This window comes from Nicotiana tabacum, chromosome 13 (genome assembly GCF_000715075.1).
Source record: "Nicotiana tabacum cultivar K326 chromosome 13, ASM71507v2, whole genome shotgun sequence".
NCBI lineage: Eukaryota > Viridiplantae > Streptophyta > Magnoliopsida > Solanales > Solanaceae > Nicotiana > Nicotiana tabacum.
This window is the reverse complement of record NC_134092.1, coordinates 11,360,026-11,432,114: the sequence shown is the minus strand read 5'-3', so window position 1 is coordinate 11,432,114 and position 72,089 is coordinate 11,360,026. Positions and strand designations below refer to the sequence as shown.

General features: G+C 38.3%; 1 protein-coding gene and 1 long non-coding RNA gene across 2 annotated transcripts; both read right to left on the bottom strand.

The window, feature by feature from the left end:
• Positions 1-49,568: 49,568 nt before the first annotated feature.
• LOC107782926 (peroxidase P7) lies at positions 49,569-53,361 on the bottom strand. The gene is made up of 4 exons (XM_016603872.2): positions 53,069-53,361; positions 52,258-52,449; positions 51,985-52,150; positions 49,569-50,207 (listed from the first exon to the last, which is right to left on the bottom strand). Exons 1-4 carry the CDS (start codon positions 53,279-53,281, stop codon positions 49,813-49,815), a joined length of 966 nt encoding a protein of 321 aa, XP_016459358.1. The 5' UTR covers positions 53,282-53,361; the 3' UTR covers positions 49,569-49,812.
• Positions 53,362-58,676: 5,315 nt separating this feature from the next.
• Positions 58,677-61,996, bottom strand: LOC107782925 (uncharacterized). Its single transcript, XR_001647362.2, has 5 exons — positions 61,699-61,996; positions 61,421-61,554; positions 61,205-61,291; positions 59,046-59,435; positions 58,677-58,920 (listed from the first exon to the last, which is right to left on the bottom strand). It is a non-coding gene; the product is annotated as an uncharacterized LOC107782925 (long non-coding RNA).
• Between the last annotated feature and the right edge of the window lie 10,093 nt (positions 61,997-72,089).

Here is a 72,089-nt window from a genome sequence, read left to right as displayed (position 1 = left end):
CCGGGTAGTTTAGGACTCAAAGCATGCCTTACTTGTGTAAATTGTATTCTTTGATTTATTTATATTAATTGATATCTATATGAATATATTGTGAATTGTTAGATAAAGATATTAAAGGATGGAAATCTCATAGGCTTGATATGTCTGTTTAAATTAATTAACTGTTTAAAAAAATTTGTTCATCCTCCCGAATTTATCTTATAATGAATATAATCTCCTTCCGGAGGTACATAAGAAAATGTCCTTCTTTCTTGTGGAGCGGGCCGAACGCTTCGGCAGGATAGATGCATCTATGGATCGCGTCGCACGTCCCTCGGTAGTGTACACGACACTCTGGATCGGGTCGTACGTCCTCGGCAGAAATCGTGCTTAATAATAATAATTACACGATACTTTAATAATTTATTTCAGCTTATGAAGCTAATTAATAAATTAAAAAATCTTTGAAATTTAATGAATTATTATTCTTGCTTGTTAAGGAATTAATTGTTACTCCTATGAATGAGGTTTAATTGATAAATTAAAAATTATTTGAATTGAGGGAATTTAATTAATATATTGAGAATTGTTACATTTGAAGGAAATTTGATTATTTCTGCTGATTAAATATATTATTGTAAATTCTGTAAATCATGCTGATTTAAATATCCTAATTTTATTTCAGTTATTATTATTGACCGTTCGGGGATGTATATAGTGTATTGCGACGCTTCGCGCGTTGGCTTGGGTTGTGTATTGATGCAGGAATGGCAAGTTATTGCATGTGCTTCACGTCAGCTGAAGCCCCACGAAAAGAATTATCCGGTATATGATTTGGAGTTAGCTACGATTGTTCATGCTCTTAAGATTTGGAGGCATTATCTTTATGGGATGTCTTGTGATGTTTACACTGATCATCGCAGTTTGCAGCATTTGTTCAAGCAGAGAGACCTAAATTTGAGACAATGTAGATGGCTGGAGTTACTAAAAGATTATGATATTACTATCATGTAATCATCCGGGCAAAGCAAATATGGTTGCAGATGCCTTGAGCAGAAAGGCAGAGAGTATGAGTAGTTTGGCTTTCATTTCGGAAGAGGAAAGGCCATTAGCCTCAGATATTCAATCCTTGGCTAACAGACTTGTGAGGCTAGATATTTCAGAGCCCAGCCGAGTTTTTGCATGTGTTGTGGCCCAATCTTCACTATTTGAGCAAATCAAGGCTCGCTAGTATGATGACCCCGACCTGGTGGTTCTTCGTGAAACGGTACTACGAGGTTGTGCCAAGGAAGTCACTATTGGTGCAGATGGTGTTCTACGACTCCAGGATCGTCTGTGTGTTCCTAATGTGGATGAACTAAGGAAAAAGATCCTGGAGGAGGCACATAGTTCTCGATATTCTATTCATCCAGGTGCTACGAAGATGTATCGTGACTTGAGGCAGCATTATTGGTGGCGACGAATGAAAAAGGACATTGTTGAGTATGTAGCTCGGTGTCTAAATTGCCAGCAAGTTAAATATGAGCACCAGAGGCCAGGTGGCCTACTTCAGCAGATGACCATACCAGAGTGGAAATGGGAACGAATTACTATGGATTTTGTAGTTGGGTTGTCGCGGACCTTGAGGAAGTTTGATGCAGTTTGGGTGATTGTTGACAGGTTGACTAAGTCGGCACATTTTATTCCTGTTGTGACTACGTATACTTCAGAGAGGTTGGCCCAGATTTATATTCAGGAGATAGTTCGGTTGCACGGTGTGCCAATTTCCATCATATCAGATAGAGGTCCTCAGTTTACTTCACATTTCTGGAGAGCAGTACAGGGTGAGTTGGGGACCCGTGTAGAGCTCAGCACAACCTTTCATCCGCAGATCGATGGACAGTCAGAGAGGACAATTTAGATTTTGGAGGATATGCTCAGGGCATGTGTGATTGACTTTGGAGCTCAGTGGGATCGTTTTCTGCCTTTGGCCGAGTTTGCTTATAATAACAGTTACCAATCCAGCATCGAGATGGCTCCATTTTAGGCTTTATATGGTCGGCGATGTCGTTCACCTATCAGATGGTTTGAGCCAGGTGAGGCTAAGTTATATGGTACTGATTTGGTAAGGGATGCCTTGGAAAAGGTAAAGTTGATTCAAAAGCGACTTCGTACAGCACAGTCCAGGCAGAAGAGTTACACATATCAGAAAGCGCGTGATATATCATTTATGGTAGGTGAAAAAGTTCTCTTGAAGGTTTCGCCGATGAAGGGAATTATGAGATTCGGGAAGAAGGGCAAGTTGATCCCAAGGTTTATAGGCCCATTTGAGGTGTTAAAACGAGTTGGGGAGGTTGCTTATGAGCTTGCATTACCTCCCAGCCTATCGGGAGTTCATCCAGTTTTTCACGTATCTATGCTCCGGAAGTATCCAGCCGACCTATCACATATGTTAGACTTCAGCACAGTTCAACTAGATAATAGCTTGGGTTATAAAGAGGAGCCAATTGCCATTGTTGATAAACAGGTTCGCCAGTTGAGGTCCAAGAGGATTTCTACAGTAAAAGTCTAGTGGAGAAGCCAACCAGTCGAGGAAGCGACTTGGGAGGCCGAGGAATATATGCGGAGCAGATATCCACACTTATTCAGCACTCTATTTACAATTCTAAACCCATTCGAGGACGAACGTTTGTTTAAGAGGTGGAGAATGTAATGACCCAACCGGTCATTTTAACTTTTAGAATCCCGTTCCCTAAAATAAAACTTCTTGTAGGTGCTTGTAATGATTTATGACTTGCGGGGATGGTTGGTTCGGGATTTGGACGTGTTTAGGGTAAAACGAGAACACTTGGTTCCTTAAGTTGGCATTAAAGTGCTAAGTTTGACTTCGGTCAATATTTTGTGAAAACGACCCCGAAATAGAATTTTGATAATTCCAACAGCTCCGTATGGTGATTTTGGACTTAGGAGCGTGTTCGAAATTTTATTTGGAAGTCCATAGTTAAATTAGGCTTGAAATGGCTAAAAATAAGAATTTAAGTTTGAAAGTTTGACCGATGAGTTGACTTTTTGATACCGGAGTCGGAATCCAGTTCCGAAAGTTTTCATAACTCTGTTATGTAATTTATGACTTGTGTGTAAAATTTGAGGTCAATCGAAGTTGATTTGATAGGTTCCGACATTGAATGTAGAAGTTGAAAACTCTTAGTTTCATTAAGCTTGAATTGGGGTATGATTCATAGTTTTAGTGTTGTTTGATGTGATTTAGAGGTTCGATTAAGTTTGTATGATGTTTTAGTACTTGTTGGTATATTTGGTTGAGGTCCCGAGGGCCTCGGGTGAGTTTCGGATGGTTAACAGATCAAAAACTTGAGTTAAAAAGCTACTACAATTTTTCCTCTTCTGTTGGACATTCTGGGCTGTGATCGAGCCCAGATATCGAGCCAGATATCGAGCCCAGGTATCAAGCCCAGGGTTGACGAGGTACAGGCTCGAGCTAGTGTATCGAAGCCATGATCGAAGGTCCAACTCGAGGGCCATGATCGAAGGTCCAGCTCAAGGGCCATGATCGAAGGCAAGGCTCGAGGGCCAGGATCGAGACCCAAGATCGAGGGTCACAATCGAAGGCCCAGCCTCGATGTCCTGATCGAAGGCCCAATCTCGATGCCCTGATCAAGGCCATGACCGAGGTCCAGGCTCGAGCCTGTGATCGAAGCCGCGATCGAGGCCCAGTTCGAGGACCAGTTCCGAAGGCTGCTGGGCAGTTTTATAAAAAGAGTGCATTCGTCCCATATCCCATTTTTGACGAACTTGAGCTTGAGCAGAGACGGCTTTTGGCAGATTTTCAAGGGAAAACTATTGGGGTAAGTGATTCTAACTCGGATTTGGTCTACATATACAAGTATATCATTGTTTTCACAATTTAATTAGTGTTTTGAGATTCAAATTTGGAAAAGTTTAGAAATCTCATAGAAACGAAATTTTGAGATTTCGGTATCGATTCGGAGTCGGATTTGAGTGAAACTGGTATGGTTGGACTCGTAATTGAATGGGTTGTCAGATTTCATAACTTTTGCCGGATTCCGAAATGTGGGCCCTGCGGGCGAATTTTTAATTAATTTCGGGATCTTTTCTTTAAAATGTAGAATTTTCTTATAGAATTGATTTCTACAATATTTAGTAATTTTATCGAATTATTTTGGCTAAATTCGAGCCAGACGGAGTTGGATAATCGTGGAAAAGGCCCTATAGTGGATTAAATTGGAGCAAGACGAGGTAAGTCTCTTGTCTAATCTTGTGAGGGGGAAATTACCTCATAGGTGATTAAAATTAAATAATTGTTGCTAATTGTGGGAGCTACGTACGCACGAGGTGACGAGAGTCCGTGCGTAGCTACTATTAATGCTAAAGTCCGGGTAGTTTAGGACTCAAAGCATGCCTTACTTGTGTAAATTGTATTCTTTGATTTATTTATATTAATTGATATCTATATGAATATATTGTGAATTGTTAGATAAAGATATTAAAGGATGAAAATCTCATAGGCTTGATATGTCTGTTTAAATTAATTAACTGTGTAAAGAAATTTGTTCATCCTCCCGAATTTATCTTATAATGAATATACTCTCCTTCCGGAGGTACATAAGAAAATGTCCTCTTTTCTTGTGGAGCGGGCCGAATGCCTCGGCAAGATAGATGCATCTATGGATCGCGCCGCACGTCCCTCGGCAGTGTACACGACACTCTGGATCGGGTCGTACGTCCTCGGCAGAAATCGTGCTTAATAATAATAATTACACGATACTTTAATAATTTATTTCAGCTTATGAAGCTAATTAATAAATTGAAAAATCTTTGGAATTTAATGATTTATTATTTTTGCTTGTTAAGGAATTAATTGTTACTCCTGTGAATGAGGTTTAATTGATAAATTGGAAATTATTTGAATTGAGGGAATTTAATTAATATATTGAGAATTGTTACATTTGAAGGAAATTTGATTATTTCTGCTGATTAAATAGATTATTGTAAATTCTGTAAATCATGCTGATTTAAATATCCTAGTTTTATTTCAGTTATTATTATTGACCCTTAGTGAGTGTCAAAGTCAGCCATCTCGTTTCTACCACTTCGAGATTAGGCTTGATACTTACTAGGTACACGTTGTTTACGTACTCATACTACACTTGCTGCACTTTTTGTGCAGGATCTGAGACAGGTACTAGTGGAAGACCTATCATCACATACCCACGTCATCCCGAGGCATAGTGGTGAGCTGCCTTTCTGAGCCGTTCTACAGCTACTAGTGTCTCTTCTTATATTTATATTCTGTCTATTTCATTTCAGACAGTATTTGGAGTTTTGTATAATCTACTAGATGCTCATGCACTCGTGACACCGGGTCTTGGCACACACATTGGTAGAAATTGGTATTTTATTATTTTCTTGGAATAAAAGTTTAACCAATGTACGTTTGACTTATTAGTTGGCTTGCCTAGCTGTAGTGTTAGGCGCCATCATGACTTATAGGTGAAATTGGGTCGTGACAGAATCAAAATGATATACAAGTATCTTAGGAAGCACAATCAAAGCTAAATCCTAATCAAGAACAAGCTTACAAGACTATATTATAAAGAGTCGACTCTGGTATAACGAGATTATTCTTTCAAGATGCCTCCGGCATAATCAAAATAATATTTCTATGTCATGCATTACTCTCAAATATCATATTAAGAGGCATGACACTATTAGCAATAATAGCAAGTGATGTACCAACAATAATTTTATTGTGAGGCCACCCACTTTAGATTTGATATACCTTTTCAAACAACTTAAATAACCATTACAAATATATCAAAGCAGAGCAATGGTGCTAAATTTATAAGAAAAGCAAAATTGATAATATGGGATGAAGCACTTATGGCTAAGTGTCAAATGATTGAAATAATTGCCCGGAGTTCTAGAGATATATTTGATATTAATGAACTGTTTGGTGAAATATTAATGGTTTGGGAGGTGATTTCTGTCAAGTACTACCAGTAGTTCCAAAATCGACAAAAGCAAAGACTGTAAAAGCTATCTTGCCAAAGTTATACTTCTGGCCTCAAATAAAAAAGATTCAACTGACAAGAAATATAAAGTAAGAACATATCCAATTTTCAGTGTCTTCTTGCTTCGTGTCGGAAAAGAAGAAGAGCATCCGATAAAAGATGATTTGATTCTTCCTCAACACCTGGTTATCAATCTCAATGGTAATGTTAGTGCATTTAATAAGAGAAATATTTCTATCATTAGATTGAAACGCAATTTGTGCAAATCTCATGATAGAATTAAAAAGATATCTTAGCTAGCAGAAATGAATATATTGATCAACTAAATAAAAGGTTGATTGCAAAATTTTATAGTAAAAATAAAATATTTTTCAGCTTTTGACTCAGCAAAAAATGATACAAATAATTACTACCAAGAAGAATACTTAAATACTTTAATACCAAATGGCCCTCTACCATACATGTTTGTTGTCAAGTTTATTATTTCTTACGTATGTTAGTGTCACCGTATATATAATAGACTAAGTTAAAATTAATCTTCCATTGTATATAGGTTAATTTTGAAGAAAAATATGCACATCATGCTACTAAAAGTTTTAGATACATCGAATAGCTTATGTAATAGCACACAAATAGTATATAGAAGTTTTGATAATAACATCATACATGCAAAAATTATGATACTGGTCAATGTGCTTCTAAGTATATTCTTATCCCTGAATTCAACTTTCGTCTTCCGAAACTAAGGAATATCCTTTTAAATTTGTGTGAAAATAATTTTTAGTATGTTTATGTTTTGCAAATATAATAAATAAAGCACAAGGACAAATATCCTAAATATTGGACTATATTTATCGCAATATGTTTTCTTGCACGAACAACTGTATGTTGTTATTTCAAGAGGGATATCAGGATCGACAACAAGAGTTCTGGTTAAGGCAGAGCAACCAAAGCATTAAGAGGAAACATACACAAAAAAGTAATTATCCACAAAGAAGTATTTGTTAAGATACCATTACATTAAATACTTTTAAACTATAATACATATTATCTAACTAACATGACAAAATTGATCATTTGTGTAAGTTTTGATGATGTTCTTTTATTTTAAATTCATGTATTATGCAAATGTAATAATATTTTTCGATATTTAGATAATTGTTGTATTATTAAACATAAAATTCCTCTCATTAATTGAATTTTATTGTTCATTCAAATAAATAAATGTCTAAATCATCACGTGCTAGCTAAATGTCACGCACGATTCCATGAGAATAGTGTGTGTGTGTGTGTATATATATATATATATATATATATATATATATATATAAAGGTCCATTTTAAGCTAATCCACATAAATTAGGAACTATTTTTTATATTTTATCGTATATATACATATACCAATTTTAACCAGAAAACAACTCGTGAGAATTAAGCTCAAACATGAAAAAAGTACGAAGCTGGATATCGAGCCACGAGTTCAAAGATAACTCTCCAATCGTTGGAATAATACACATTATTACATCAATTTATCAACTAAATTGAAGGGGGGGAAAGAGACAATAAGTTGGTCATTTTGAGTTAACATATTATAAAAATCACACAACAACCACTGAGAAATTTTATAAAATATAGATAATATTTTCCTATGAACAGGAAAGAAGAAACGAAGCACGAATCATGATTTTCAACTTCTTGTGGCCGACTGAATAGTATATAATTGTAAAATTTTGAAATCCAAAAGACAATTAAATTTTCAATTGAATTAGTTCAAGATCCCACGTCAATAAGAAGAATCTAAAACCAAATACATTAACTATATATTGTAGTCGAACAGGGAGTCATTAATCGATATTAGTATAGGAGAAAAATATAAGAATTTTAAAGAAAAAAGTTACTTAATCAACGTGTTTGCTTTTTTAATTACCAGGGACATCTTTTTCAGTTAATGAGGACGTTTTAACATCCCATGACAAAGACTACTCTAACTAAACCTTTCAGTTTTTATTTTTCTTCTTTTAATAAAGTAATTAGTTGTATGCATTTTCCCCGTATATTACTATGGTCGCAATTTCTTTAGTTTAAATTGTCACCCGAAGTAAAAGTATTCTACTATAATATAGTGTAAGTTATATATATTGATAATACAAAAATTCTTATACTATCAATACAAATAATTACCTAGCTATAACAAATTATCACTTTATTTTCTTAGTTAATGTATCGAGGCGCGATTTAATGTTACCGCTGGCTAAACTCAAACCTTAATAACGGCCTTAAAAGGAGTTTTGATAGGATTACATATATCATTATGTGATTTAAGAATAATCTGACAAAAAAATATGAGAAAGAATAAAGAAGAATGTATACTTCAAATTATTTACATAGCCAATTTGGTGTCACGACCCAATTTGTCCCTCCGTTGGGTATCGTGATGACACCTAGTCTTAGGGATTAGGTAAGCCTAACATTTACTAAATAACAACAATAATTAAATAACATCTAATAATTTTTGAAATAGAAATCTCTATAAAATTTACAATTCCTAAAACCGGTAGTACAAGTCATAAGCTCTACAGAGTTTGCTACAATTTACTAAAAACAACTATTTGAAATAAATTAAACAGTGTGAATACAATCAGAAGGTGACTCTGAAGCCTGCGAACGCAGCAGCAGGTTTACCTTGAGTCTCCACAGCAACAGTCCGCACAACTAGCTAATGATCAACTGACTTTGAAATATCTGGATCTGCACAAAAATATGCAGAAGTGTAGTAGGAGTACACCACGGCGGCACCCAACAAGTATCAAGACTAACCTCGGTGGAGTATTGACGAGGAACAGTCAAGACACCTATTGGACTAAATAACCTGAACAAAGTATAAGTATAGAAACAACATAGTATAATATCTATATAAAAACTACGCGAAATGACTAAAAATACAGTAATTGCAATAGGAAAGGACAACAAGTATCAGCGGAATACCATAATGATGACACAGAAAGATGAACGGAAACGCAACATAAATCTGAAATCACAGATACAGAAAGGACAAGTAATCACTCAACCATAATGACCGTTTTCGCATCAAGTTTCAGTCAATAAAGTCCACGAGGTACCGAACCTCGGACAAATCATAACTCACGAATCTCAATACATGAACCTTAACACTTGGCATCATATGCCCTCATTACACCTCATAACCGCACTAACGACTCGCGTGCCAAATAGAGTCATTCTCACATAGAAGGCAAGTAAGCAATGGTGTACATCTATACTCAACAATATCAAGAAAATCTCTTATCCGATAAGAGTGCGTAACTATGTGTATGCTTGTGCAAGTGTCCAAACATAGTTCATACCAACTAGTGAGCATAAGGGAAAAGAACGGACAACACGTAAAATATTTTCTCACAACTTTCACAAGATAAAGCTCACACATGTAAGTATACCACTACACAAATATCAACAACAAGAATGCCCCCAGGCCATCACAAATCATCACAAATCAATCCCTGACATAGACCACCTTGTCTCGCCGCGTGTGCAATAATAAAGTGAACGCCCGCTTTGTCTCGCCATACGTGCATAATCATGTTTCCACCTTGTCTTGCCACATGCGCAACCCACATATATATATCTCGCCTTGTCACGCCGCATGTGCAAATATCAATAGTAACAATAGCAAGGCAGAAACCTCATGCAACCCGATAATACCGCACGGGAGAAACCTCGTGCATCACAATAACAGCCGCACGGCAGAAACCCCGTGCATTACAACAACAACAAAAATGACAATAAAACAAGGTACGGCAAGTAAATCTACTCAAGAACCTTCGATCGCAAGAAATAGCAATAATAAAGAATACTAGGCATAATAAGAACAACTCAACAAGGAAGAAAATAATATGTAACAATCATCTCACAATATATGGTTCAACAACAAGAAACTAACACGAGTCAAATAGATCCAAATAAGGGCAAGTCCACTAAGGCATAGGATATCTACGCTTCTTTTAAGTTTGGACAATTACAGAAGAGATACAATCAATTCAAATAAAAGTGGGCAGCGAGAAAATCACCATAATCTCAATTAAGGGTGAACATTTACAAAAAGGGACAATTACAACTTCAAATAAATATACGCATTTAGGGAAAAGATAACATGGCAATGGAAGAGATAACAAATTTCAATTAAGGCATGTATGAATCAAGTAAACTGTAAGAGTGGATCATGAAGCAATTGATTCTAATTAAGCAGGTAAAGGTGAAACTAGTAATTAAGGTACGTAATCATATCAAGTACAACTGTATATTCAATGAATATAAGGACCTAGGAACCCTAAAAGGCCAATTTCAACAAATAAGTCCGAGCACGTACTCGTCACCTCACGTACACAGACTACAATCAACATAGAAGACTCAAATCCTAAGGGGTAGTTCCCCCACATAAGGTTAGGCAAGATACTTACCTCAAAGAAGACAAACTAATACTCTAAAATAAACTTCTCGGGTGAAATAACCTCCGGACGGCTCAAATCTAATCAAAATAACTTCAAATCACAAATAAAACTCATAAGAAACTATTATGGATCATAAAGTTTCAATCTTTATCAAAATCTAAAAATCGACCCAAACGTTGACTCCCGGGCCCACGCCTCTGAACCCGACAAATTTTTACAAAACCCAAACACCCATTCCGATACGAGTTCAACTATACTAAATTTATCAAATTCTGATACCATTTCATCCCTCAAATCATGATTTTTCATTTTGAAAGTTTTCTTCAAAAATTCACATTTTCCTCAACTCAAAACATAAATTAAATAATAAAACTAAAGATAGAATCATGGAATATAATAAATTCTACATGAAGAACATTTACCCAATCGATTTTTTTGAAAAACCCACAAAGAATCACTCAAAACCGAGCTCCACAAGTCAAGATATGATAAAAATGGCCTAACCCTCGATTTGGAAAATATATATGCTGCCCAGGTGTTAAAGCATCGCGAACGCAGATGACTACTCGCGTTTGCGAAGAAGGAAAATGAAGGCTACCCGGATATGCTTCGCGAACGCGAAAGATTGCTCGCGAACGCGGAGAGTAAAGTTTGATGGTCCAATGACTGGGTTACACAAAAGCGTGTGGGGGTGCGCGAACGCAGAGGAGGGGGTGGTATACCTTCGCGAACGTGGGAAGAGAGACGCGAACACGAAGAGGAAAAAGTCTCCAGTGCCCAGCTCCTATTTTCTACTACGCGAACGCGATGGAGAGGATGCGAATGCGAAGAAGGGGAAGGCAGGCTTCCGTGATCGCGAAAGGAGGCATGCGAACGCGAAGAACAAATATTCCTTCCTCCAAATTACTCTTCGCGAACGCGGAGGAACAGACGCGAACGCGAAAGAGAAAACCAGATGACAGATTCAGCAGTTCAAAAATAGAAGAAAATGGTCTGTAGCCCATCCAAAACACACCTGAGGCCCCCTGGGACCCCGCCTAAACATACCAACAAGTTCCATAACCTAACATGGACTCGCTCGGGGTATCAAATCTCATCAAACAACGTCGAAATTATGAATCGCACCACGAATCGAACTTATGAACTTCCAAAACTTCCAACTTCGAAAACTCGTGCCGAAACCAATCAAACCAACCCAGAATGACATCAAATTTTGTAGGAAAGTCCCAAATGATATAACAGAGTTTTTCCAACTCTCGGAATCGCATTCCGACCCCGATATAAAAAAGTCCACTTCCGGTCAAAATCTCCGAAAATTTGACTTTCGCCATTTCAGCTAACAGACCTCAAATTCACCGTCCGGACACACTCCTAAGTCCAAAATTACCCAATGGAGCTAACAGAACCGCCGGAACTACATTCCGGATTCGTCTTCACACAGTTCCAACTACGGTCAAAATCCTAAGACTTAAGCTTCTATTTTAGAGACTAAGTGTCCCAAATCACTTTGAATCATCCGGTAACTGAATTCAACCATGCACGCAAGTCAATACACATAATACGAAGCTGCTCAGGGCCTTATGCCGCCGAATGGGACTTAAATTCTCAAAACGACCGGCCGGGTCGTTACATCCTTCCCCTCTTAAACAAACGTTTGTCCTCGAATGTGCTAAGAATCGCCTCAAAGTCTTTAAATCACTGAAAGCACATATTTAACATACACCCGCGGGTGACCCCACGTCACCCCAATCCACATAAGCCTGACGACACCATCTCAACTGTAATTTATCCTTTCTACCAACACCGATAAGCCTTAGAGTCGAAATTCTCACCTTTTATTTATCTCCAAAAGACCCGATTCTAAATCCATACCTGGTATCAGTCTCAACCAGCTGTTACAACTCATGCCTATACCCACAAGGTATGACCACCCAACATGACACACCACACATATGCCCATAATAACATTTCTGATCACAATAGCTGTCCGTAATCAAAACCAGCACAGACAATTAGCCTCATATCCCCGTTTCAAATCTCCACAACGCTGACAATGTTGCAAGAAGCACGAAGACCTCATAACTATACACTGGGATCAACAAGTCACATCTAACGCCACCGGGCACACACCCCATAAGCTAAAACTCAATAGCACAAGACAAAAATGATTGAATATGTAAAGAGAAACACATAAGAGGAATATCAAACAAGCCTGATAGGCACAACTCTCTATCAGTACCATCCTACGAATCAATTTAAAAGGAAAAATCAAAGTATATGAACAAATCATAAGGATCTCATCCTGATATAACCTCTAACGTGGCACGCAGCCTGGCTCAAACATATCAAATCACATGGAAATCGCAAGGGTCTCACCCTCAACTCTGAATCACAAGCCGAGTACACATCATACCAATTGAAATATTCCACTAACTCAATTCTGCCAATAAAATCACAACACTTACTGAACTCTCACCTCGGTAGAGTATCAAATCACAAATTGTAACCAAATTACTCAGGAATCACATCAAACCTGCCATAATAGATAACATGAATTCACTTCTAGTCTCGTAACTTTCAATAATGAATTAAAACAATGATAGACACGGCTATCACTCATAGAATCTCCCAACATGGGCAAATACATAAACATAATACTAGGTCATGAACTCACCCATAGGTGGGACAACAAATAGGGGAACTCGCCCGATAAGTAGAACCGAATCAAAATATGAATGGTGCCCCTCTGTAACAAACTAAAAGCATACTTGTATGACATCATATGGCGCAGTGGCCTCAAGCCTACTGTACGAAACACATCAATGGGTCGGGCATTCCCCTCTTGGGAGCCCTCTACTCGCCTAAATACTCCGCTATGACACACCTGTCTGGAGTCTAAGACAATCTCTCACCTTGTGGCTGGTATCTCCACACTCGAAGCAACCTCTCTGCTAAAGTGGCTATGGGAACTGTATGGTGCGGGTACTCTGAGACCTATGAGCACCTAAAACACTGTGCGAAGCCTAAAGTGCAAACTGAACTGGTTGACCCACAAAACCTCTACCATGTCGTACCCTGGCTCCAAAATAAGGACCAGTAGATCTCTCCGGTCTACGAGGCCTACTCGCCTCCTTGTCCTCTCTCTCATGACCTCCCATGTCCTCTCTCTCATGGCCTTGTCTGTCCTCTCTCTCTCTCTCCTGATCCCACATGCCCTCTACTTGGCGAGCAATCCCTATCACCTGCTGAAACGGAACATCCGACTCTAACTTCCGATCCATGTTGAACCGAATATCATACATGTGCCCCTCAATGAATATACGAACACACTCTCTAACTGTAACGACTAAAGCAGGTGCATGTCTGGCCAAATCACTGAATCTAACGGCATACTCTGACATTCACATAGTGCCCTAGCCCAGCTGCTCAAACTCCGCGCGCCATGCATCTCGAAGAGACTGAGGTACAAACTCTCTTAGGAACATCTCTGAAAACTGAACTCATGTAAGTGAAGCTGACTCAGCCGGGCTACCCAACTCATACGCCCGCCACCACTAATAAGTCGCTCCCCTGAGCTGGAACGTAGTAAAAGCAACCCCGCTCACCAGCACAATGCCCATAGTACGGAGAATGCGGTGACACTCCTCCAAAAAACCCTGGGCATCATCTGTCGCCAATCCACTGAAGGTAGGAGAGTGATACTTCTTGTACCTCTCAAGTCTAAGTTGTTCTTCCTCAGATGTTGCTGCCCTAACCACAGGTTGAACTGGGACCACAGGCTGTATCGCCATGACACTTGGAACCTGAACAACATGAACTCGCTGCTCTGGAGTGCGGGCGGCGGACGTCTGGGTTCCTCCTTCGGTCTGTGAAGTAGCTGGTGCAACCGGAATCAACCCCGCCTGAGCCAATGTACCAAACATGCTCAGGAACTGTGCTAAAGTCTCTTGAAGTCCGGGGGTAACAGAAGGCACCTCTGGTACCTGCCCCCCAACTGGAACTACTGGTGGCTCCTCAACTGCTACTCTGGTAGGTACCCTAGCTGCGGCACATGCTCCTCGTCGGCCTCTGCCTCTTCCCCTAGCTACATATGCTCCGGGACTAACGTGATCAGCAACTGCAGCTCGTGTCCTCACCATCTGTGAGAGAATGGAATGATAAAAGTTCAAACTTTGAGACCAATGAACTCGCACGAAAGGAATGAAGGATGTGAAACGGTCCTATTAGTTCTGTAGCCTCTCGAAGATAAATACAGACGTCTCCATACCGATCCGCATGACTCTACTAAACTCATTTATGACTCGTAGCATCTATAAACCTAGAGCTTTGATACCAACTTGTCACGACCCAATTTTTCCCTCAGTTGGGTATCGTGATGGCACCTAGTCTTAGAGACTAGGTAAGCCTAACATTTACAAAATAACAACAATAATTAAATAACATCTATAAAATTTATAATTCCCAAAACCAGTAGTACAAGTAATAAGCTCTACAGAGTTTGCTACAATTTACTAAATACAACTATTTGAAATAAAGTAAACAGTGTGAATACAATCAGAAGGTGACTCTGAAGCTTGCAAATGCAGCAACAGGTTTACCTTGAGTCTTCACCGCAACAGTCCGCACAGCTAGCTAATGATCAACTTACTTCGAAATAACTGGATCTGAATAAAAATGTACAGAAGTGTAGTATGAGTACACCACGGCGGTACCCAACAAGTATCAAGACTTACCTCGGTGGAGTAGTGACAAGGAATAGTCAAGACACCTACTGGACTAAATAACCTGAACAAAGTATAAGTATAGAAATAACAGAGTATAATATCTACATAAAGACTACGCGATATGACTAACAATACAACAATTACAATAGGAAAGGACAACAACAAGTATCAGCAAAATACCATAATAATGACACATAAGGATGAACGAAAACGCAACATAACTCCGAAATCACAGATACAGAAAGGACAAGTAACCACTTAACCACAACAACTGTTTTCACATCAAGTTTCAGTCAATAAACTCCACGAGGTACCGAACCTCAGATAAATTACAACTCACGGGTCTCAATACCTGAACCTTAACACTTGGCATCATGTGCCCTCACTACACCTCCTAACCGCACTGACGACTCGCATGCCAAATAGAGTCATTCTCACATAGACGGCAAGTAAGCAAGGGTGTACATCTATGCTCAACAATATCAAGAAAACCTCTTATCCGATAATAGTGCTTAACTACGTGTATGCTTGTGCAAGTGTCCTAACATAGTTCATACCAGCTAGTGAGCATAAGGGAAAAGAACGGACAACACATAGAATGTTTTATCACAACTTTCACAAGATAAAGCTCACACAGGTAAGTGTACCACTACACAAATATCAACAACAAGAATGCCCCCAAGCCATCACAAATCAATCTCTGACATAGCCCACCTTGTCTCGCCACATGTGCAATAATAAAGTGAACGCCCGCCTTGTCTCGCCACACGTGCATAATAATGTTCCCACCTTGTCTCGCCATATGCGCAACCCACATATATATATATCCCGCCTTGTCACGTCGCATGTGCAAATATCATGTGTAAATATCAATAGTAATAATAGCACGGCAGAAAGCTCGTGCAACCCGATAACACCGCACGGAAGAAACCTCGTGCATCAAAATAACAACCGCACGACAGAAACTTCGTGCATCACAATAACAACCGCACGGCAGAAACCTCGTGCATTACAACAACAAGTACAACAACAACAACAATGACAATAAAATAAGGTACGACAAGTAAATCTACTCAAGAACCTTCGATCGCAAGAAATAGCCATAATAAAGAATACTAGGCGTAATAAGAACAACTACCATGGAAGAAAATAATATGTACCAATAATCCCACAATATACGATTCAACAACAAGAAACTAACACGAGTCAAATAGTTCCAACTAAGGGCAAGTCCACTAAGGCATTGGATATCTAAGCTTCTTTTTAGTTTGGACAATTAAGGAAGAGATACAACCAATTCAAATAAAAGTGGGCAGCGAGAAAATCACCATAACCTCAATTAAGGGTGAACATTTACAAAAAGGGACAACTACAACTTCAAATAAAGATACGCAGCTAGGGAAAAGATAGCATGGCAATGGAAGAGATAACAAATTTCAATTAAGGCACATATGAATCAAGTAAAAAATAAGAGTGGATCATGAAGCAATTGATTCTAATTAAGCAGGTAAAGGTGAAACTAGTAATTAAGAAACATAATCATAATAAGTACAATTGCATATTCAATGAATACAAGGACCTAGGAACCCTTAAATGATTATAATCAACAAATAATCAACATTGTGTACACGGACTATAATCAACATAGAAGACTCAAATTCTAAGGGGTAGTTCCCCCACACTTGGTTAGGCAAGATACTTACTTCAAAGAAGACAAATTGATACTCCAAAATAAACTTCTCGAGTGAAATGGCCTTCGGACGGCTCAAATCTAATCAAATAAAACTAATAAGAAACTATTCCGGATCATAAAGCTTCAATCTTTATCAAAATCTAAAAATCGACCCAAAAGTCGACTCCCAGGCTCGTACCTCGGAACCCGAATTTTTTTGACAAAACCCGAACACCCTTTCCGATACGAGTTCAACCATACTAAATTTATCAAATTTCGATACCATTTCGTCCCTCAAATCATGATTTTTCATGAAAGTTTTCTTCAAAAATTCACATTTTCCTCAACTCAAAACACAAATTAAATGATAAAAATTAAGATAGAATCATGGAGTGTAATAAATTCTAGGTGAAGAACACTTACCCAATCGATTTACTTGAAACACCCACAAAGAATCGCTCAAAACCGAGCTCCACTAGTCAAGATATGATAAAAATAGCCTAACCCTCGATTTGAAAAATATATATGCTGCCCAGGTGTTAAAGCGTCGCGAACACGGAAGACTACTCGCGTTCAGAAAGAAGGAAAAATGAAAGTTGCCCGGATATGCTTCGCGAACGCAAAAGATTGCTCGTGAACGCGGAGAGGAAAATTTGATGGTCCAATGACTGGGCTATGCAAACGCGTGAGGGGGTTCGCGAACGTGGAGGAGGGGGTGGCATACCTTCGCGAACGCGGGAAGAGAGACGCGAACGTGAAGAGGAAAAAGTCTCCAGTGCCCAGCTCCTCTTTTCTACTATGCGAACGCGATGGAGAGGATGCGAACACGAAGAAGGGGAAGGCAGGCTTCTGCGATCGCGAAAGGAGTCATGCAAACGCGAAGAACAAATATTCCTTCCTCCAAAATTACTCTTCACGAACGCGGAGGAACAGACGCGAACGAGAAAGAGAAAACCAGATGACAGATTCAGAAGTTCAAAAATAGAAGAAAATGGCGTGTAGCCCATCAGAAACATACCCGAGGCCCCCGGGACCCCATCTAAATATACCAACAAGTTTCATAACCTAACACGGACTCGCTCGGGTTATCAAATCTCATCAAACAACGTCGAAATTACGAATCGCACCACGAATCGAACTTATGATTTTCCAAAACTTCCAACTTCGAAAACTCGTGCCGAAACCAATCAAACCAACCCGGAATGATGTCAAATTTTGCAGGCAAGTCCCAAATGATATAACGGAGTTGTTCCAACTCTCGGAATCGCATTCCGACCCCGATATCAAAAAGTCCACTTCCGGTCAAAATCCTCAAAAATTCGACTTTCGCCATTTCAAGCCTAAATCAGATACAGACCTCAAATTCACTGTCCGGACACGGTCCTACGTCCAATATCACCCAACGGAGCTAACGGAACCGTCGGAACTCCATTCCGAAGTCGTCTTCACACAGTTCCAATTACGGTCAAAATCTTAAGACTTAAGCTTCAGTCACTCTGAATCATCCAGTAACTGAATTCAACCACGCACGCAAGTCAATACACATAGTACGAAGCTACTCAGGGCCTTATGCCGCCGAACGAAGCTTAAATTCTCAAAACGACCGGCCGGGTTGTTATATTTGGACATTATTTAGTTGAAGTTGAAAAATAAATATTTGAAGTTGAAATTGAAAAGAGTATTTAAAAATTGAAATTGTGTTTGAAAGATTTGAAATCGTAGTAATAACAAAGATAATTAAAGAAATTATGCATTTCGCACGCCATATAATTAGTTCCTAAGAATTTTGGAGCCTCAAAATTTTTTGGCACTTGCTTTAACGTTAAGCTGGCACTAACTACATCAAGCTTCGTATGGAAGGTCACATATTGTTGTAGGCCAATCACGAAGTCATGATTTTCATTAAAGGATATCAAATATAAGAAAAGTAAATATTATAAAAAATTAAAAGAATACTTCAACATATACAGACAATTCTCTCTATAACAATCTTATTTATTCTGATATTGTTTGGTTGCTATAGTGAAGTGTTATTATAGAAGACATATATTATAATCGGTTCCGAGAAAATTTTGACTTTTATAGTGAATGAATATTATATAGAAATATTGTTATGGAGAGGTTTAACTATAGTATGTATACATAAAAAAATATTTAACCTACTTGTATAGTGTATTTTTAGCTCGAAAAGGTGTCAATTAACACTCCTTGCTATAAGGTGACTCCGCCACTGAAGCCAACTTAACTTGATAGTTCAAAAGTTTTTTATATTGTCGGTGCACAGAACATAAACTCTATACTCTATAGTATATAGTACTATATAATTAGTTTTAACAGTGGCGGACGCATGTGGTGGCAAGCGGGTTCAGTTGAACCCGCTTCATCAAAAAATAATACTGTGTATATGTATAAATTAGGATTAAAGTTGCATAAATTTTGTATAAATATTTTTTTTGAACCCACTTTACAACTACTATTTTACGACTAAAGTTATATACTTCTAAGATTGAACTCGCTTGCACAAAATCATGGGTCCAACACTTAGTTTAAGAGAGGGATTAAATTATTGGAGGTAGTAGGGTCACATATTATTAGAGTTTGCATGTGTATGATACAGACGCTTGCCCTGCGTGGATTCTTTCTTAAGTTTGTATTTTGTCGCTTCAGCACCAGTTTATCTCTAATTTTCTATGTGTTTTTTCTCTGGCTAGCCATGCTTAATTAGTTGATAATCTGCTAATGTACAGTAATTTCTTCTTAATTAGATGGCCCTCTTTTTGTACTTTTTCCCTTGTTTATAAAAATACTTTTTAACAAAAGGAAATTTATAATCTTACCTTTGTTTTAATAGAAGTGTGAAGTCAACACTAGATAAAATGATCAAAATGGTCTTTGACATATACGATTTGACACTATAGTCCTTAATGTATGAAAAACAAAATTGACACTTATATATAGTCCTAAACCCTAAAAATTACTAACGGTTGACCTCACAAAAAGCTGTTAAAATAAGTGATAAATCAAAATGTGAGTTGTACCAAACTAATATGGATTATTGCTTTTTGGTTCTAATTAACACTGAACTTCAGACTCAATCAATCAACTTAGAACTAAACAAAATATTGTGCAGATTAACCTCAAAAGTCAAAATCATGGGTAAACTCTATGTGCAAACTCTTTAACGAGATCTTCTCCAAAATTTTCACCATAGTCCATAAGCATGTCACCAGGGAAATATGAAGGATTTCTTGTAAGCGGTGTCGATATTTATAAAAGAATGGAGAATAAATAACATTATTTATCACGGTTCTAAAAAAGAAGTAGTCTTAGACCATTGTTTTTGTTGAGTCTTAAGTTAGAAGAGATATAGAATTCAATTTTACCTAACTACAATTTTATTTCTTGTAAGTGGCATCGATATTTATAAAAGAATGGGGAATAACAAATATTATTTATCACATTTCTAAACAAGAAGTAGCCTTAGATCATTAGTTTTGTTGAGTATTAAGTTAGAAGAGATCTGGGATTCAATTTTACCTAACTACAATTTTTTATAATAGAGGTTCTATTAATTGTTTGCCAAAAATATATTGTAACCGAGGTTCGAACCTCCGAATCAAGAATTTAACGAGCATGCCAAGCAACAATTTGTGTCAAATTGTGTCTCTTTTTTTTTTTTTTTCTCTTAGTGGTTTTCGCACCGTATTTATACGCGGCAACGCTTTGTTCCACGTGCATCTTCTCCTGTCTGTTATGGGTTCGAGTCGTGGAAGCAGCCACAAATATTTGCATTAAGGTAAATTATCTACATTGCACCTCTTGGGGTGCAGCCCTTTCCCGAACTCTACATAAATATGGAATACTTGTGCACGAGATTGCCTTTAGTCCATAAGCATGTCGTCTAGTGTTAGATAATTGTTTGCCCTCAAAATCGGATAACAATTAAATTTGTACGTAGTTTTAAAGATACGTGATCTAGCTTGATACAAAATAATAAATCAGATTGAAATTGAAATAAACAATAGGAAAGTAAATGTAAACCGCACAAGTTGAACAGTCTTAGCCTTAGAGGGTTAGCCGCCCTCAAGCCAAAAGTTCTTTTATCAATATCAGAACAGAATGACAAGAGAATAATAAAAACTAAAAATAACAATAAATTACTTTGGGATGCATGTTACAATGTGTTCAATGAATTATCAGACCCCCTTTATATAGTAGAGGAGTCCTACTTTAGGTACAATTCTATAGAAGGTAAAAAAATCTCTTAATTTGCTGATTCTCGGTTCCTTATTGATACGTGTCTAGATTTTCGCCGCAATATCCGACTGGTCATAGATATTTCGGTCTTCTGTTAGTTATTCCAACAATGTCTCTCCAAGCTCGTTCGAGGCTAAGGTCGACACTGGACTCACCGCTAGTCAAAGGCAGGCGTACCAACCTCGGGTTCTAGATCGATGGGACTCGAGGTCGATCTTCATTCCTTATTTGCCACATTCCAAACCTAACCTACCAAGTCGTAGGCGAGCTCGATTTTGACCGTATACAGATAGTCCCCTCATTTTTCGGAGAGTAGATGAATAGAAACGATATGAACTTCCGATCCTGACTTCGATATTTTGTGACAGAAACGACAAAACAGTCAAAACGTCTCGTTAGTCAAGTCTTAATAGCATTAAATGCTGGTCAGTTGCCGGTTGGCCATTCCCAAATGTGAACAGTCGCTAGGAAGCTATAAATACACCCTCATTAGTTCATTCAAACTTTTACTTTCAAACCTTCTAACCTCGTACCTTTAGAAATTTCAACACTTCCAAGCATTATAGTTCTAGCTATTACGAAATCCTTTTATAAGAACTTCAACCCTGTTTTTATCCCAAACCATCAAGCTTAATCTTTTAACTCCCTCTCTTTTCTTTAATTATCAAAGAAATGGCCAAGACTTCAATATCTGTTCCCAAAAAGAAACTCCCTCTACCTCGCGAACGGCTGTAGAGGAAAACATTTCGAGTGCTGCTACCGAGAAACCGAAAACTCCTCTGGAAATATTCATCCCCGGGGGGTGCCTAACCGGTGCTAATTTCAAGACCGAGAAGCCCTCCTCGGTATCGGGTCGGTGTGAGCCAGTCTCGAGATATATTTGTTCGATCACCAAGGACGTCCTTTTCGAGGTTAATAAATATTGCAACTAGGCTAGTAAGAACATAGTGGTCCCCAAGCCTGAGGAACCCATCACTACCCACGAGATCGAGGGGTATCCCTTCACCCTCGACCATCCCATGCACTTATATAGTCCCCGGCTTAATCGAGGGGGACTAATCAAGCTTGCTCGTCGGGCCAGTAAGGCCCCGTTCTTGAGCATTGACGAAGATCAGGATCGAGGCTGGTTAGGCCTCTTTGTCCGAGTGAAGACCTTGAATTTGATCTCAGCTGAGTTATGCCATTTCTTGAGAAGTGGAACATGACACGTAAGTATAATTTTTTCTTTCAAGATTTTGTTCATCGCTCTTCCTTTTGCTCCTTTCTCATCGATGTTTTGTGGTGGTGCAGCTATTGTTCGGATGCCGGATGCAGTTCCTCAACTCAAGGAATGGGTCGAGGGCATTACTTCACAAAAGCCCTATTCCGAGCATTCGTGGAGCGAGCTTTCGAAGAGCCGGAGGCCCGTTCCCATGATGAGATTTTTCTTAAGTGGCATCTGATTTCCCTTCTGCGTTGTTGATTTCTTACTCGTTTTATTTCTTTTGCCAAGTTTATCAAAAGATGTCACAATGAGACCTCCATCCAGTGATGACGATACCCTTACCGAACCATCCGCTTCGGGGCATGATAAAGAGAAGAAAATAAAAAGAGCTTCGAGTTCTCCGAGCTCTAAGAAGAAGAAGCCAAGGAAAACATTGGCGCGTAAACCCAAGGAAAGCACCAGTGCTCGAGTACTGTCTCCGGACTCACTCTATCGATTGAGGGATGAGTCTGAGGGGGAAGGAGAAGCCTTAGATCTGGTGTCCAGCGTGTTGTCGCAGCTCGAAGGGCAAGGGGCCTACGAACTAGAGGGAGGTGAGGCCGATCTTCATCAAGTCGGGGAGGCCGAAGAAGAGGCAGGAATTGAAGCTTCCCGGGATGCGGGCAAATCCCCGCAGAAAGCTCTTGGCCCGATAGAGATTGTCGAGTCGCCCTCGTTCACAGAGTCGACGTTCAACGAGGCCCTAGGTGCAAAAAAATGCCCCATCAAGGGGGCTCATAGAGCGAACGACCCCTTCTGTGGTCTTTTCGACGATGTGGATTTGGAGGCCACGGAGGATGCCACCGGATTTGGAGATTTAGAGATAACGAGGAAGAGCTCACCCTATGAAGCAAGGGGGCCTTCCTCGAGCCCGAAATTGGTCTATCGATTCCCTTCCCCAAGTGATAATCCCGATCGGAAGCGATCCATTGTTATCTCCCTTTCGGAGGATGCCCGAGTCCTCTCCGCCCCCGTAGGGGTGACCAATTATCTTCGGTGCTTGGTGACCGAGTATGATCAAGCCAAGATGAACAAGGTGGATGCACCCTGCCTTTTCAACGAAGCATAACAGGCACTGAACCGTGTAACTTCATGCTTTCCTAAGTAATTTTTTGATTTACACTTAGATTATTTCGTAGATAACTTAGTGTTTTTCTTCGTGCTCATAGGCATCAGTGCTTCATCACAGGACCTTTTTAATGTACCGAGATGAGCTGAAACAACTTGAAGCTGAAGTTTGTGAGCTCACTGAGAAAAGAGATGCCTTTAAACTTCTTAGCGAGTAGTTCGAAGGGGAGGTTAAGAACCCCCGAGCTGAGCTGGAAGTTGCTCGAAAGGAACATACCGATTTGGTTGAGCAGGTAAAAGTTTTTGAGGTTAGTGACGATGAATTTGATTTGGTGACTGATGGTCAAAATCCGCAGGTCCAGCAAAAGCTCGATCGGATTGACCAGCTTCGAGCTGAAATAGATATAGTCAAAGTTGAGACCGATGAATGGAGATGCCGAATAAATCGTCTGGCCTCAGAAATAATGGTTGCTAGGGCACTACTAGCTTCGACTGAAATCCATCTTAGAGCGGCAAAGGAGAGGGCCGAGGTTCAGACCAAAAATGTTGAGGAGCTCCAATCCCGGTTAGGCTCGGATGTCTCAGATCGAAAAAGTCTGGCCAAGGAACTTAAAACGGCTAAGTTAGAGGTCGTTGTGGTCAAAGTCGAAGCTGATGAAATGGTGGTCCAGTACAAGGTCGATGCCGAGGCGACTCAGGACCTTGTAAAAAATATAGTTGAGCATATGAAGTGGCAATCCCGAATGGAGGCCCTCGAAAAAGTTCACGTTCGGGGTTTTGATTTATCGGCTGATATCGAAAATGCCAAGGTGCTTAAAGCCGAGGCCAAGAAGCTGGCCTATCCCGATGAGGAAGATTTTGAGGATTTTGAATATTTGGGCGAGTCAGAGGGTGGCGAAGACCCCGAAGGTGATGATGCGGCCCTCGGCAAGACTAGGCCACTTAGGCCCCTTTTAGATGCTTTTGTTTTTTTGCTTTTTGTATTACCTTTTTGTTAAGGTCGTTCGGACTTTGTAAAAATTTGCATCGGGCTGTTTGGACCTTGTAAAAATAATTTTTGATATGTATATAAGGCTTCTTCCCTTCAACAGCTTTTGAATTTTCCCTTTGCTTTATTACTTATCTTTACAAAGATCGAAATGCCTTAGCAAGAAATAGTTAGGTTACGTTCGGAGGTTCGTACAAACCTTGCCTTCAACATTATTCTATTTTAAGGCATCGTGGGTGTTCGATATTACCGAAAACGTTTTCACAACATTACCCAACATTATTCCGTTTTAAGAACCGGTTATGAAATTTTGAAGGTCTTATTTTTTGTTACAGATCTCGGATGTCTCCGAGCCGTTTTAGTATGGCCGTAGTCTTTTTAGTTCGGGTGTTGCCCAATGGGTTTGGCACCTCGAGTTATCCAGACTTGCCTTAGATAACGATCCCCGAACGGGATTAGCCGTAGCTTTATGGAGTTCGAAAAATGCCAAATAAGCTTCATGCCCTCGGGGTTCGATATACCGGAATGATCATAGCCTTTTAATCCGGGAAACACCAAATAGGCTTTGTGCCCCCGAACTCCGATAATCCCAGTCATCCGAGTTTGTTTTCGGACGGCGACCTCTGATTGGGAGTGATCGTTTGAACCCGGATAAAAGCGGTCCTTGGGCTCGATACCTTTAGGGGATAGAATGTAAGAAATTCCTTAAGATAAAAAGAGAAATTCTTAAAAGACAAGATATTTATCCGCAAGGTAGAAACTTTTATTCTTGACACATGTGTACAAGTTTTGTGCCAAGGCTCGAGTAATCTATGCGGGCACAGTTTATATGACCGTTTGGCCCTTACAGTAAATCCTATCGATCGAGACGTGACCACTTAATCATAAAGTTTCCTTCCTTGTTAAATTCATTAACCGAGGTGATCCCCCCAATGATCACGGCCTATCAAAGAGATGCCTCGAATACTGTTGTGTTCTTTGATACTGGTTCGTTAAAAACCTTGGCGAAAAACTCATTTGGGACAAAACCCGTTCAAGGGGAAAAAAATGCAACGCGTGCCTTCAGGCCTAAAGGTTGTATCGTTCCTTGATGATTCCCTGCAAGTGTTAGTTCGGAATGTAAATAAATAAAAGGAAATGAATAGAGTCGTACCTTAGCAGTAGTATCGCTTCAAGTGAGCTATGTTCTAGTTATTCGGTAGTTGCTCACTGTTCATCGTTCCGAGTTCGTATGATCCTTTACCGGTGATCTCAATAATCTGATAAGGGCCTTCCCAGTTCGGACCCAACTTCCCTTCGTTCGGGTTTCGGGTGTTTTGTGTAACCTTCCTTAGTACTAAGTCCCCGACATTGAAGTGTCGAAGGTTGACCCCTCGATTGTAATACCTTTCGATCCGCTGCTTTTGGGCGGCCAATCGGACAAGGACTGCTTCGCGCCTTTCATCCAGTAAACTTAGGCTCGCGTTCATAGTCTCGTCATTTGATTCCTTGGTTTCATATCGGAACCTGAGACTTGGTTCTCCGACTTCGACCGATATTAGAGCTTCGTCACCATAGACCAGTAAGAACATGGTGGCCCCGGTACTGGACTTCGAGGTCATTCAGTATGGCCATAAGACTTCGGGCAGGATTTCCTTCCATCTTCATTTGGCGTCAGTGAACCTCTTTCTCAGGTTTTGGAGTATGATTTTGTTGGTTGATTCTGCTTGCCCATTCCCACAAGGGTGATAGGGTGTTGATAATATCCTTTTGATCTTATGATCCTCGAGAAACTTGCTTACCTTGCTGCCGATGAACTGTTTCCCTCTATCGCATACGATCTCGGACAGCATTCCGAATCGGCATATGATATGATCCCAAATGAAGTCGACGACTTCTTTCTCCCTGACCTTTTCGTATGCATGGGCTTCCACCCACTTAGAAAAATAGTCAGTCATAAATAATATGAATTGAGCCTTACCGGGAGCCCATAGAAGGGGGCCAACAATATCGATTTCCCACTTCATGAACGGCCATGGTGACAAAATCGAATGCAGCAGCTCCCTGGGCTGATGAATCATTGGTGCGTGTCTTTGACATTCACCACATTTTCGTACGAACTCCTTCGCGTCTTTTTCTATATCGATCCAGTAATAACCGGCTCTGATTATTTTTTGAACCAACGATTCGGTGCCCGAATGATTTTCACAGGTACCTTCGTGGATTTTCCTCAAAACGTACTCAGTATCTCTTGGCCCTCGACATATTGCGTGTGGGCCATCAAAAGCTCTTCTGAACAGGGTTCCGTCTTCAGACAGGCTAAACCGGGCTGCCTTTGTACGCAGGGCTTTCGATTATTTTGGATCTGAGGGCAGTTTCCCGGTCCTAAGATATTCTATGTAATTATTTCCCCAGTCCCAAGTTAGTCTCATCGAGTTGATCTCAACATGGCCTTCCTCCACCACCGATCTCATAAGTTGTATGACTGCCCCCGAATTGAACTCGTCTTCTTCGACCGATGACCCTAAGTTAGCGAGGGTATCGGCCTCACTATTTTTATCTCGAGGTACATGTTGCAAAGTCCATTCTTTGAACCGATGTAACGTTACCTGCAACTTGTCCAAGTATCTTTGCATTCGTTCTTCTCTAACCTCGAATGTTCCATTAACTTGGTTTACCACAAGGAGGGAATCGCACTTGGCTTCAATCACTTATGACCCCAAGCATTTGGCTAGTTCAAGGCCTGCAATCATGGCCTTATATTCGGCCTCGTTGTTAGTCAATTTAACAGTCTTAATAGATTGTCTAACTACATTGTCTGTTGGTGACTTCAATATGATGCCAAGTCCGGACCCTTTTGCGTTTGAGACGGCATCCGTAAAGAGGATCCAAATTCCCGAGGAGGTCCCTGAGTTAATTAATAACTCTCTTTCGACCTTGGGTAGTAGGGCTGGCGTAAACTCGGCCACAAAGTCTGCCAAGATTTGAGACTTAATGGCAGTCCGGGGTCGGTATTCAATATCGTACCCACTTATTTTCATGGCCCATTTGGCTAACCGACCCGATAGCTCGGGCTTATGCATAACGTTCTTCAACGGGTAAGTAGTTACGACACATATGGGGTGACACTGGAAGTATGGTTTTAGCTTCCTAGAGGCGCTTAGCAAAGCGAGCGCCAGTTTTTCTAGGTGAGGGTACCTAGTTTCGACCTCACCTAGGGTCCTGCTAACATAGTAAATTGGAAATTGTGTACTTTGCTCTTCCCAAACCAGGACTCCACTTACTGCTATCTCAGAAACTACCAAGTACAAGTATAGTTGTTTGTCTGTCTTCGGTGTGTGAAGCAGCGGTGGGCTCGATAAGTATCGTTTGAGTTCCTCCAAAACTCGTTGACATTCTGGGGTCTATGAGAAGTTATTCTTCTTCTTCAATAGTGCAAAGAATCGGTGGATCTAATCGAACGACCTCGAAATGAATCGTCCCGGGCGGCAATGCATCCAGTTAGTCTTTGCACGGCCTTCACGTTGTCCATGACCGTGATGTCTTTGATGGCTTTGATTTTGTCGAGGTTGATCTCGATTCCCCAGTTGGATACCATGAATCCGAGGAATTTACCCGACCCAACTCCAAACGCACATTGTTTCGGGTTCAACTTCATATTGTATTGCTTTAATATGATGAAGGTTTCCTGGAAATGTTTTAAATGGTCCTCTGCTCGCAGGGACTTAACCAACATGTCGTCAATGTAAACTTCCATTGATTTTTTTATTTGTTCCTCGAACATCCGGTTAACTAGGCATTGATAAGTGGCACTGGCATTTTTTAATCTGAATGGCATCACGTTATAGCAGTACGTGTCATACTTTGTGATGAAGGAGGTTTTTTCCTGATCACCCGGGTCCATCCGTATTTGGTTGTACCCGGAATAGGCATCAAGAAAACTAAGGATCTCGTGGCCGGACATGGCATCGATCATGCGATCAATGTTGGGCAAAGGAAAAGAGTCCTTGGGACATGCCTTGTTCAAATCCTTATAGTCTATACACATTCTTAATTTGTTCCCTTTTTTAGGGACTACCACTACATTTGCTAATCAATCCGGGTATTTAACTTTTCGAATTGACCCCTTTTTAAGGAGTTTAGATACCTCGTCCTTGATGAAAGCATGTTTGACCTCGGACTAGGGCCTCCTCTTCTATTTGACCAGATGAAATTTTGGGTCCATGTTTCCTTCCTTGTTAAATTCGTTAACCGAGGTGATCCCTCCAATGATCACGGCCTATCAAAGATATGCCTCGAATACTGTTGTGTTCTTTGATACCGGTTCGTTAAAAACCTTGGCGAAAAACTCATTTGGGACAAAACCCGTTCAAGGGGAAAAACATGCAACGCGTGCCTTCAGGCCTAAAGGTTGTATCATTCTTTGATGATTCCCTACAAGTGTTAGTTCAGAATGTAAATAAATAAAAGGAAATGAATAGGGTCGTACCTTAGCAGTAGTATCACTTCAAGTGAGCTATGTTCTGGTTATTCGGTAGTTGCTCACCGTTCATCGTTCCGAGTTTGTATGATCCTTTACCAGTGAACTCAATAATCTAATAAAGGGCCTTCCAGGTTCGGACCCAACTTCCCTTCGTTCGGGTTTCAGGTGTTTTGTGTAACCTTCCTTAGTACCAAGTCCCCAACATTGAAGTGTTGAAGGTTGACCCCTCGATTGTAATACCTTTCGATCCGCTACTTTTGGGCGGCCAATCGGACAAGGACAGCTTCACGCCTTTCATCCAGTAAACTTAGGCTCGCGTTCATAGCCTTGTCATTTGATTCCTTGGTTTCATATCGGAACCTGAGACTTGGTTCTCCGACTTCGACCGATATTAGAGCTTCGGCACCATAGACCAATAAGAGCGGGGTGGCCCCGGTACTGGACTTCGAGGTCGTTCGGTATGCCCATAAGACTTCGGGCAGGATTTCCTTCCATCTTCATTTGGCGACAGTTAACCTCTTTCTCACGTTTTGGAGTATGATTTTGTTGGTTGATTCTGCTTGCCCATTCCCACAAGGGTGATAGGGTGTTGATAGTATTCTTTTGATCTTATGATCCTCAAGAAACTTGCTTACCTTGCTGCCGATGAACTGTTTCCCTCTGTCGCATACGATCTCGGACAGCATTCCGAATCGGCATATGATATGATCCCAAATGAAGTCGACGACTTCTTTCTCCTTGACCTTTTCGTATGCATGGGCTTCCACCCACTTAGAAAAATAGTCAGTCATAAATAATATGAATTGAGCCTTACCGGGAGCCCATAGAAGGGGGCCAACAATATCCATTTCCCACTTCATGAACGGCCATGGTGACAAAATCGAATGCAGCAGCTCCCTAGGCTGATGAATCATTGGAGCGTGTCTTTGACATTCACCACATTTTTGTACGAACTCCTTCTCGTCTTTTTCCATATCGATCCAGTAATAACCGGCTCTGATTATTTTTCTAACCAACGATTCGGGGCCCGAATGATTTCCACAGGTACCTTCGTGGATTTTCCTCAAAACATACTCAGTATCTCTTGGCCCTCGACATATTGCGTGTGGGCCATCAAATACTCTTCTCAACAGGGTTCCGTCTTCAAACAGGCTAAGCCGGGCTGCCTTTGTATGCAGGGCTTTCGATTATTTTGGATCCGAGGGCAGTTTCCCGATCCTAAGATATTCTACGTAATTATTTCCCCAGTCCCAAGTTAGGATCATCGAGTTGATCTCAACATGGCCTTCTTCCACCACCGATCTCATAAGTTGTATAACTGCCCCCGAATTGAACTTGTCTTCTTCGACCGATGACCCTAAGTTAGCGAGGGTATCGGCCTTACTATTTTGATCTCGAGGTACATGTTGCAAAGTCCATTCTTTGAACCGATGTAAGTTACCTTCAACTTGTCCAAGTATCTTTGCATTCGTTCTTCTCTAACCTCGAATGTTCCATTGACTTGGTTTACCACAAGGAGGGAATCGCACTTGGCTTCGATCACTTATAACCCCAAGCATTTGGCTAGTTCAAGGCCTGTAATCATGGCCTTATATTCGGCCTCGTTGTTAGTCAATTTCACAGTCTTAATAGATTGTCTAACTACATTGTCTGTTGATGACTTCAATATGATGCCAAGTCCGGACCCTTTTGCGTTTGAGACAGCGTCCGTAAGGAGGATCCAGATTCCTGAGGAGGTCCCTAAGTTAATTAATAACTCTCTTTCAACCTTGGGTAGTAGGGCTGGCATAAACTCGGCCACAAAGTCTGCCAAGATTTGAGACTTAATGGCAGTCCGGGGTCGGTATTCAATATCGTACCCACTTATTTTCATGGCCCATTTGGCTAACCGACCCGATAGCTCGGGCTTATGCATAACGTTCTTCAACGGGTAAGTAGTTACGACACATATGGGGTGACACTGGAAGTATGGTTTTAGCTTCCTAGAGGCACTTAGCAAAGTGAGCGCCAGTTTTTCTAGGTGAGGGTACCTAGTTTCGAGCTCACCTAGGGTCCTGCTAACATAGTAAATTGGAAATTGTGTACCTTGCTCTTCCCAGACCAGGACTCCACTTACTGCTATCTCAGAAACTACCAAGTACAAGTATAGTTATTTGTCTGCCTTCGGTGTGTGAAGCAGCGGTGGGCTCAATAAGTACCGTTTGAGTTCCTCCAAAGCTCGTTGACATTCTGGGTCTATGAGAAGTTATTCTTCTTCTTCAATAGTGCGAAGAATCGGTGGCTCTGATCGAACGACCTCGAAATGAATTATCCCGGGGCGGCAATGCATCCGGTTAGTATTTGCACGGCCTTCACGTTGTCCATGATCGTGATGTCTTCGATGGCTTTGATTTTGTCGAGGTTGATCTCGATTCCCCGGTTGGATACCATGAATCCGAGGAATTTACCCGACCCAACTCCAAACGCATATTTTTTCGGGTTCAGCTTCATATTGTATTGCTTCAATATGCTGAAGGTTTCCTGGAAATATTTGAAATGGTCCTCTGTTCACAGGGACTTAACCAACATGTCGTCAATGTAAACTTTCATTGATTTTTTTATTTGTTCCTCGAACATCCGGTCAACTAGGCATTGATAAGTGGCACCGATATTTTTTAATCTGAATGGCATCACGTTATAGCAGTACGATGCCATACTTTGTGATGAATGAGATTTTTTCCTGATCACCCGAGTCCACCCGTATTTGGTTGTACCCGGAATAGGCATCGAGAAAACTAAGGATCTCGTGGCCGGACGTGGCATCGATCATGCGATCAATGTTGAGCAGAGGAAAAGAGTCCTTGGGACATGCCTTGTTCAAAATCTACATACATACTTAATTTGTCCCCTTTTTAGGGACTACCACTACGTTTGCTAATCAATCCGGGTATTTACCTTCCCGAATTGACCCTTTTTAAGGAGTTTAGATACCTCGTCCTTGATGAAAGCATGTTTGACCTCGGACTGGGGCCTCCTCTTCTATTTGACCAGATGGAATTTTAGGTCCATGCTTAGCTTGTGAGTGGTTATCTCCGGTGGAATCCCTGTCATATCAAGATGGGACCAAGAGAAATAATCTTCATTAGTTATAAGAAATTGAATGAGTTTTTTTTAGAGCTCGGAGCTTAACCCCGTGCGCAGGTATACCTTTTGATCGGTAAAGTATTCTCTCAATATGACTTGTTCCATCTCCTCGACCATAGATTTAGTGGCGTCGAAATCATCGAGGGCTATAAAAGATTTGGGAACCCCATAATCATCATCCTCGCCTTCCCCTCGTTTGTCTGAATCTGCCGAGGCTGGTGTCAGTGATTGCTATTTGGCCCCATTTTTTACCATCAGGTTCAGATCCTTCGATGTTGAGATTATAGATGTAGGTATCACCTCATCAACCGCGAACATTTCCTTGGCAGCCAGTTGTTCATTATAGACTGTTTTGACTCCGCTAGGTGTTGGTAATTTCAGTGCCTGGTGCAGTGCCTGATCCATGGCCTTACGAATAAAGCATTATACCTTATGTCTCCTTCGATCACATAAAATTTAGTTTCCTAGATGGTCCCGGCGGTGTTTACTGGTAAAGTTATCTCGCCCTTAGTGGTTTCACACGCCATGTTGAGCCCGTTTAGAACTCAGACTGCAGGCACGATTTGGTCTTATAGACCGAGTTGCTCCACAACCCTCGATCGGATGATATTGGCGGAGCTACCTGGGTCAATTAACACACATTTAAATTGGGATTTATTTATGAGTATAGTTATTACCAGTGCATCATTGTAGGGCTGCATGATTCCTTCCGCGTCCTTGTCGTTGAAAGACAAGGTTCCTTCCGGTATATAATCTCGAGTCCGTTTCTCCCTTGTGATGGATATTTTGGTGCGTTTCAACATCGGCCCCTGAAAAACATCGACCCCACCAATAATCATGTTAATGACGTGTTGAGGTTCTTCTTGCTCGTCCTGCTTGTTAGAATCCCTATTCCGGAAATAATTTTTTACTCGGTCGCTCAGGAATTCTCGAAGATGCCCGTTGTTGAATAATCAGGCTACTTTCTCTCTCAATTGTCAGCAATCCTCCATTTTGTGGCCGTGAGTGCCTTGATATTTACACATCTGGTTAGGATCTCTCTGGGATGGATCGGATTGTAACGGTCGAGTCCATGTGGTGTCCTTGATGCATCTGATAGCTGATACAATGGCTGCAGCATCGATATTAAAGTTGTATTCTGATAACCTCGGTGCTTCTTTAGGCCCGATGGGCCTATCGAAGCTGTTTTTGCTCATGAGTACCCAGTTGCTATGACCTCTGCTTCTTCAGTCTCCGTTTTACGGCTAGTACCGATCCCTGTTTGGTCTCGGTTTACAATCGATGTCTCTCTTGACTCTGTCGATGTTTCTGACGGGATAAACAGTCCCCGAAGGGGCCCCGAGTTGATCATCTTCCACTCTGATCTTCGATTGATATCGGTTATGCACGTCGGCCCAAGTAACAGCCAGATATTCTACCAAGTTTTATTTCAAGTGCTGTGAAGCCCTCGAGTTTCGAATATTGAGTCCTTGAGTGAAAGCTTGAACAACCCAATTATTAGCAACTGGCGGTAGGTCTATCCTTTCCATCTGAAATCGGGATACGAACTCTCTGAGCATTTCGTTATCTTTCTATTTTACTTTGAAAAAGTCCGACTTCCTGGTCTCGACCTTGATGGCACCAGCGTGTGCTTTCACGAAAGAATCTACAAGCATAGCAAATGAGTCAATAGAATTAGGAGGTAAGTTGTGATACCATATTATAGCTCCCTTTGATAGGGTCTCTCCAAAATATTTCAGCAGAACAGACTCGATCTTATCGTCCTCCAAGTCGTTCCCTTTGATGGCACATGTATAAGAGGTTACATGCTCATTTAGGTCGGTCGTTCCGTTATACTTAGGTATCTCGGGCATACGGAATTTCTTGGGGATCGGCTTCGGACCCGCGCTCAGAGAAAAAGGTTTTTGCACGAACTTCTTGGAATCCAGGCCTTTCAATATCGGTGGTGCTCGTGGGATCTGGTCTACCCTGGAATTGTAGGTTTCCACCTTTTTGTCATTAGCTTCGATTTTCTTCTATCTATTTTGTCAATTCTTCGAGCATCTTTATGATCTCAGGGTTAGCCCCCGATTCATGTTCATTCAACCTTTCTACGACCGGTTCATCCCTGCGGATGACTTTCCGGAGTAGACCAGGTTCAACTCTGCTCGGTGCACGACTTTGGTTCTGTAACTAAGCTATCGCCACTTGTTGAGACTGCAGCATTTCGAAGATCACCCGCAAACTAATCCCGCCCCCTCCAACGTTTTGTGTATTTTGAGTTGCCGATCGGGCTCCACCACAGACGCTATTCTCGGGTCAGTTGGCAATTTTGCGTCGATAGCCACATGTGAATTAGCGTCAATTGGGTCTGCGACCGAAATTTCGATGGGATCAGCGGGCGGTACCTCGTTACCGGGTGCTACGTTGTTATTTTCACCGTGGTAACCAGACTCGTTGTCAACATGTAGGAGTGCTGATTGAGAGTTCGACATTTTTGTATTTTAACCTGAAATCAGAGACACTTCAAAGAGCAAGCGTAAAGTAGTGTGTGTTATGGAGATTTGTATCAAATAACTACTATTATCCTTAGCCCCACGGTGGGCGCCAAATTATTTACCCTCAAAATCGGATAACAATTAAATTTTTACTGGGTTTAAGGATACGTAATCTAGCTTGATACAAAATGATAAATCAGATTGAAATTGAAATAAACAATAGGAAAGTAAATGTAAACCGCAAAAGTTGAACAGTCTTAGCCTTAGAAGGTTAGCCGGCCTCAAGCCAAAAGTGCTTTTATCGATATCAGAACAGAATAACAAGAGAATAATAAGAACTAAAAATAACAATATATTGCTTTGTGATGCGTGTTACAATGTGTTCAATGAATTATCATACCCCTTTATATAGTAGAGGAGTCCTACTTTAGGTACAATTCTATAGAAGGTAAAAAATCTCTTAATTTGCTGATTGCCGGTTCCTTATTGATACGTGCCGAGATTCCCGCCGCAATATCCGACCAGTCACGTATATTTTGGCCTTTTGTTAGTTATCCCAATAATGTCTCTCTAAGCTCATTCGAGGCTAAGGTCGACATTGAACTCACCGCTAGTCGAAGGCAAGCGTACCGACCTCGGGTCCTAGATCGGTGGGACTCGAAGTCGATCTTCATTCCTTAGTTGTCACGTTCCAAACCTAACCTATCAAGTCGTAGGCGAGGTCGATTTCGACCGTATACAACAACATTTTCTATGAACCAAAATTGGTGCGATCAATTTCTTGTTTGTTCCCCATCCTCTTAACAGTAACCATCAACAGCAACAACTCCACCAATAACCAAAATGATCATTTTTTCGTTATGAAACCAATAAACAAATGGTAAAATTCAATCACTTTTCTAGCAAACCTTGATATTAATCAATCTATTTCATGCAAAAAAACAAGATTTTTTTCTTTTCGAAGCAAAAAGACAAGATACTAGTTAAATTGATTGTTTATTACAGTGAGTTAAGAATCACTGTCGAGTTCATACGAAAAATAGAAATAAGAGGTTTTAATTTCTACTCTGTTTGATCACGTATTCCGGAAAACGTCGCCGTCGAATATAAAACTAAAAGTCTAAAACTAATTCATAAATTTTAGGTAGTCTGCATTTGCTCATTTCTTTACTAGTTATTACTTATTATAGCTACTGGCCAACAGTATTAAATCTTATTTCTTAAGAAGTACCCGACATACTAGCTAATTAACACATCAAAAACGCACCATGCAGTTCTTGGTTTAGTTTAAATTAGAGTTTAAAGTTACATACATTGTCATTGTAAGGAATTTTTACACCTTCACGTCCACATGCGGAGTTAGATGTCCGCGATAAAATTCAATAACTTTTGTTCATACAGTGTATATATTAAACAATTCATTACAAAATTAAATTTAAAACTCAGTTATTAGTATTTAGAGTCGTTTTAAAATTCAGAACATATGATGTGAAAATTCTGGCTCCACCTATATTCACATCACCTTTACCCGTTGTTACAGGTATTGTGTCTCATTTTCAAGATTACAAATCTCAAATTTTAAATAGGCCTACCAGTAAATATTTTTGGATGACCTGAAAGTTTTTTGCATTGACGCTGTATAAAACTTAAAACTCATAAAATATAAATGCATCAACATCACTTCTTCTGTTGAGACGTTGCATTCTATTTTTATAAACAGCACAAGTCCTTTGACTTATTCTGCATGCTCTTGCTCGTACCTTTATATATTAACTACTCTTCAATTCAATAGTACCCCTTGAAAACCTTCTTAATATATATTTAATTTGTAGTGGACTAAATGAATGGTACACTGCTATATTCAATAATGCCCAACTTAGATATCTAGAAATCTTCTTTTCCTTCTCTTCTTCATCCAAGAAACAAAGAAAGGGGATATATAGGTCACGATTTATCAATCGAAGCAGAAGATAATATACCTTGATATTAATTCTCGATCATTCTTTGATTCAAAGCATTATCGCTAAGCATATGGTGAGTGATGGTAGCAATGATCGTCCTCAATATTTACAAGATTTTCTTCTAATTAAAGATGATGACAAATTCTTTTCAAGACTTTTGTCTAAGGAAAATTCAAATAAAGGTGAGTCTTCTTTTAGGTTTTATTATTATGGAGGATCTTCTTCTAGTTCAATTCCATTTCATTGGGAATCTGAGCCAGGTACACCTAAACATACATTTGCAAATACTATTCTCAATCCTCCATTAACTCCTCCACCTTCATATCAATCCATTTCACATTTAAAATCTTTGCAAAAAGTTCATTCAAAACGCAAGTTTTATCACTCTATTTTCTCCAAGAGAATTACTCATTCACCATCAATTGCTTCCCCTACATCGTCTCGTTCGTCATCTTTTTCCATGTCTTCGTTGCCATTGTTCGCGTATTCCAACCCAACGAACGTTCAGAGTTCGCGGGAGGGAGGTACTTCGCCAACGTCCACACACTGGTTTGGTTCAAGAACGGGGAATATGAAGCGTTTTCGAGTTAACTACTACTACTCTATGAAGAAAGTGAAGAAATTGTTGTTGTCCTTTACTCGTATTCGTGCTTCTAGGAATATAAAATGATTGGAACAAACTCAACGTTATTGTCAGCAGAACAGATTCAGAATTTAAATTTCATGCATTAACAATAAGTACGTTCTCTATATATATGTATGTTTTTAATTTTTCTTTCATATATATATATGTGGTTCGAGTCATAAGCAGTGAGTTTAGTAGAACCTAGTGCGAGTGGCTAGATAAATGCCACGGGTCACAATGGTGTTCATCTTGTATGAATCGTAATGTTTTTCTAATTCCCAGCTCTCAGTTTATGTTCAATATTCCAAGGGTACAAATATGCCTAGATAAATTTCCCTTTTCTGTTTTATTGTTGTGATAGATACTGTCAAGATAAATTTGATACTATTTGTCCCTGAACCGTTACTAAATTGTAAATTGTCTAATTTAGTCTTTAATTTACAAACTTTTCCATAAATTTGTTTATTTTCCTATTTATTCTGTGTTCTAAACTTTGATCAAGAAAATTCCATAGATGAGAAGTAAAAACAGGGTTTGCAATAATCTCTATTATTTTTTTCATTTTGTTTATGCAATTCAATAGAAGACGAGTTTGTTGTTTGTAGGTAGAAATTACACAGAGAGTGGGACAGCTGAATATAGCTATAGTATAGCAGTCAATCAAACAAGTTGGAAGTTTAATACATTGAGGAGTCGTTTGGTTACAGGGATTAGGCAGGTCACCGCAGTATAAAATTTGGGATTAAATTTGTTCTCTACTTGGGTTGTGGGTAAGGGTGTACATAGGTTGGGTTGGTTCGGATTTTTTAGTTACCAAACTAAACCAATTATATCGGGTTATTAAATCTAACGACCAAACCAAGTTAATAAAAGTCGAATTTTTAAATCTCGGGTTTTTCGGGTTGTTTCGACTTTTTGTTTTCATAAAGTCTTCATAGCACACAACATAGAATTTGTGCTCCAAATATTTCTTTAATCCTAGTAAGGTAGAACTATATAAGATATTTTTTAATAAAATAACATAAATATGAGATGATTCATGGCATTGTACTAAAATATTCAATAATAAAGATGAGAAAATCGCATAAAATAAATATTATTAATAAGCCATAATAAAAACAAACATAATTTAAAATTACTAATAAGTTGCTAAAATAAGTACTACTAATAAGTACTCTTATTTACATGACTAAAACTAAAAGAAAAATAAGTTATGCATTTTATCTAAACTATGAAAAAACTAAAAAATAGATATCCAGCACTATTTTCATTCATAGTACAATTGAATTGATTGTCTTTTATTATCATTATTATTGATTTGATTTTGGTTTAGGATTTATTTGAGTTACTAACATTTATGGACTATAAAACTTATTGGAGTATCCAAAAATTATAAGTTCAAGCTTGAAATAATACGTTAAAAGATAAAATTATGAAAAAACTTAAGAAATATTTATAAACTACACTACAATAAATATTTTTATGTATTAAATGTATTTAAAACTTCTATACATATAATGTCGGGGTTGGTTTGGTTTCGGTTTGACCTTTTTTAGTTAAAACCAAACCAAACTAAACCAAACTAAATATCGTCGGGTTTTCTTTCCAACACCAAATCAATCAAATCAAACCTTAGTCGGATTTTTTTTCTCAATTTGACTCGAATTATCGGATTGGTGCAGTTTGTCGGTTTCATTTGTACACCCCTAATTGTGGTATTAGCCAACACCTAGATAAAATTATACCAGAATCTTGAAATTGTAACCAAGGTTATAATTCATGGGACAACCTTGTCTTGAACCAAACGCCCCCTAGAGGTTCCTATGGCTATGGGTGAGAAAAAGCCACCTTCCTTCTTGTTTCCCATATTTTTGGGTATTATTGTTTTTAGCCCGCGCCAAAAACTATTTACATTCGAAAGTTGGTGTGTATAAAATATATATATATATATATATATATATATATATATATATATATATATATATATATATATATATATATATTTCGGCTATTATTTTGAAAACGCATATACAGTGTCAGTTTCCCTGTATTATATTTTTGCTATGGTGTAAGAGGTTGATAAGATCACATAGACAACTTACTCGTAAAACACAAACTATTTTTTCATTCACTAGCTGTCAAGATCCAAAATCCCACCTCAGGCGTCGTGATGGCACCTAATCTCTAAAACTAGGTAAGCCGATTATAATCACATTTCAAGCCTTTTTTAAAAAAAACATATTAACAGCGGAAACTAATATAAAAATCTCTCAAGACCAGTAATACTGAGTCACGAACTCTAACTGAATACATGAAATGATCTCAAGGATCGAATACTCAATATTGTTTGAATAATAATTAACAGTACAATAAAAATGAAAAGACTCCAAGGAACTGCGACGACCAAGCAGCTCTACCTTGAATCCTTGCGATCCCACTCTAACTCTATCTAAGTCCGATATCTACAATACCTGACTCTGCACAAAAATGTGCAGAAGTGTAGTATGAGTATACCACAGTCGGTACCCAATAAGAATCAAGACTTACCTCAGTGGAATAGAGACGAGGTGCGGTCAAGACACTCACTAATCTAATAACATGTACAACATAGTATACAGAATAATAGGAAACAAATAACAAAAGGGCAATACAAATCAATCAGTGATATGCACAGCAGGGCAACAAGAACACCATTAATAATATTGCTCAACAAATAGTAAATACAAGTACACCCAATTAAATCAAGTCCTTCAAATAAATATCTTTCACATATAATTCTTCCAAATAACTCTTTTTCAATTATAATTTTCTCAAATAAATATCTTTCAAATATAATTCTTTCAATAAATCTCTTTCAAATATAATTTCCTCAAATAAGTATCTTTCAAATATAATTCTTTCAATAAATCTCTTTCAAATATAACTCACCCTATGACACCTCATTTCAAAATTATAAAGTACGGGTCTCAGCCCAATTTCATATTTTTCGTAAACAAGGGTCTCCGCCCACTTTCATAATTTTACGGCACTTCGTACTCATAATTAAATCATCATATTTTTCCGACACCTCGTGCCCACTTTTTATATCACATCTACACGGACAGTTCACGTGCCAATAATAAAACCATCATATTTTCCTCAGCACTTCGTGCCCATGTTTCATATCTCAACTGCACGGACAATTCACGTGCCAACATCATCATTATTTACTCACGGCACCTCGTGCCCACATTTCTTTTCCTAATCTGCCTGGCAATATTCACATGCTCCCAATTTTAACATAAATCACACTATTATCAATTTACCAACAACAAGACAATTGCACAAGGTATAAAAATAAACACAAGAAAAATCACAACATCACATAAAAAGTACCAATGCTACCACTCCACATCATCACATATCATCCCTGACAATAGCCACCCTTATCTCTCATAAAGCCACCCTTATCACTCCTATAATAACCTCTCTTATCTCTCCGCCCTAACAATATCAATAGCCACCCGTATCGCTCCTATAACCACTATTATCTCTCCTATAGCCACCCTTATTGCTCCGTCCAGACAATATCCCAACACACAAAATAATAGTTAAATGCCACCCTTATACCCATATTATATCAATAGTGAAATGCCACCCTTATATTCTCAAAATAGGAACTCAAATAGCACAACAATTTACACGGAATATTCTCATGTCAGCATAACAAAATCAATTCATATCACGATTTGTCCAATGGCCACAACCAATTCCAAAGATATAACAAAATTATTAATTTCACAACAAATAGTCCAAGACTCCACACAATGTGTATAAAACCTTAAAAACAATCAACAGCGATAGAAAAATAATCAGCATAGGGCAACACCTTCATTAATCCAAATTTGATAATTATACTAACACTCCTTCTTAAGCTTGTTTAATTAATTATTTGAGACAGAAAATTCATAATAAAATTAAATTCTAAGAAATATCAAATCATCAAATTCACGGAATTCACATAAATATACAAGTAATAATCACCTCAAATTATCATACAAAAATAAATTCAACAAACGCGAATTGAGGCATGGCAAAGGGATGATTTTATAAATGCCAACAATTATCCATTTTACTACACAATATGCCCAAGACTTTAACTCAATATATTTTGCACATATAAGCCCGAGTACGTACTCGTCACATCGCGTACACGGCTTTTCACATTTTACAAATGGCACATAAGACTCAATACCTATGGGGTAATTCCTCCACTCGAGGTTATGTAAGATATTTACCTTTTTGAACTTAGGCCGATATTCCAAATAGCTTTCTCACGTGAATTGATCTCCGGACGACTCCAATCTTTCTTGAGCCTTTCTTACATTACTACGAGGTTCCAGAAATCCTAGCAACTTCAATCTATTTAGAAACATAACAAAAGTGAACCATAATTAGGAAGATTTTCATGGTTTCAACTCATTTGAGCATTTTATCAAATACTAGGTGTACAAATTTGGTTACAAGGTTCTTCTACACGATTTCCTTCATTCCACAACCCAATCTTTACTTATTTGATCTCTATAATCTTTCCACAAACCTTATTGGTACAAGTATATATACATAATACTCTTACACCCAAGAATCATACTCCCAATCACCAATCTTTTACACCAAACTCAAAATTTAAAAAGTAGGGGTTGAATCTTACCTCTTAGATAAAGATTTTATGATTAGCTTCCTTGATTCTTGAAGATTGGATGATTAGAATGTTAGGTTCCCTCCTTCTCTCTCTAAAATGTTCTTACCTCTCTCTAAAACCCTCAGACAAAATACCCCAAAATAAGCCCCAAAGGCTATTTATTAAAATGGGGTCGGGTTATAAAAATAGAAAAATTAACCCTATGAAAGAAGGTTTGCGGTCGCATAATGGACCGCAGAATGGGTATGCGGGTAGCACAATGGTCACAAAAATCGGTGCCCGGAACTGGGCTGTTCTGGTCCATTCTGCGACTAGTTTGCGGTCGCAGATGCAGTTTCGCTATCGCATAACTATTCTACGATCGCAGAATTGGTCGCAGAATATTTTTCCATCCTTAGGTAATTTGGTCATAATTTCTTGTAGGAATGTCCAAATGATGAACGGTTTGAAGCGTTAGAAACTAGACTCAAAGATCTTTCATTTAATAGGCAATAAATCATACAACAATTCGTATCATGAGAGTTATACTCAGTTGAAGTTAGATCTTGTGCGAACTCACTTGAAACTTTAGTCTATTATGAAATTCCCAACTTCTATATTCGATGCCGAAACATATCGAATCAAGTCTGATTGACCTCAAATTTTGCACACAAGTCATAAATGACATAACGGATCTATTTTAATTTTCAGAATCGAATTCCGACCTCGTTATCAAAAATTTAACCTTTGATCGAACTTTTCAAAAATCGTCTATTTTCCAACTTTCACCAAAATACGTCGAATTGTCCTACGGATTTCCAAATCCAAATCCGGACATACACCTAAGTCGTAAATCACCATACGAAGTTATTGACATCATTAAAATTCTATTCCGGGGTCGTTTGCTTAAAAGTCAACTCCCCGGTCAACTCTTTCCATTTAAGTTTCTAAATAAGAATTGTTCTTTCAATTTATTTTCGAATCTTCAAAAAATCAAACTTGACCACACCCGCGGGTCATAATACATATTACGAAGCTTCTCGAGATCTTAAGTCACAGAATGGGGCATTAATTCTTAAAATGACAAATCGGATCGTTACATTCTCTGCCTCTTAAACATATGTTCGTCCTCGAACGTGCCAAGAATATTTCTAAGGACATTAAATTACTGAGTGTATTCTTACACACATACTCGTGGATGATTCTACTTTCCGCAATTTAATATGGGTCCGACAATACCATCTCAGTTGAGATTATTTGTTTTATCCATACTTATAAACTTTAAAACCAATTTCTTACACTCCAAACATTTTCAAAATGCCTGATTTTCACATCAACGCACGGTATCAGTCTCAACTGGCTATAGCAATTCGTGCCTATGCACACATCAACTTTTTTGATAGTGTTGAAGTACTTCAAAAAAATTTTGGGGTATTACATTCTCCCCCACTTAGGATCATTAGCCCTTGAATGAGAAGTAGAGTCCGCCCTTAAACACATAACATAACTTATCTCTTCTTTCGCACGTCTTATTCCCCCAAATTTTACTAACTCCCAAATTTTTTAGAAATTTCGGCATAGTCTCCCTTGTAATTGGACCTATCCACCTACCAGAACAACACCAAAATAACTCCTAACAACACATCCACAGCCTAACAAAGCACCACAATGTATATATCAATAACATTAATCTTAGCATTACAAGCACTACATTATCATAATGATATCTGTACATGAAACACATCATATGTATGCCCATAACCACATCTTTGGTCTTAATAGTTGTTCATAATCGATTACAACATCGCCAATTAACCTCATGTCAACAAAATTCTAATTCCAACCCTCCACTTTACTAACAACGAGACACGAGGCATGAATACCTCATAATTATTTACCCAAATTAACGAGTCATATTTTTATGCCACCTAGGCACTCACCTCGTAAGCTAAAAATCCATAATTACAACACGAATTTGGCAAATTATGCACAGAGAAATTCATACAGGAATTTTTAAATAAGCCTAACAGGTATGACTCCCTATAAGTACTATAGTACAAATTTAATTTCACAAGGGAGAATTTAAACACATAAATTTTCATCACAAGGATCTCGTCATTATATAACTTCCCCCGCGGCTCGTAGCCCGATTTAAACATATCCAATCATATTAAAATGCGAGGATCTCGTCCTCAGTTCTGAATCACAAGTAATATGCACATCGTGCCAATCAAAACATTACATTTTCTTCTTTTAAATAATTTCTGTTAAACAAAATCACAACATATAATGAACCCTCATACCGGTAGGAAATATAATTCATAATTGAAATCAATTATCCGAAAAATACATCAAACTCACAGAAATGATTAACAAAAGTCACGTTTAGCCTCACAACTATTTTTTGTGACCAACACAAAATGATAGACATAATTATCTCCATATAATCTCCTAACAAGAGTATTCATATAAGTAGATTTCAGGATTACGAAGCTCACTCATGAGTGGAGCATATTAGGAGGACTTGCCTCGATATTCAGAACCGAATCAAATTAAGAAAAAATATCCTTTTATAACAAATCAGGATCATACCTGTAATGACACTATCTGGTGTAGATGCCTCAGCCACACCATAGCAAATATATTAACGGGCTGGGCCTCCCCCTCTAGGGCACCCTCTACCCGCCTGTCCTCCACCCCAAAATAGTTGTGCACGTGGGGTAGTAACTGCATTGGGGCCCATAGCCTAAGTGTTCTGATAAAATTCACACATCCCAAGTCTGGGACAATCTCTCATAATGTACCTAGTATCACCATACTCATAACAACCCCTCTGAGGTCGTGGTTGCTCGTACTAAATCTGTATCGGATAACTGGAATAACCACTATAAGAATCTCATGTAGGTGGTGCACTATAAGAACTTACTGGAGCACCCCGAGTAATCAGATGTGCGGACTGAGTTGGCCGACTACTCGAGCCTCCGCCATAATGGGCCATAGCTAAGGAGTAAAATCGATTGAACCCTCCAGAGCTTCGAGACCTTTTGGTCTCCTTAGACTCCCTTTCCTCACTTAGAACATCCCCAATCCTCCTCGCAATCTCCACTACTTGTTGAAATGGAGTATCAGTTTGCAACTCTCGAGCCATGCATATTTTAAGATCATAACCCCTCAATGAATCTGCGAACCCGCTCTCTGACTGTAGGTACCAAGATAGGTGCATGACGGGCCAACTCACCTTTTTTAAAACAAAACAACTAACATCGGAAACTAATATGAAAATCTCCCAAGACTGGTAATACTGAGTCACGAACTCTAACTGAATACATGAATTGATCTCAAGGATCAAATACTCAATACTGTTTGAATAATAATTAACAGTACAATAAAAATAAAAATAAAAATAAAAACTCCAATGAACTACGACGATCAAACAGCTCTACCTTGAATCCTTGCGATCCCACTCTAACTCTGTCCGGGTCTGATATCTTCAATATCTAGCTCTGCACAAAAATGTGCAGAAGTGTAGTATGAGTATACCATAGCCGGTACCCAGTAAGTATAAAGACTAACCTCAGTGGAGTAGAGACGAGGTACAGCCAAGACACTCACTAGTCTAATAACCTGTGCAACATAATATACAGAATAATAGGAAACAAATAACAATAAGGGCAACACAAATCAATGAGTGATATGCACAGCAGGGCAATAAGAACACCGTTAATAATATTTCTCAACAAATAGTAAATACAAGTACACTCAATTAAATCAAGTCCTTCAAATAAATATCTTTCACATATAATTCTTCCAAATAACTCTTTTTCAATTATAATTTTCTCAAATAAATATCTTTCAAATATAATTCTTTCAATAAATCTCTTTCAAATATAATTTCCTCAAATAAGTATCTTTCAAATATAATTCTTTCAATAAATCTCTTTCAAATAGAACTCACCATGTGACACCTCATTTCAAAATCATAAAGTACGTGTCTCAGCCCAATTTTATATTTTTTGTAAACAAGGGTCTCGGCCCACTTTCATAATTTCACGGCACTTCGTGCCCATAATTAAATCATCATATTTTTCCGGCACCTCGTGCCCACTTTTCATATCAATCTACATGGACAGTTCACGTGTCGAAAATAAAACCATCATATTTTCCCGGCAATCCGTGCACATGTTTCATATCTCAACTGCACGGACAATTCACGTGCCAACATCATCATTATTTACTCGCGGTACCTCCTGCCCATATTTCTTTTCATGATCTGCCTAGCAATAGCCACAGGCTCCCAATTTTAACTTGCACAAGGTATAAAAATAAACACAAGAAAAATCACAACATCACATAAAAATTACCAATGCAACCACTCAACATCATCATCACATATCATCCCTGACAATAGACACCCTTATCTCTCTTATAGCCACCCTTATCACTCCTTTAATAGCCTCCCTTATCCCTCTGCCCTGACAATATCAATAGCCACCCTTATCGCTCCTATAGCCACCCTTATCTCTCTTATAGCCACTTTTATCGCTCCTATAGCCACCCTTATCTCTCTTATAGCTACCCTTATCGCTCCTATAGTGAAATGCCACCCTTATACCCATATTATATCAATTCTGGAATGCCACTCTTATATCCTCAAAATAATAACTCAAATAGCACAACAATTTACACGGAATATTCTCATGTCAACATAACAAAATCAATTCATATCACGATTTGCCCAATGGCCACAACCAATTCCAAAGATATAACAAAGTTAATTAATTTCACAACAAATAGCCCAAGACTCCACACAATGTGTATAAAACCTTAAAAACAATCAACAACGATAGAAAAATAATCAGCATAGGGCAACACCTTCATTAATCCAAATTTGATAATTATACTAACACTCCTTCTTAAGCTTGTTTAATTAATTATTTGAGACAGAAAATTCATAATGAAATTAAATTCTAAGAAATATCAAATCATCAAATTCACGGAATTCACATAAATATACAAGTAATAATTACCTCAAATTATCATACAAAAATAAATTCAACAAACGCGAATTGAGGCATGGCAAGTGGATGATTTTATAAATGCCAACAATTATCCATTTTACTACACAATATGCCCAAGACTTTAACTCAATACATTTTGTACATATAAGCCTGAGTACGTACTCGTCACATCGCGTACACGGCTTTTCACATTTCACAAATGGCACATAAGACTCGATGCCTATGAGGTAATTCCCCCACTCGAGGTTATGCAAGATATTTACCTTTTTGAACTTAGGTCGATATTCCAAAATAGCTTTCTCACGTGAATTGATCTCCGGATGGCTCCAATCTTTCTTGAGCCTTCCTTACATTACTACGAGGTTCCGAAAATCCAGCAACTTCAATCTATTTAGAAACATAACAAAAGTGAGCTATAATTAGGAAGATTTTCATGATTTCAGCTCATTTGAGCATTTTATCAAACACTAGGTGTTCAAATTTGGTTACAAGGTTCTTCTACACGATTTCCTTCATTCCACAACCCAATCTTTATTTATTTGATCTCAACAATCTTCCCACAAATCTTATTGGTACAAGCATATAAACATAATACTCGTACACCTAAGAATTATACTCCCAATCACCAATCTTTTATCCCAAACTCGAAATTTGAAAACTAGGGGTTGAATCTTACCTCTTAGATAAAGATTTTATGATTAGCTTCCTTGATTCTTGAAGATTGGATGATTAGAATGTTAGGCTTCCTCATTTTCTCTCTAATGCTCTTACCTCTCTCTCTCTAAAACCCTCAGAAAAACTCCCCAAAATAAGCCCAAAAGACTATTTATTAAAATGGGGTCGAGTTATGAAAATAGGAAAATTAACCCTCCGAAAGCAGGTCTACAGTCGCATAATGGACCGCAGAATAGGTATGAGGGCCGCACAATGGTCGCAAAAATCGATGCCCGGAACTGTGATGTTCTGGTCCACTCTGCGACCAGTTTGCGATCGCAGAAGCAATTTCGCGATCGCATAATTATTCTACGATCGCAGAATTGATCGAATCGCATTTTTTTAGCCTTCGGTAATTTGGTCATAACTAATTGTAGGAATATTCAAATGACGAACGGTTTGAAGCGTTAGAAACTAGACTCAAATATCTTTCATTTGATAGGTAATACATCATATAACATTTCGTATCATGAGAGTTATGCTCATTTGAATTTAGATCTTATGCAAACTCACTTGAAACTTTAGTCTATTATGAAATTCCCAACTTCTACATTCGATGTCGAAACATAACGAATCAAGTCCGATTGACCTCAAATTTTGCACACAAGTCATAAATGGTATAACAGACCTATTTCAATTTCTAGAATCGGATTTCGACCTCGTTATCAAAAATTCAACCTTCGATCGAACTTTTCGAAAATAGTCTAGTTTCCAACTTTCGCCAAAATGCGTTGAATTGTCCTACGAACTTCCAAATCCAAATAAGGACATACGCCTAAGTCCGAAATCACCATACGAAGTTATTGACATCATCAAAATTTCATTCCAGGGTCGTTTGCTCAAAAGTCAACTCCTCGGTCAACTCTTTCCATCTAAGCTTCTAAATCAGAATTGTTCTTTCAATTTATTTCCGAGTCTTCCGAAAATCAAACTCGACCACACCCCCGAGTCATAATACATATTACGAAGCTGCTCGAGACCTTAAGTCACAGAACGGGGCGTTAATTCTTAAAATGACAAGTCGGGTCGTTACACTAGCGTACCATAGCAAGCCAAATTATTTTCTTAAAGGAAAAAGGCAGAACGTGAACATATTATGTAGTAGACTCTCACCGGTGCTACAAGCAGAGACGAAGTCAGAATTTTAAGTTTATGGGTTTAGAATTCTAATCTATTTAAGTCACTGAGTTCTAAATTAATAATTTCTACATACTCCCTCCGTTCACTTTTACTTTGCATGTATACTAAAAATAGATTTTCATCTTTACTTGTCACTTTAAGCATATCAAGAGAAGACAAAAAAAAATTCCTGTTATGCCTACAGTATTTATTACTCATTTCAAATCATTTTCTAAATCCAATAAAATATGCATCAATTAATATGTGTATCATGGTAAATTATGCACTTCATTTATTATTTCTTAAGGGGCGTGAAAAGTCAAAATGCGCCAAGTAAAAGTGAACGGAGGGAGTATTTAGTATTTTTTTAAAGACAAATATAGAGTTTGATCCAAAGCTAGTGGATTCGGCCAAACCTGTTACCGACACTCTAACTCCACCCCCTGTCTATTAAGTTTTAGTTGGCATGCTAAATTATCATTTTTCAAGTATTTGAAGCAATTAAAAGTGATAATTAATTGGAAGATTGTGATTATGATAAATAATGTTTTTTTGCTAAAGACAAGTATCAATGCCTCCCAGGCTAATCAAACGACACTACTATCGAAATAGTGGTGCTATTAGTGCGTATTTGTTGCTGCAATTATTCAGTGAAATACCAATAAATTTGCAGGAATATATCTTTGTTTAACAAAAAAGGTATTTTTATTCATAATACCCTATCCGTTTCAATTTAGATGAGTTAGTTTGACTCGGTACGAAATTTAAGTTAAAAAAAAAGATTTTTAAACTTGTGGTCTTAAAAGGTTAAGGGGTGAAAGCTTTGTAGGGCCATAATATTTGTGTGGTTATAAAAGCTTCTCATTAAGGGTAAAATAGGTAAAATGAAGAGTTTAAAATTGAATTATTTTCAAATTTAAAAATGTGTCATTTATTTTGAAACAAACTAAAAAGTAAATAACTCGTCTAATTTGAAACACAAGGAATATTCCAATAATGATACAAATACAGTCCTTAACTCTAGAAAAAGTTGTGCTTTGAAGCTTTAACAGAGTAACATACATTTGAGCCTGCATATTAAGCAAGAAACTTAAAAGGAAAGTAAAAAATTGTAAAAATATATAAAGAAGTCTCAAAGTTTGCAGTTCACACACACACAAAAATTAACCTTACCCGGTCCACAAGGGAAAGTTCACACACACACACACAAAAAAAATATGCTAATCAACATTAATTGATCCTACCGCAGTTCTTCCTAATCTCTCCATTAGAACCAGTAAGGGGACGAATATCACCCATCTTAATCATAGCAGTAACAAAATCAGAGCTAAAACTGCGAGGATTGTTACTGTAAGATGTCACAATCGAATCGGCAGATCCACCATTAAAGAGTTGCTGATCAGAGTGAAGAATACCCTTTTTGTTAACAAGATTCTTGAAATAATTGTTGTCAAATTTGTTAGGAGTTTGAAGATCAAGTGGTGCTAAACTGTTGTCCCCTGAACCTGAACTTCTTGGGCAGTTGCTTTGTCTAGTTCTTGCAAATGATGCATCTAAGTTATTGGTCTCGTTGTATATACGTGCCCTAAATGTTGTGCATCTTGCTTGTCCAATTGTGTGTGCCCCTGTCAAACATAAACATAAACATAGTTTAAATTTTTAAAAAATGAACTTGTATAGCCGCTATTAAAATAATAATCTGAAAATATTTTATTTTTTTTGTATAAATATTCATTTATGTATGTTATATACAAATTTTATACACTTTTACGGATACCAAATTTAAATAGTTTCGGCCGCAGACTAAAAATGATCTTTGCCCTTTAATTTTCAGAGATTTCCTCTGTTATTGGTGTTAAGGCCTAAGCCGGGGACGTTTATAATAATGTCAATTTTTTTGTTTGTGTGAATTTTAATTTGTGATTACTTGTTTTAATATAAATACGCTAGATTTAGTGAGTTGAGATGAACATACTTTAATATAACTTGTATGTTCAAAAATCTAGCTTATCCATAATAAGAAATCTGTTTAAACTAAGTACTGTATGGACTCGTTTGATATGAGAAATAAGGAATAATTAATTCCGGGACTAAATTTAAGAAGAGTTTATCCCATATTTGATTTGTAGAAAACTGCGGTATAATTAATCCCGGGATTAGTTGTTCTGGGATTGTAGTATTTTTTTATCCCCATGAAAAGGTGAAATAACTAATCCTGAGATAATTAATCTTGGAATAACTTATTTCCAACCAAACAACCCCTAAATGTAATTCCATCAGCTTTTATGGATTGAGAGTATATTTTCCTTTTTTATTTTTTTTTGGGGGTGGGGTGGGGGGGGTGGGGGGGGGGGGGAATATGGCAAGCTAGGATAAATGCTGGTGGAAAGGCTCGGTATAATTGCTGAAAGGAGGCAGTAGGTATCCGATAAAATAGTCGAGATTTAAGCAACTCAACAAGCACTACTATAAAAAGCGTAAGATCTGTGCACTAAAAGTATAAGAGAACACTACTAGGTGACTTAAAAGGTAATTACAAGTAACTCTATTCGTTAAGTATTGACCGATAACCTAGAATGATAAGCGACATGCTATATGTCATGGGCGGCTTTCCAGCCATGCCCCATGATCCCTTGGACGCGCCCCGTGGCGTCCTGGCCAGCCTCCCAACGCCCGTCGCCACGGTCGGCCCCGTGGTCTCGGCAGCTCCAAGTGACAAGCGCGCATGTGCCTCTGTCGCCCCACCGATAGCCATCGCCAGCGCCCAGCCACAGGCAAAAGCCGACAGCGCCGCGCGCGCAGACAATGCCGCGCGCGCAGACCCTGATGCTAAAGACAAAGTTGCTGCCAACGGACTTGCTGCTGCTTTGTAGAAGACTAAGTCCTTTTCATTGTAAATATAGAGTAGTTTTGCTGCATTTTCTTTAAGTGTGATTTTCCAGCTTTCATAGGTCTAGTCATGTAACTTTGGTTTATTTTTTTTAAGCATTATTAAGGGGGACCAAGCAATCAAAACTTTCAAGCAAGCAAACAATTCTCTGTACTGGTGTCTCTCCCCCCGACACCGTCTTGTTTTCTGTAATAGCTTTCATTCAATGCAATCAAGCTTTCTTTCATTCTCAATTCTCTTTTCTGCTCTCTTTCAATTGCTCATGACATTGGTTTTCCCGTACGGCACTGACAATCTAGTCTAGCGTACGGAGGGGACCTCAGTTGGCGGACAGCAACCGTACTGACATCGGTTGCCTAGCCTTACGTCGCCCTTCCAAGGAACTTCAGGAAGGCGCCGCGTAACATATAACATGTTAAACTATATTAATAGTGTTAAAAAGATTTGCATTGTTCATGTATATAATTTAAATATTATTTAAACAGGAGGGAATTAGGGAAAAAAGAACAAACCAGATAAGGCAACCATATCCTTAGTGGAAAGGCCAACCGCACTGAAACTAGAAATGAGTCTATTAAGGTTAGAAGTTGGAGGAGGAATGCTTCTATTTGCAGCAGCTTGACTTGCTGTTCTAGCATCTCTTCTGCCCAATTTTACATTCCAATTGGGGCCTCCAAGCTGCATATATATACATAATAAGGTCACAAAATTACTTATATGAGAATATAAACTTAAAATGCAGTTGCTTAACTTGAAAAAGTCTTGAAAATATAATTAAAACTTACAATAACAACAGAGTCCCGAGCTGTAACGGCCAAAATATCAGCACAAGAAACAACACCAGGGCACACTTTCTCAACAGCAGATTTGATATTGTCAATAACTTCAAATCCTCTAGCAGAATTGACATTTGGAGCAGCCCTTTTCTCTCCTGTGAAGCTTGATGTGTCATCAAGGAGTAACGATCCATCGCATCCCTGAAAGGAAATAATTAAAGAAGAATTAATCTAAATAGTCGTTCAACCAACCGTTTAAGCTAAAAATAGCCGACGGATATATAATATATGTATAATCCATATATAATATATGTATAACTATATATAATTAGTTGATAATCTATGTATACAGTTAGAAAAAGTAAACAGTAAAATAGTGCAAAATAAAAGCATTTAAGTTATATATATTGACGGACTATAAATATATTCTACTAATATGTTACTTAACATGTAATGCCCTGTTTTTTTTAAGTTACTAAGTTTCACTTTTTATAGACGATTACTTATGGCTATCTTCTAGGTAGCCTTAGTGTAAGCAAAATTTCAATGTTAGTAGTGGCGGAGCCACGTTATCCCAAGGGGTATCAATTGATATCCATTCGTTCGAAAAGTTACAACTATGTAGCTAGGTAAAAAATTTAAACGTATATATTACTTACTATATCTTGACTCCCCCTTAATTTCTTCGTGTGTTTATTTATTTTATTTTTTGACATCCTTAGTGAAAATTCTGGCTCCGCCACTGACCGTTTGTATATAAAAATTGAACTCAAATGAAAAGAGAAAAGCAAAGAAAGAGGAAATGAAGATAGTAGATTACATTGACGAAGCAATCATGGAAGAATAGACGAAGAAGAGAAGCACCCATTCGAGTTTCCTTCTTAATAGCAGATTGCACTGCAGATTTCACAGTTTGATAAAGTTTAGGACAAGATTTTGAGTAGAAACCAGTTGAAAGTTGAGCTGATGAATTTCCAATTAGTAAGCTCACAAAGATAAACAAAACAATAGCATTAATCTTTAAAGAAGCCATTAGAGAAAGCTGACTTTAATTAAAGGGATAATTAAAGTCCTTAATTAGATCTAAGGAAAGAAGTGTGTTGTGCACAGGATGTTGAGAAGTGTCAAGTATTTATAGAGTAGAGAAAGCACTCTCAAGGTAATTGTTTTCGGCAGGTTACCTAACAGCTAACACAAAGACTAAATTTTGCATGGCTTCCTACGTTTGAAAAAGTAATTAAAACAAGAATAACTATTAATTAAGTTACTCGTTATATTTTATTTTAAGACACGAAGTTTAAGAATGTAACAATAACTCTTAGAATTGTGGCATTAAATTAAAAGTGCGTATAGCATACCAGAAATATTATTTGAATCTTGAGGTATTAAACATGTCATTGTCATAAAAGAATATCATCAAGGGTAAAATGAGAATGTTTAAATTAAAAACTTACTAAATATGATAAGGATGTTGTATTATCATATTTTTGAAAACGGACTAAAAAAGAAAGTAAAACGCATAAATTGATATTGATGGAGTATATATAAAGAACTTTTATATCATCAATGAAATGTAACTGTTAAAGCAAGTTATTACTCTTGATATACCGTCTTAATTCCCTCATTCGGAACAAATGGAAGCAGGTTATGGATCTATTTAAGTTGGCGATCAATCCCTTCCTTCTTTTCCCAGTCTTTGAATACATTAGAGTAGATTGATTGGAAGGAGGGTGAGGAACGGGTTCATAGATTGAATTCAGTGAGTCCCATGACATAATCAGAGTGAGGCTTTGGTTACCGACAAACGCTTCTCCAAAGGCGATCCTCTCGAGTTTCTGGTTGTTTATGTCATTTAAGTACAAGCTTGATATTGAGAGTTACCAATTTTTATTAGTCAACTTAATCTTTTTACTCTGTTAGTGCACCTAACTAAAATTGTTAGGTGAACTGCAAATTGATTGATTTCTTGATAATTAAATGGTAAAGTCGAATAACACGAGATCCAGGTATAACTTATAACTGTGTGACAAGTACAAGGAATTAAGAAAGTTTGAATTTTTGGGAGTTAGATATGTAATTTGTCAAAGGAAGGGACCCAAAATCCAAACAAACACAATTATCTTATGATTTGGTAAAGACTAAAGAAGGGGGAGAATATTAAAGGTACATAGTGGACTTTTGCGACATCAATTATCACTTAAAGTAGATTCATTGACTTGTGTTTTGCATGGTTTAATTAAAGAATCCACTTTTAGTTAATTAGAATTATCTTAGAATCCTTGATTTGGAAAATGGGAAAGCTAAAACAAGAAAGATTAAAGATTTTCTCAAAGATTTTAAGTTATACATACAGAGAGTGTAAATATTCTTTACACGATCAGTGTAGTTTAATTTATAAATAATAACCGACTAATATTATTTTATCATATCACTATTTACGCACAAATTTACTTGTCGTTGCTATATAAATGACTCGATCGTGATGCATAAGTTCAAATTCGTTATTTTTGTTGGATTTTTATTATTTTATGTGTGTCTCAATCTATGTAAAAGCATATAATCAATATCTAATGAAGGTCTTTTCGCCGTGTTACCTCATTAAGCAATAACCTCTATAAACTAGTCCTCCCACCACCTATTGAGGTTACCATATTCTCTTTCCTTTTTTCCCATCACTAAAGGTGACAGTAACAAGATACAGTGACAAGAGCTAGAGCAAGGGGAGAAACCAATTTAAGACTCTTCTTTTTTGTAATAATATTTTCTGCATCATATATATTTCCCTATAACGTTATCTATGTAAGATTATGAAATTCAAATCCTAAAAATATTTTGTAATTATGACCAATATTTTGGCTAATGGAGTACATCTCACATAAGCATAAGCATCTTTGCAAAGTGTAGATTTTGTTGACAATATTCTTTGGGACCCAAAAATATTGCATTGTATGATGGACATCATTTGCACAATTGTATCTCTTCTTTTACACCTAAGAGGCCAAAACTTTTTTAACTATAAAAGGGAAGGCCATTAGTTCATTTTAGACACACCAACAAGACTCGAGTCTTCGTTTTTTGTTTCTTCCTTTCCTCATTTATTAAGAGTGTTTTGTATGAGAGTTAGTGTTGGGAAGCACTTGTGTGAACCCTTTCTTTGGAGTGATCTTGTGAGGTTATTCTCTTAGGGTATTTGGGATTAATTAGAGTATTTACTCTAATTTTGTACTCTCTTTTGTACTCTTATTGTTATAGTGAAATTGCTCCTCTTCGCTTGTGGACGTAGATCACACTGACCGAACCACGTTAAATTAATTTCTTCTGTATCTGCTTTAATTGCCATTGTTATCAATTTTCATTGTCTTTGTTATTGTCATTATACTGTTGTTTGACTAGATTCTGACTACCCGGATTCCCGATCCTAACATATCTTTGATTCATGCACTAAAAATCTAAGTTCACAATTTTTGCCTAATGATACAGGTGCATTGTCCTAGATAAAGAGCAATTACTTTTGACTAAGAGCACAACACAATTTTGTCTAAGTTCTGGATTCTGACTAATCTATAGCTTTTTAAAGTAGATCGAAATTACCATGAAATTGATATTCCAAAGCTTTTTATTTCTTTCATAGGTGTTAGTTTCTTGTGCTATAAGGAAGATACATAAAGTTGCAAGGAATCTTTTACTTTTGATGAGCATTATATATTCTAGCATAGCTTTGATTTACACAGAATATATCATATACTCGTGCATTCACATTACAACACTGTCTATACTTTTCCTGAGTTGAAAGTTTATCGGAAACAAAATTTCTACCTTCACAAATTAGGAATAAGACTACGTGCACACTATCTTTCCCGAACCCTACTTGTACAATTACACTGGAGTTTGTTGTTGTTGTACTCGTGCATTCACATTGGAAACCTCCAATTCTAAGAGATTGCATACTAAATCTGACTTGTTCCTACTAATTCTAACGAAATAATATTACTTTTTACCGAATAAAAAATTATCATCTCACGTGAATTTTTATAACAATCTCAAGTTAAGATACATAATAATTTGATTTACGATGAAATATTTAGATATTTAATAAATTTTTAATATAAATATATGATCAGAAAAAAAATTACTGAAATCATGTGAACTAACTTATAAGCTAGGGAACGAAGATAACAAAAAATGTCAAGCTGCGTGCATTATCTAAACATTAAAATAATTATTTTTAGGGAAGGTCAGCATTTACGGCAGCGATTTTCTGTAGACAACCAAAGAGCTGAAAAAGTGAAAGATTGATAAGTCAATTAGAAAATTAATTTACTTTACCAACTTATTGTTATAGGAATATTTACTTTTCTACGACTATGCCTAAGAGGAACTTTAAATTGACTTAGCCCTCCTCGCAATTAAAAAAAAATAGTTAATTGAGCCAACTTATTGTATATTTACTTTCCTCCGGAGCTAAGAAGAAGTTTGATTTGACCCTCCTCTTTTTTTGTTTTAACTATTTATTGAAATAGAATGATGATCGGGTAAAGGGATTTTAAGATGCTTTTTGAGTCAAATGGGGCAAAATTTTCTATTGGTCAGTAAACAACGTAGAAAATTCTGGCTGCATGGCATTTTCTCATCATTAACTTTCTTGTCATTGTCTATTCGATTTGTTTTTCTTTAATTTCGTTTTCTTTGACCCTCCTTGTACATTTAACCGCTTAATTTAGTAAATTACTAGGCAAATGAACCGTAAGAAACTTCCATAATATTGTTACTACTTCCAAGCTAAGACAAGTAATAATAAGTCATTTTCCCAAAATAAGTCGTTTACCCTTAAAACGGAAAACAATAAAACTTATATACGATTTTAAGGATATGTGGATTGATTTAACACAAGTAATCAAGAATGTTAGACAAACGAATTAAAGATAAAATAAATAACCAAACCAGATGTGACGTTGAATCCGAGATCGGATTTAAGCTGAACAATAGTGTTGCCCTTGACCGAACCCTCAATTCAAAGCCAAATGTGTATGAAAAACTATGATTAAAATAAGAACCTTTCAATAGCTAGAAAGCTGAGAAATAAGTTTGTATTGCCTTGATATGTGTTACAATGTGTCTACTGAATAAAAAACTTTCTCTTTATATAGTAGGGAATTTTACCTCTAGTATAATTCTAAAAAAGGTAAAAATTCTTCTTGTACGTCAATCACTGATACACTACCGACATTGGGCGAGATCCGCATCGTGATTTCCGATTGGGTGTGGATATCACGGTCCTCTGTTAGTCGCAACCGTTTGTAGTATTTTCCGAGGTCTTAGAGCTCGTTCCGGGTTCGGGAAGTGTTGTCTTGTCAGGCCCGGTGGCGAGCATCCCGTTCCGGCCTCGATTCAAGGAGTTCTCATATTCGGTCTCTATCTCATACATTCATACTTCGTTTGACTCACCGAGAACTCGGGGTGTGTGCTAACCCCGAGTTCACCTGTATACAGATAGTCCCCTCATTTCTCAGAGAGTAGGTTCGCCGAAACGATAGGAAATCATAGATGAACCTCGGTTCCTTCCTTCGTACGTTGCAACCGAGATGGTGAGTAAGCCGAAACGTCCCATCAATCGCGTCGCTCTGACTTCGAACACGTGTCAATCATCGGCTGGTCACCTCCGAATGTGAAGTGTCACGTATTGATTACATTTTCTCCTATAAAAGCTTCGACCTTTTGTACTTCTTCCACTTTTAGATCCTAGCTTTTACCTTCAAATTCTCTGGCGGCTATCAACTCTTTCAAATCTTCATCTCTTTATCTTTGATCTTCAAATCTTCGTAACTGTTCTTAGGTTTCTACCCAGATCTTCATCCTACCTTCAAACCTTCATACTTTTTCCTTCAAACCATCATAACTTTCCTTCAAATCTTCATATCTCACTACAAAAAACGATGAATTTGCGGAGGTTTTATTTATATATTGCGGCGATCACAAACCTCCGCAATATACTTTTACGTCGGTTTCCAAAACGCCCACAATAATGTTCGTCGCAATCAATTTGCGGGGATTTTTTGACAGACCGCCGTTATCATATAGCAGCGGGTATTTGACGGCGGTATAACCTTCATAATTTGGTAGTTTGGCTGTTACTTGTTAAAATAATAGTGGAGGTCTAAACCCCCACAATTTCTTTATTTAACCTCCACAAATTTATAACACGATATTATTATAGGTAAAATAGCGGCAATTATAACCTTCGCTATTCATTGAATATTTTTTTTTTCTGCAATGTTCCTCCATAACTGTTCCAATTTTAATTATATTAATATAATAAAGCATCAACAAATTATATAAATTGCTTACTGAAATCAAGTAACATCAATATATTAATAAACCACAAAATACATTAAAGTAAATTATCATTAGTCACAAAATTTTACTTTAAACACAGCTACTCCAACCATTAAACACAAAATATCAATATTATAATTAGTCTTAAAACTAACATTAAACAGAACATCCACTCCAACTATTATGGACAAAAGATCTACTATGACCATTCAATCGAGTACGATACTTAGTTATCTAATACATTTGCAAGCAACTTCAATGGTTGTCGTTAGAATTACTTCCACCGGATGATCTTCTTATATCCATGGGTGAAATGGATCCGCTAGCCGCATCACTTGGCTACAAAACAATCAAAAGAAAATATAATTAACAAAAAGTACCTCAACAATATCCTAACTAATAATGCTTGGACTGAACAATCATACTTTACAAAATTAAATAAGAAAGTTATGAACTATTCTTACCGTTGAACGAGGAGGAGAAACAAATATCCTTGCAAATTCTTCAGGTATTTTTCCTTCTTTCATTATCATATACGCCTTAAAAGCATTCATCATTTGAGTGTTAACATTCATCATTTCTCTGTAGTTCTCTTGGCTTTGATTGTGAGCATTCAACATTTGATTGTACTTCTCTTGGCATTGGAAAGAACATGAATCATTATTATAACTTGAAGCATTCAAATCACTATAACGAGGTCTTGTTTGTCTAGAAGCTCTACCAGGAACAACTCCTAATCCTAAGCACCTTACCCTTCCAGAGAGCTCTTTTCCCAACACCTTACCAATAATATCATTTGGCGAAATTTCAGACTCATCCACGGTACTTTGGCTCAATGCTAGTTCAATTTTTTCCTAAATATATTACACACCAAAAGCCAGTGTAATTACTTCAATCACTGATTGACAAGTTAAAAAGGAAAAACAATAGAAGAATAATATCTTTTTCTATTATAAAACAAGTGGTGAAACTTTGGCACTGCAATTCTATAAATGAAAAGGTCAAATTCGCATTAACTTAACTAACTAGGAATAGTTGCTAGTTTAATTAAAGTACCAAAATGAATTATTACCATAAGCGTACACTTCAATTGTTAGTGCATGGTTAATGTTATAATAATAAACATATATTTATTCTTCTAAATTACTCCTAGGAATTAGGATATAATGAATGCAAACAATCTGATTATGTTATGCACAGAATATATGAGTAAATACTTACTCGTACTTGGTTTTTATTCTAATCAAACAGTTTAACTTAGCAATTAAAAGTTGAAAAGAAAACACATTACTTATTCATGATTTAATTGTAAATATGTATATGAAAACATCTATCTTGTATATATTGGATTGATTAATCAACGGATATGTATAAGGAATATTTGTTTGCAAAGGAAAAAATCCAAACTGCTGGAATATTTTACTGTGGAATATGATACACCTATAATGTTAAGGAAGAAATGAGGCCAAGAATCTAAAATAAACAAACTAACTCTGAAGTGCCACTTCATAAAAGCCACTATTTAGTGAAGAAAATAAAAAGACCTTTCAACTCAAATTACACATTGAAAACAATATGATATGCTGAATAAAAACTGGATTTTCTTTTTCCAGAACAATAAAAGTGGTTGTGGTTGATATTGATATTTATATGGTATCAACAATTACACTCACCAGCTCCTTAGTTATAACAGTGCCAATGAAAATACTATAACATGTAATTTATGCTAATTCTTACTTGTTTCATTCTTCTATTGCAATAAGGTTGATAATAACTACATTTTGACTATGTATTTTGTGTAATTATCAGGCAATTTGACAGAATCACTTCTCTTCCTTTCTCACTTTATGGGGGACATTCATCAGGTATAGTATTGAATAAATAAGTATTTTTCAAAATATGTTAAAGATTTTACAGTTTGAGGCCATAGTTTTTTCTGTTCATATGCAGCCATTGCATGTTGGATTTACATCAGATAGGGGAGCCAATACAATAGATGTTCATTGGTACAATAGCTAAATTGCCTTGACATATAATTTAACTTCCATCAGATGAAGTTTTTCTCAAACTAATGACAGGTCTGGGATTCCAACACAATTGAAATTGCAGAAGAACGATACGACAATTCTAACGTAGACGAATTAGTCGATGCACTGCAGAATAATATCTCGGTATAACACTTGCTCCTAACCTATGCCTGCTCGTATCCTCCAATAATATCTCCAGGATTAGACACAGGTGTAGTGGTAATTTTTGGACTACTCTAGCTTCTTTTAATAACAGAAGAACATTTATGGTTGTATGTATTTTCTCAAATATTACGTTACTACTAATCACTCTAGAAATTAACAGAAAATATTTTGTTCACAATGTGTTTCATTCATACTTTCTATTCTATTTATGCAACAGTACAGTCATAAAGCAAGACAGAACAAATCTTTTTATACAAACCAGAAATCAAAAGTAAGTTTACTAAATACAACTACAGTTCCATGATACACCAACTTTTAAGCAAGAAATTTTCTGCCGGTTGGAAAGTAGTACTGTAGTTTTTGTACTCTTATCCAAAAGAAGATATATTTTTTGACTCCAATATTATTAAACAGAAAAATAAAAAATGTACCTTGAGACTGATTCAAACACAACGCAGAGCAAAAAGAGAAAAATCAATCGGCGACAATTGCGTCTTCTCTGAAGGTCCCCAGGAGTTCTAAAATACACATGCAAAAGGAAATATTTCAATTAAGACCCAAATCACATAAATTAACCTACAAAATACACAAAAAATCTAAATTTTAGAACCTATAATACCTAATGCAAAAGGAGAAAGAGGACTTACATCTCGATTTCAATAGAGAGAGTTATATCCTTCTTCAAAATACACCGATTCTACCAAATTTCTGCCGATTCTACCAAATTTCTGCCGATTCAAAATACACCGATTCTACCAAATTTCGTCAAAATACACCGATTCTACAAATTAACAGAGAAAATAAACTCAAAACCCACATGCATGAAGAAAGAAAAACAAAAAAGCAAAATCAAAGAATGAAAGAGCAAAATCAAAGCAAAATCGAAGAGGAATTTGTATGAAAGAGCAAAATCAAATAAACTTACATCCAATTAATTGATAGATCTGAAGTTTTCTTTCATATCTCTTTTATTTTGCAACAGAGGAGGCACTGAAGAAAGAGGAGGCGCTGAAGAAAAGCAGAGAGCTATTGTTTTGGAATTTTGCAACTACACCGGCTTGAAATCGGAGGAAATGAAGAAGAAATGGAAGAGATTACGTGAAGAAGAAATGGAAGAGATTAAGTGAAGGAAAATAGATTGATAGATCTGTAGTAGCTTTATTGCTATGGGTTTTGATTAAGTGAGAGTGGGCGTGGGTTTCTGAAAATGAAAAATAAGCGAAAATGAGAAAGGGGTTTGGGAAAAAAAGAGAGGGAAAGGAGTAAAAATCGAAGGAAACATCGGGGTTAGTGGGCGCTATGTTTTTAAGGATTGCGGAGGTTACTGACCGCCGTAAATATAATATATTTGCGGGGGTAAATAAACCCCCACAATTTGATATAGATTGCGGAGGTTATAGTAACCGCTGCAATAAAACCTCCGCAAATTTAGCATTTTTTGTAGTGTTTTCCCTTCAAATCTTCATATTTTCCAAATCACGATGGCTAAGACTTCCAAATCAGCTCCTTAGAAAGCTGCCTCTTCATCTTCCTACCCGGCCACAGGTACCGAGGAAGCCGTTCCCGAGGTGGTTGCTCTCGAGATGGCTTCTCCCGAATTGACTGTTACCGAAGCGGCCCCAGAGCCCCCCATGAAACGCTTTATACCTGGGGGTTGTTCAATTGGGGACGACTTCAAAGTCGAGAAGGCCTCATCCAACCAAGACCGAGGTGAAGGGGCATCGAGATATATATGCTCCATTACCGAAGACACCCTTCCCATGGTCCGAGAGGACTGTAAATGGGAAGGTAAGGAAGCGGTAGTCCCCGGGCCTGAGGACGATATTACTACCCATGTGAAGGGGTATCTAAGTGTTTACACTTACCCCTTCACGCTGGGCCCGGTAGACCCAGTAGTTGTGGCCTTTTGCAAAAGATACAAGGTATGCCTTGGGCAAATCCACCAGTCTCTTTGGAGGATCGTGATCCTCCTACGTTATTTTTTGAACAACACCGAATCTCCTCAGTTCACCCTTGACCACGTACTCCGTCTGTACATTCCTCAAATTTTCCGAGGGGGACTAATCAAGCTCGTTCGCTGGGCCAGCAAGGCTCCCCTTTCGAGCATCGGCGAGGATCGAGATAGAGGCTGGAAGGGGCACTTTGTTCGAGTAAAAATTGAAGGTTTGATCTCTCCTAAGTTTTTGCCATTTCCCGAGAAGTAGAACGCATCTCGTAAGTATAGTCTTTCCTTAAGTGTCAAGTCTCCTTTGTTTCCTTTCTTACCATCAGCATTTGGTCGTGCAACTGTTGCTCGAGTTCCCAATGCGGTCCTCAGGATGAAGGAGTGGTTCGAAGGCACCTGCAAGCAGATGTCATACTTCGAACACTCGTGGCGCAAGCTTTAGAAGGGCAGGTGGGAGGCCCGCTCTCATGGTAAGGCTCTCCTCTGAATAGTTATTATTAAGCCCCAAGCTCACGTAACACTGACCTTTTCTCTTTCCTTCACAGGTTTGCCTAAGACCACCGAAGTTAGGCCGCTAGTAGGAGACGAGGGTACGTCTTTACCTATTGATCCCTCCGTTACGGGACAGCCCAGGGCTACCGCGGGAGAGAAGAAAAAGAGGAAAAGAAAGTCTTCGGGCTCCCCGGGTCCCGAGGTGAAGCCAAAAAAGAGGGCGGCTTCCCGGGCTCGAAACCCAAGAAGAACACTAACTCCCAAGTGCCGGATTCTAACTCGCTTCGCCTGCTCACAGATGAGTCCGAAGAAGATGACATCTTTGTCGGTCATGGATCGACCCTTGCAGAGGAGCAGGCGGCAACCGAGGAAAAGTGTCGTGAGGTCGGTCTCCTTTAGAAATAGAGACTGGGGCTGAGACCTCCTGAGAAGCCGCTTCTGTTCCGAAGGAGGCGACCAATGTGATAGACATCATCGAGATGCCCTTCTACACCGAGTCCATACTTGAAGAGGCCCAAGCAGGAAAGGAAAAGTAAAGTGATGGAGTTCACTGCGCGGACGACCCTATCCACTCCTTCTTCGATGGCGTGGATATGTCCACTTTAGAAGATATTTTGGCTGGGCGACTTGGAGATCCCAAAGAAGGACGCGCCTTCGGAAGCTGGCGGGCCGAGTTCGAGCCCAAAACTTGTGAAGAAATTTCGTGCTCCGAGTGTGGACCTCGGCCGCAAAAGAACAGTCATTCTTACCGTCCCGGAGGATACTCGCATTCTATGGGCATAACCAGCTACCTACGATGCCTGGTGGCCGAGGAGGACCAGGTAAAGATGAATGAGGTGGGCGCATCGAGTCTCTTCAATGATGCGCAACAGGCGCTGAACTGGGTAAGGCATCAACACTCCCTCATGAATTTCACTTAGGTTTTAATATCTCTTACTGTTTTTGTTGCTTTGCAGGCCATGGTGCTTCACCATGAGAGCTTCCTCCGGTACCGCTTCGAAATCAACCATCTCGAGTTCGAGCTCAAGGAGCAGGTTCGGAAGAAGGAAATGTACAGGCTTCTCAATGAACAACAAGACAGGGCAGTCAAGGATCTTCAGGCCGAGCTGGACAGGGCTTAGAAGGAAGCTTCGACCGTGAAGCGAGAATATGCTGATGTCATGACCCAAAATCCATAAAGGTCGTGATGGTGCCGGATACCGCTGTCAGACAAGCCAACAATAAATACTAAATAAATTCTCATTTTAATATTTTTGAAGTCATAGTTGTTCCCCTCAATTAAATAGCAGAAGATGAAGTTTACAAAATACGTAATAATATCTTTAAAAATTTCCAATACAGTGCAACCTATAATCATCCCAAATCCCGGTGTCACAAGTGCATGAGCATTTACTAGGAAATTAAAAATAAAATACAGCATATGTCGAGAATACAAATTAGACAGGAAAATATAATATTTCTGAAGGAGATTCTGTTGGTTGCGGATCGTAATACAGAATGCAGCTTACCTATGTCCCCACAATTATTAACCACACCTCTACGCCCACAAGGCCGCTAGAAAAATATGTACCTGGACAATAAAATGTGCAGCAAGTACAGCATGAGTACGAAAATAACGTGTACCCAGTAAGTATCAAGCCTAATCTCGAAGAGGTAGAGACTAGATGTCCGACTTTGACACTCACTATGGGTCAATAATATTAAATAATCATAAAAATAGAAATATTTATATCAACGTGATTCACAGAGTTAACAATAATTTATTTAACCTGCAGAAGTAATTAAATTCCTTCAAATGCAACAATTCTCAATATATTAATTAAATTCCTTCAATTCAAATAATTTTTAATTTATCAATTAATCTCATTTACAGGAATAAAAATTAATTCCTTAACAAGTAGGCATAATAATTCATTAAATTCCAAGGATTCTCCAATTTATCAATTAGTTTCGCAAGCTGAAATAAGCTATTAAGGTATCGTGTGATTATTATTATTAAGTATGATTTCTGCCTAGGACGTACAACCCGATCCAGAGTGTCGTGTACACTGCCGAGGGACGTGCGACACGATCCATAGATGCATCTATCCTGCTGAGGCGTTCGGCCCGCTCCACAAGAAAGGAGGACATTTTTCTTATGTACCTCCGGGAATGAGAGTATGTTTATTATAAGATAAATTCGAGAGTATGAACAATTTCTTTTAACAATTTATTTAATCTAAACAAAAATTAAGCATATGAAAATTTCATCTTTTACTACCCTTCATAACAATTCACAATATACTCAGCAAATAATTTAATTAATAAAGAATATAATTTACACAAGTAATGCATGATTTGAGTCCTAAACTACCCGGACTTTAGCATTAATAGTAGCTACGCACCGACTCTCTTCAACTCGTGCGTACGTAGACCCCGCAATTAGCAATAATTATTTAATTTAATCCCTATGATATAATTTTCCCCTCACAAGATTAGACAAGAGACTTACTACGTCTCAAGGTCCACTTTTCGATTACCACGCTGTGTTGAATTCTCGATTCGACGCCGAAAAATCCGAAAATATCCAAATATTATACAAAATAATTAATATATGTTAAATGATTCAAAATTTATCTATTAAATAAATTACCTTATCCAAAATGGTAAAATTCCTAAAATTCATCCCGGGTCCACGTGCCCGGATTTCAAAAATTTTCGGAGGGAATTGTTACCCATAATCTCAAGAACTCAAATATATAATTTCCATAACAATTTTCGTAGTGAAAAATCAAAAATACCAATTTTTAGTTTTTTCTTCAAAACTCCAAATTTCTACAAATTTTCATGTCTAAATTCATATATAAACCATGTATTTAACTTGCAATATGTATGAATTAACTTGCCTCCAAGTTTCTAGGTGAATGCTCCTCTCAAGAAGCTCCCAAGATCGTCCAAGAATGAAGAAATGAACAAAAATGCTCAAATCCCTGCTTTAAACACTATTTGCCCAGCGATCATTGCGCCCGCTGCAAAAATTTTCGCACCTGAGGCTTCGCACCCGCGATGGATTTTTCGCACCTGCGGTTTCGCACTCTTGATGGATTTTTCGCACCTGCGGCTTCGCACCCGCGATGGATTTTTCGCACCCGCGGCTTCACACCCACAATGGAGTTTTCGCACCCGCGATGGACTTTTCATACCCGCGATCACACTAGATATCAGCTGCCTCAGCTCTTCTTCAAATTCCAAATTTGATCTGTTAACCACCCGGAATCCACCCGAGGCTCTCAACCAAATATACCAACAAGTCCTACAACATCATACGAACTTATTTGAAACCCAAAATCATATAAAACGATGCTAAAATCACAAATTATGCTCCAATTCAAGTTTAATGAAACTTAAAATTTCCAACTTCTACGTTCGATGTCGAAATCTATCAAATCAACTCCGATTGACCTCAAATTTTGCACACAAGTCATAAATGACATAACGGAGCTATAAAAAATTTTGGAACTGTATTACGACTCCGGTATCAAAATGTCAACTCCCCGGTCAAACTTCCAAACTTAAATTCTTGTTTTAGCCATTTCAAGCCTAATTTCACTACGGACTTCCAAATAAAATTCCGATCATGCTCCTAAGTCCAAAATCACCATATGGAGCTGTTGGAATCATCAAAATTCTATTCTGGGGTCGTTTGTACATAATTTGACATCCAGTCACTATTTGAATTTAAATCTTTTTATTGTTTCATCAAAATTCCATATCTCGGGCTAGGGACCTCGGAATTTGATTCCGGGCATACGCCCAAGTCCCAAATCACGATACGGACCTACTGAAATTATCAAAACACTGATCCGAGTCTGTTTGCTCAAAATGTTGACCAAAGGCAAGCTTGGCTTTTTAAAGCCAACTTAAGGAACCAAGTGTTCCGATTTCAACCCAAACACTTCCAAATCCCGAACCAACCATCCCCACAAGTCATAAATCATTAAAGCACATACGGAAAGTTTTATTTAAGGGAACGAGATTCTAAAAGTCAAAACGATCGGTTGGGTCGTTACATTCTCTCCCACTTAAATATGCATTCGTCCTCGAACGTGCTAAGGAGTGTTCGAGAGTTATCCAAAATTACTATTTAACACCTCGTGCACCTACCCATTCTATCACACCCAGTTGAGCACATTAACTCGAGCCAATCTAAAAATTCTCCCTTTTATTTAGGCAAATAAGTCTTAGAGCCCAATTCTAACATCCAGAATTCTCCACCATGCCTGTTTCCAACCTATGAATGTCGTATCAATCACTACACGATGCACAAATATAGGATTACATACCTTTGTTGAATTTAGACCATGCACCGCATCATTCACATGACTATAATAACATCCTCCGATAACAATAGCCAAAATTTCACGAATCTGATGTTCACAATACACCTCATGATACATATAAGTCCTTTTCCAACTCTTGAAATGCTTCCACGATGGAAGAAATGTGTAGAAATTCATAACCAACTGCCAAGTCAACAATTATTGAGTTTCTCCTTCTCACAAGAACTATTACCTCAGTATAACCAAATAATGGTATTTGCTCTTTATTACACTCTATATAATCTGATCGCACTGATCCCGAATCCAATAATCTCGTCTCACCAAGTATAAGCTGCTCAGGCAATAAACCAAATCGGACACGATCAAAAAGCCTCATATGACGCCACAATTAGCTAATAAGCTACGGACTTGATTGTGATACATAAGGAAAATGAACTCTGGAAAGGATTACTCAACCCACATGACTAATTAGACAACTGAAAAGGTGTCATGAACCTTCCTCAGAAAACGGGACATAAAACACACAAAATAGAATATAGGTGATTGTACTCGACATCACACTGTTGCGGCGTGCAACCCGATCCACACATGATAACGTTGTGGCATGCAACCCGATCCAAATAACATACCCGTGGCGGCATGCCACCCGATCCGCACAAAAAGAATCTATAAGAAAATACTTACCGAGCTAGAATGCTCATTACTATAAAATATCTGAATATCGGACACAAGCACGCTCAGTGCATAATATCATCCTTTGAAGGACCGACATCGCCATACGCTACAAAACTCAAGCACAACTAAGGTGCGATATATGATCTGAATCCTGAGAGCCATCCTGTTCACACAACACCATCGCTACGCGGACCTCAACCAAATATACCAACAAGTCCTACAACATCATACGAACCTATTTGAAACCTCAAATCATATAAAACGACGCTAAAACCATGAATTATTCTCCAATTCAAGCATAATGAAACTTAAAATTTCCAACTTCTACATTCGATGTCGAAACCTATCAAATCAACTTCGATTGACCTCAAATTTTGCACACAAGTCATAAATGACATAACGGAGCTGTGGAAATTTTCAAAACTGTATTCCGACTCCGGTATCAAAAAGTCAACTCCCCGATCAAACTTCCAAACTTAAATTCTTGTTTTAGCCATTTCAAGCATAATTTCACTACGGACTTCCAAATAAAATTCCGATCACGCTCCTAAGTCCAAAATCACAATATGGAGCTGTTGGAATCATCAAAATTCTATTCTGGGGTCGTTTGCACATAATTTGATATCTGGTCACTATTTGAACTTAAATATTTTAATTGTTTCGTCAAAATTCCATATTTGGGGCTAGGGACCTCGGAATTTGATTTCGGGAATACGCCCCAAGTCCCAAATCACGATACGGACCTATCGCAACTGTCAAAATACTGGTCCGAGTCTGTTTGCTCAAAATATTGACCAAAGTCAAACTTGGACTTTTAAAGCCAACTTAAGGAACCAAGTGTTCCGATTTCAACCCAAACACTTCCAAATCCCGAACCAACCATCCCCACAAATCATAAATCATTAAAGCACAAATGGGAAGTTTTATTTAAGGGAACGGGGTTCTAAAAGGCAAAACAACTGGTTAGGTCGTTACAGTTGACCTGGTTGAAAAGGTAAAGGTCTTTGAAGTTTAAAACGAGGATCTTGTCATGGTAGCTAAAAACACAACCTCACAGGTCAAATAGAAGATTGACCCAATCGACCTTCTATGAGCCGAGATGAACGAGGTCCAAGCCATGGCCGGTGGGTGGAAAAGCAAAATAAACCTGATGGCTTCGGAGAAGGAAACCGCTAAAGCGGAGCTGGCATCAGTTGAGAACCAACTCTGGGTGGCGAAGGACAAAGCTGACATGTGGTCTCAGCTGAATGACGATCTCCGAGAATAACTGGGCTCGGCTGTCATGAAGCGGGATGCCCTCGGTCGAGAATACGAGGTAGTGAATTCCAAGTTGGATACAACCTCCGCCGATACCGAAGAAATGATGGCCCAATACAAGGTCTATGTAGAGGCAATCAAGGTCTGCCGGAAAGCAAAGGCCGAATATATGAAGTGGCTATCCCGAAGAGAGACCCTCGAAGAAATCCATGCTCGAGGTTTTGACTTGTCAGCTGAGATCGAGGAAGCCAAAAAGTCTGAGGCCGAGGCAAAGAAGCTTTACAAGCTTTAAGGTGCCGAAGGTTCTAAGAGTATCGAGGGCACCGAGGGATCCGAAGGCTCCGACGGCTCTGGCGACGAGTCGGGCCCCGGTGAAGACTAGGCGTCGATGCCTTAGTACTTTTTTAGTTTTTGTCTTATGTACATATATCGGAAGCAGACTCTTTACCCTAGGGTAGGGGTAAGGTCTGCGTATACACTACCCTCTCCAGACCCCACTAGTGGGATTATACTGGGTTGTTGTTGTTGTCTTCTTTTTCTTATCCTTTTTTCCTATTTCTTATCTTTTATTTATTTTTAGGCCATTTTTATTTGGCCTTTGTAAATATACCCCGGAATATATACATATATGAAATTTTCCTTTTCTGGAAATATCGTACCTTTACTTTTCCAGTAGTTTTTCATAATTTCTATTCATGTAATGTTTCTAATGCCTTAGAATAGAATCAAATGTAGTTATGGGGTGTTCGTTTTTCAGAGGTCTGAACAGGGCCTGACCTCGATACAACTTTGTTTACTTGAGGCTTTGAAAACTCGGTGTGACCAAAGGTTTTTTCAATATGCTTAAGCGATTTTTGGACGATGTTTTTGTCAAGGGTAACCTCTTAGCAGGTTTTGAGTTCTTATAAAATCCTTACTTTCTAATTACGAGCTTCAGACGTCTCCGAGCCATTTTTAGGGTAGCCGGAGCCTTTTATTTTTGGGCACCGTCTCATAGGTTTGGTGCCTCCAAGATTTGGTAGCCCGAGTTGTCTGAAATTTCTTCGAACGACAATCCCCGAATAGGGGTGGCCCTTGGGCTTGATAGTCCTCGAGTAGGGGTAGCCCGTGGGCTCTTAGGATCCTGAATTTAAGAGGCAAGAAAATGCATAAATAGTAGGGAGAAACTTTCTTTCATTTCTCAGAATGTAAAGGACATGATCGAAAGCGCATAAAAACTTATATCATTGCTTGAGTAGACTAAGTGAGCAAGGTTCAAATGACCATTTGGCCCTTACAATGAATCCTAACCACCAAGCCTTAGCTTCTTGTATACAAAGTTTTTCTTCTTTCCTTGCTAAAAAAACCTTGATCCTTAGTCCGAGGGTAATGGCCCCCAATATTCGAGGTCGAGCTTGAGAGGCTCGGATACTGTTGACATGAAGTGAACAATCATTGACTCTGATCTGAGACCGGCCTTCCAATCTAAGTTAGCACGTTTTACTGTTACCTCATTAAAAACCTTGCCGAAAACCCCATTTTGGGATAAAACTGGTTTAATGAAAAAAGAGTGCAACGCGTGCTTTCAGACCTAATAGTCATATCTACCCTTGGCCGTTTCCTGCAAGTGTTAGTCCGATTCATAACATGATTAAAGAGTTGTAGAGATAGTAACTTAGCAGTAGTACCACTTTAAGTGTGTCAAGTTCCAGCTATGCGGTAGTTGCACACCATTTCCCGCTTTGAGTTTGTGTGAGCCTTTGCCGGTAATTCCGATGATTCGATATGGTCCTTCCTAATTTGGTCCCAACTTTCCCTCGTTAGGTTCCGGGTGTGTAATGCTACTTTTCTCAACACCAAGTCCCTAATCTTGAAATGTCGGAGGTTGGATCTTCGGTTGTAGTATATTTTTATCCGCTGTTTCTGGGCCACCAACCAGACTAAAGCTGCCTAGTGCCTTTCATCCAATAGTTCCAGACTCTTGATCATGGCCTTGCCATTTGAATCTTAGGTCGCATATTGGAATATGAGGCTCGGCTCTCCCACCTTGACTGGTATAAAGTCTTCGGCCCCGTAGACCAACAAAAATAGAGTGGCCCCGGTACTAGACTTCGAGGTAGTACGATATGACCACAGGACTTCGGGCAAGATTTCCTTCCATTTTCCTTTGGCATCGGTCAACCTCTTTTTTAGGTTTTGAAGTATGGTCTTGTTCGTTGATTCCGCTTGTCCGTTCCTACTAGGGTGGTAAGGTGTTGATAGTATCTTCTTAATCTTGTGATCTTCAAAAAATTTATTTACCTTGCTGCCGATGAATTGTTTCCCATTATCACATACGACTTCGGCCGGTATCCCAAATCGACATATTATGTGGTCCCAGATGAAGTCAATGACTTCTTTCTCCCAGACCTTTTCGAATGCTTGAGCCTCGACCTATTTCAAAAAAATAATAAGTCATGAATAGTATGAATTGAGATTTACTGGGTGCCTATGGTAGGGGACCGACAATGTCCATTCCCCATTTCATAAACGACCACGGGGACAAGACCGGATGGAGTAGCTCTCCCGGCTGATGGATTATTGGTGTGTGTCTCTGGCAGTTGTCGCATTTTTGTACGAAGTCCTTCGCATCCTTCTACATTTCGGTCC

Bases quoted from the DNA above. Each gene is read 5' to 3' on its own strand.
- LOC107782926 (XM_016603872.2), bottom strand. From the start codon at position 53,281: ATGGCTTCTTTAAAGATTAATGCTATTGTTTTGTTTATCTTTGTGAGC. The intron at 52,450-53,068 runs GTAATCTACTAT...ATTTCCTTTCAG, and splicing joins TCCATGATTGCTTCGTCAAT to GGATGCGATGGATCGTTACT. The intron at 52,151-52,257 runs GTAAGTTTTAAT...ATATATATGCAG, and splicing joins CTCGGGACTCTGTTGTTATT to CTTGGAGGCCCCAATTGGAA.